This window comes from Hibiscus syriacus, unplaced genomic scaffold (genome assembly GCF_006381635.1).
Source record: "Hibiscus syriacus cultivar Baekdansim isolate YM2019G1 unplaced genomic scaffold, ASM638163v2 tig00112319_pilon, whole genome shotgun sequence".
In the NCBI taxonomy this organism is placed as follows: domain Eukaryota; kingdom Viridiplantae; phylum Streptophyta; class Magnoliopsida; order Malvales; family Malvaceae; genus Hibiscus; species Hibiscus syriacus.
This window is the reverse complement of record NW_024063301.1, coordinates 1,369,562-1,441,650: the sequence shown is the minus strand read 5'-3', so window position 1 is coordinate 1,441,650 and position 72,089 is coordinate 1,369,562. Positions and strand designations below refer to the sequence as shown.

Here is a 72,089-nt window from a genome sequence, read left to right as displayed (position 1 = left end):
TAAATCTGTTGAGTGCTCCTCAACAACTTGTGAAACATGCTCAACTTCAGGTTCATTTATTTGTTGCTCTTGAACTTCTCCAAATTCAATATTTCCACCCTTCCATTTCTTTGAGAGAAATTCTCTTTCGAGAAAAACTCATGTTCGAGCAACAAAACAAACACTTTGTTCTCGTTATGGTTGAAGAAATGGTATCCCTTAGTTTCTTTAGGATATCCAATAAATATACACTTATGAGATTTAGGTTCGAGCTTTGTAAACATCTAATGCTTTATATAAGCTTCACAACCCTAAATCTTCATAAAAGACATACTAGGACATTTCATGTAGTCACATATTGCATATTCATGTAATCATATAGATCATGTCACATAACTTATATCATTTCTCATATTTATATATATATATATGGTTCACTTTCACATATCACATTTAATCATGTAGTTCTCTCGCACGTAACACATTTTCATATGATTCACTTCCACATATCACATATTCCTTTTTCTCCTATTTTATTCTCAAATATTCACATAACTTAGATCAAATATCTCATTAGTGTGAAAGCGGTTATTTCAAGTGCATGTCCCCAAAAAGAAGCCAGAAGATCACTATGACTCATCATCAATCGAACCATATCTAACAGTTTTTGATTCCTTCTTTCAGAAACTCCATTCCAGTGTGGTGTACCAGGTGGTGTAAGCTGTGAGACAATCCCACATTCATTTAAGAGTTCATCAAAATCTATGCTTAAGTATTCTCCACCTCAATCTGATCGAAGTTCCTTAATACTCTTTCTTAGTTGATTTTGTACTTCATTTTTAAATTCCTTGAACTTTTCAAGGGCTTCAGATTTATGGCGCATAAGGTAAATATACCCATACCGACTAAAGTCATCGGTAAAAGTAATGAAGTAATGGAATATACCTTTGGCTTGTGTATTCATTGGTCCATATACATCACTATGTATTAACCCCAATAAATCACTTGCTCACTCACCTTTACTATTAAAAGGAGCTTTAGTCATTTTTCCCAACAAGCAAGATTCGCATACATCATATTGTTCGAAAACAAATGAATATAAGAATCCATCTTTATAGAGTTTTGATATGCGTTTCTCACTTATATGGCCTAATTGACAATGCCAAAGATAAGTTTGATTCGAGTCATTTGTTTTTGATCTTTTAGTATTTATGTTATAAATGGTGTTATCTTGATCCAAAATATAGAGACCATTAACCAATTGTGTCAAACCATAAAAACACTATCGAGATAAAAAGAACAACAATTATTCTTAATAATAATCTCAAAGGCAATCTTGTCCAAACAAGAAATAGAAATAACGTTCTTTAGTCAAACTAGGCACATAATAACAATCGTCTAAATTTAAATTAAGTCTACTAGGCAAAGATAAAACATATGTCCCTATAGACAATGCAACAACTCTTGCTCCATTTCCCACTTGTAGGTCCACGTCTCCTTTAGCCAAATTCCTTCCCTTTTGGAGTCCCTGTACAGAGGTACAAATATGATAACCACAACCGGTATCTAATACCAAAGAAGTAGACGTTGACAAATTAACATCAATAACATAAATACCTAAAGTAAACGTTACGTTTTCTTTTGCTTTCTTGACCTCTTCAAGGTAAACATGGCAGTTTCTCTTCCAGTGTCCAGTCTTATCGCAATGGAAACATTTTTATTCTTTGCTAACTCCCCCTTTGGGTTTCAATGCATTTTTCCCTTTTGGTTTGGTATTACCATTGCCCTTAGACTTTGCCACTACCTTTTTCTTTCCCTTTTCTTTGTCTTTGTGGACCATCAGAATGGGCTTAGGTCCAGCCCTTTTCATGTAACTTTCAGTAGTTCGTAACATGACAAGTAATTGTGGCAAAGTCTTGTTAATTTCATCCATGTTGAAATTAAGGAAAAATTGGCTAAAGCTATCTGGCAATGATTGTAGGATAACATCGGTAGCCAATTCATCTTTGAGAGGATATCCCAGCTTTTCCAACGTTTGGATATAGCCCATCATCTTGATGACATGAGCTCCTACAGGAGTTCCCTCTGCCATTTTGCATTGAAATAGAGCTTTAGAGGTCTCATATCTCTCTTGACGTGCTTACCCTTCATATATTTATTTGAGATTTTGAATCATCTCATATGAAACCATGTCCTCATGTTACTTTTGAAGCTCTGCAGTCGTGGTGGCAAGCATTAGACATCCAACGTCTAACATATCATCCATATGTTTCTTGAATTTGTCTTTATAAGCTTTTGAAGCATTAGTTGCCGGTTCATCAGGAATAGGTTCCTCAATGACATATTGCTTCCTTTCATGTTTGAGAACAATTCTCAAATTACGAAACCAGTCAAGAAAGTTTATGCCATTAAGTTTATCCTTCTAAAGGAGTGATCGCAGTGATAAAGTGTTGTTTGCCATTAAATCTACAACAATGGAAATATTAAAGTAAGTAAATTTACCGAATTAAAATTTATAAATAGAACTTTTTTTACAAATTACTCGCACTATTTTATTCAAAATTAAAAACCTCTTTGTTTTAATTTCAGAAAAATTCAACGAAATTTTTTCTAGTGGGTGAGGATCCATAATACATCAATTTCCTCAATCAGCTTTGGCTTTTCTTTTAGGATAATGATTATTTAGGTAAGTAACACTTTACTAGTTCCATCTCATGTAACTCCTCATTTTGGTGAACAACTTTTGTTCAAGTCATCTCATGACTTATCCAAATATTTAACCTCTAGGTTTCTAATCCTATTAGAATAACCTAGCTAAGCTATTACCAATATTTCAACTGGTGAATATCACTTCCTTATTTTTCACGTTTAACCAAGATAGATTTATGTGCCAATTCTTTGGCAAAGCCCACACAATATCAATCAAAGCCTTAACGAGGGTAAATATTGGACGGTTAAGTTAACTTAGATTATAAAGAGGGATTTGCGTACTTATCTCATTATTATTTGTTTTAATATTAGACCCTTATTGATCTCATCAATATTTATTCTTATTTTATCATTTGATGCATTGCATACATAACAAATATAACAATAAATAAGATGCAATGGTTATAGCACAAAACAATGACTAAGGTGGCCCATCCCAAGTCAAAGGGAGAACCAAGAACCCTAGAGCCTAAGATTGTTCTTTAGGCATCTTCTCGCCATTCTTCTCCTCCTTGTGAATCTTCATAGGTTTACAATTTTAAAAGAAACTTGTTTTACATACGAGGGAGTAAGATGAGAAGAGAAATACAACATATATATAGAAAGGCACGGCTCGCAAACCGTATTTCAAAATAAACCATTGTAAATTGAACAAGGGCTATAACCATGCATATCAAACACTGTGAAAAACAAACATATCATATATATATACACGTTGTTACGCCTTTGTTAAAAATATTAATATGGGCCTTCAATTTGTACCGTGTAAAACAATACTTATGTTTCCATGGAAAAACTTCACGATTTGATAACAATTATCAACAGAATCGTGCTTTTGGGATTTTCAATCCCGAAGGTTTTCTGCATCGGAACAACCATTGTTCCACTTCCAAACACGATCTACTATCGCACTCCCACAGATCATCCAGCAACAAATCAATTGAAAAACATATTAAAAAATTAACATATTAATCTTTGTGGTTATCGATTCGAACAATAATGTCAGCATATTTACCGAAATCGATAAAACTAAAACATGCACCTCATACATATCGTATCAACCAAAAATTTAACCAAAATTCATATCGTACAAGTGGCTCTGATGCCACTGTTGGGACCGTCGGTGCACCCCATGGCGCAGCAGAAACAAAACTCGACGGTCTCACCAGCGATCCAAGTATGAAAAACTGAAATTCAGGAGGAAGGGATGTGAATACTTATAGTGGGTTCCTTGAAAAATAGCAAGGACAACAGTGAATACTGGTGCTGTAGATCGGTTCGAATAGTAAGCCTCCACGAAATCACGTCTCTGCCTCTACTCAGTTCACCCGATTGAGAGCAATATTTTTCTTCCCCAAAACAGTTTTGAGAGAAAACGGCTCAAGGTTTTGTGTGTGTGTTCTAAAACGGCTGCTAGACCTAACACACCCTTTTATAGCCAAGTTACCCTAATCATATTAGGGTTTTATTATTTCAAATTAATTAAATCTATATTTAATTAATTGGAATTTAATAATCCTTTTATATCTAAGTTACCCTAATCATATTAGAGATTTTATTATTTCAAATTAATTAAATCTATTTTTAATTAATTGAAATTAAATATTCGGGATTATTAAAACATATATTTAATTAACTCTAGATATATATTTTAGTAACGTACAACAAATTTATATCTTTGCTCGTTTCAATCCTAGGGTGTGACCTTGTAGGTTCTTGTAACGTCAGCAGTAATTATTAGAACAATTCTAATATTAAATACAATGAGTGACATCTAGCAATATATCATTGTCACCTAAGTTACAAGAAAATATGATTCGACATATCATCTTGGTGATTAACTCTTTCATGTATTACATCCTTATGTCCTTTATATCTAGAATAGGCACAAGTCTTGAATAGGCACAAGTCTTGGAATAGTCACACTTGTATAGCCCATCTATTATTTCTTGATATCTAGAGTAGACTTTAATTAACGAATAGTTTATGATATCTTATATCAACTTATTCGAGCATGGCCATGCAATTCTAGTCTTACTCAATCAAGTGGCCTGTGATATATTTCCTATTATGTAGGAAAGACAAATCCTATCTTAATCATACACACCAACTACATATATTGAGATATATTCAATAACAATCTTTATAGAGCAACCAGTTACGGAGCTTGTTTAGTTGCATCAAAACATACAACAATATATGTCGGGATAGTATTGATCTCAAGTCTGAGAATCATACATATAGTCATCACCATGAGCAATGTTATGACTGTCACATAATAATCCAAGACATATGCTCATGGTCGGTCAATCCAATACATTGTTCTCTAACAATATAATCATGTATCAATTCTGACATCTCTATGTCAATGACAACTCGTTGTCATCAATCAATAACATGTTAGTCTTAAGCGTATTATTATTGTCCATGCCCATAAGAATACTTGACTAGGGATCTTTTAATAATAACAATTATGTCATTATATGTACTTTATTATCTTCCAGTTTATGTTAAACACACATATATATAAATGAAAGTAATAGCGGCAATGCCTTTATTCAATAAAATCGGTAAATAAAAGTATTATTACAATCATCATATGATTGGTCTTTGGGCATACTCTAACAGCCGATAGGTCTATGGTGTATCCCGAATGATTTCCTAAAAATGTGTTGGTAAAGCTAAATGACTTGGTTTTTCTGATGGATTTTTACGTTATTGACATGGAAGATGATCGTTCCAATAAATATTCCAAAATTCTACTTTGAATGTAGTTCCTAAGCACAACTCAAACTAATATCGACGTTAGATGTGGGATATTATTATGGAATTTGATGGTAAAGTTATTAAATTCGATGTTTACAAATCAATGAAATATCATGATTCTATTGCAAACATTAGCTTAATTGATATTTATGAACCTTTTGTCAAAAAATTTATGGAAACTAATTTTTCTGGTGATTTGTGTCGGGAATTGAAGGATGAAGATGACAAAACTATAGAGTTTGAAAAATATATCGTTTGTTGAACCAAATTAGTGCTTAACTCCTTCAAAAATTCAATTGTTACCTTCCATTTTGCAGGCACAAAAAATAGAGTTGAAACCATTGTCAGAAAGTTTGAAGAACTCATTTTTTTGGTGAAGATGATGTTTTGTCGGCCATTGTTTTTGGATAATATTTTAAAACTGGGAAAGATCCGAAAGAATGCTTATGAGAATGATCGAATATACAAGGATAAAAGGAAAAACTTTTATGATCATCAAATTTCTCATAAGGAATTTCTTAGTTGGAAAAAGTGTATGAAGTGGAAATGTCTCCCGCATAACATGTAGTATGAACCAAGTCATCGAGCTAAAAACGTTAAACAAAAGCACTCTAATGGGAGGCAACTTATTTTTTTATTTTATTTTATTTTTATTGATTTTTTCGTACTTTTTTAGGTACACCAAGGAATTTTTAGGCTTGATCATATTCGAATATATGACCATGGAGTATATTGGTTATCGTAGGCGGTTTATTTTCATGACACATGCAGCCAAGATGAAATTCACGTGCATTTAAATTTTCATGTGCATGATGACATTTCCCTCTTTACCAGGTGCACATTTGCAAAACCCCTTTCCATTTTCCAAACCACCTTAGCGCATGTACCCATCTCTTAGAGCAACCCTTTTCTTCTACTTAGCAAACCCCTAAAGTGCCCATGTACATGTTAGCAATTCCCTTTCAACCAAAACACACAAATTCATTGAGAAAAAAAACCCAAATCATCCAATTCACCTCACATTTTCCTTTTCAAACCTTGTGCACGTGCTTTTCTTTAAACCCAACCCCACCACTTCATTTAAAAACAAACCAGGATATAAAAATTACCTCCCCCATTTACCATTTATTTTTTCTTTTCATCATAACTCTAGCCCTCCACCATCTTAATCTTTTCTTTTCCTTTTCATAAACCCCACAATTCCCAAACAATCGCATCCCGACACTATACTATCACACGCTCAACCATCAAAGCCCTAACATTGCAACGCTATTCGTCAACCCTTTTGCTAGCTCTTGCTATCCACCATCATAGTGCAAACAAGAAATAAATGGTTCAAATCGAGTCTCGCCTCGACACATGGGAAGTATTATGCCTCTTTTTCTTTCGAGCATTAATTTTATTTAATTCATATTGGAGCAATATGCTTTAAGTGGGGGAGATAGAAAATAATTGCATTAAATTTTCCCTTGATTATTCATGAGCTTCGAAAATGAGTATGCTTTGGCTGAATGTGTTGATATTTTTGTTGAACATCCTGAATCTTGCTTTGTATTTTTTAATGTCGTATGAGTTCTTGAATACACTTTTATTTGAATTAGGATTCATGATAGAGAAAGTGGCGTGATTAGTGTTTTTTTGAAATTTTTTATTAATATCACATGATTTTATTGGTTGGCAGGTACTTGACTCAATGTAAATTACACTTTCTTGTGAGATTTTGAGCATAAATGACCAATATTTTACATTCTTGCTCATTCGTTTGATTGAGTGTGTCGAACTTAACTATGATATTCTAGAACCTATAATTAAATACATATTGAGACTTCATATTCAAATTGATGCTTTAACATGATAGGGACATTAGGATTTACCCACTTCACTACCTAAAATTGTCTACCCATTCAGTCCCCTTAGTTAGCCAATTTTGAGCCTTCTGTCTTTCTTGTTTTTACCACATTTTTAAAACCCAGGCCTTTTTATTTTACCATCTTTTTCTACCCTTTTTAGACGAGAGAAAATATTACTTGATGTATGTTATCCACAAGAAAAAATTGGTTCGAAAGAAAAAAGATTTTTTTTAGCATTGTTCGAACTGAACAAAAAGAAAGAAAGAAATAAAGTTTACAAAAAAAATAACACAATTGGTTGTTCGGTATTTGTTACAATTCTTTTATTTACTTTTTGGCCCTTTTTTCATCCTTACCCAAGCCCCGTTACAACCTTGTTTAAAGACCCTTTGATTTTAGCATATTGTTTTGTAGTAGTGGAGACTTCATTTTCTTACAGGCTTATGGTAATTTCATGTTAGGTTCGGGCCTAGAACATTTTCTTTTGCCCAAAACACTTTTACCAAAAATGAGTGCATTTTTTTTATGGTATTGAGTCTTCATACATTGAGATTGATAGATTAATGGGCCTATTTATGCCTTTCAATTGATTTTTATTTTGACTCCGATAATTGTTAAGATATTGACTTACTTAGTTTTCTTAGATATAAAGTAGAATGAAGGAAAGTAAATAGAGGTTTTAACATGTTTGATTAAGGCATTCTTGTGGACAAGCATTGAATAAGTGAGGAGAATTTGATGAGAGTTTTCTTTTGCACATGTTTTATTGATAATTATTCCCCGTTGTCTATATTTTATGCTACTAATTTTGACTTTTTTGATTCGTTTTTGTGCAGGGGCTTATTTTCCAAAAAACAACACTAAAAGGATTGATTTTGTAGTTTTTATTTTTGAAATCATGGCTGGACACATGGGCTTGACCTGGGGCATAACACAATCTAATGTGACAGTTTCTAGAAGGTTCAGCCAGCAGTAGAATTAGTTTCTAGAAGATCATGTCAGTGTTATCTAGAAAGAAGACGGGAAAATCATTTAGTAATTAAGTTTTACGATTACTCCATAGAACATTAACCATCAATATACGTTGGCTTCTTAGAATAGTATCCTCAAAGGCAAGGATCTGAATAGGCTCCTCCTCATAACTCAAGTCATGTTTTAGTTTGATATCCTCAATAGAAATAATATACTATGGATTAGAATAGTGACACCTCATCTTAGATATATGGAAGATATCATGAATGCCATCAAATTAAGGTGGTAACTCAAGTTGATATGCAAATGGTCCTATTGAATGAAGAATCTGATAAGGTCTAAAAAAACATTAGCTTATTCATTCCTTATGGCCAAAGTTGAGTACACTAATTAAAGGAGTTATCGTATGGAAGAATAGGCCACCCACATAGAACTCAATATCATTTCTCCTTCAATCGGTAAAAGATATTTGTTAAACAAAGCTTATGGAAGGTCAAATCCCACAATTCTCCTATTTGATAACTCGTTTAACATAGCATAATGCAACATCTATGACCTTACGAGCCTCATCCAATGCCATATAAATATGACTCTAGTAACTATTATTATAGGTTCACTTAGCCAACAGTAAACAAACCACCCAACTACCTCTAAACCCTATAATGCATCATTTCTACTTTCTTTCAGAATATGAAAAACTCACTCCAACAGACCATCAGACTGTGAATAATAAGTTGTACTAAATTTTTAATCACGTATACAGAGCCTAAAGAAGAGTCTTTGAAAATCGTGACATAAATATCATATCTCGGCCAGAATTTATGGATAAGGGGACCTTACAAGGAAGAACAATCTGAGAAGTAAATAATCAAGTTAGTTATTGGGAATAAAATTGGTTTGAACCCAAATAAAATGAAATGTCTTTTCAAGATGATCAATAAAACACATACATGATCTTACTTGGACATAGTCAAAGGTAATCCACTGAAAAAGTCTACAATTACTCACTTTCATTCTTACATTAAAATATGTATGATTTCTAGAATGAAACTCGAAATTGACTTTTTCCCTCGAGATAGTCAAGATTAGAGTGATACAAATGTTATATCCTTTCAGTTTTCTGAATATATCAAATACACGAAAGATTCTTATATACATTCCCCTTTAGAATACTTCAAAATTTATACTCATATTTTAAAATAATGAACATCAAATACAGAGTTAACAATTCCATAAAAAGGGTGTGATATTGTTGAGATATTTTCCCTAAGTCAGAGTGAATTAGAATGAAACAAATACTATAGTCATTAACCCAAATGAGGAAGCTATCAGCAAATATCATAATTGATTTATGGAGAGTTTGAAGGAAATCAAATAATTCAGACCAAAATAATATTTCACTCTACAATGTAAAATATTACTTGAATCTTTATCAGTCCTAGGATTACAAAGATAATGCTGGCCAAAATCATTATTTTCAGAGTGAATCACGATGCATTTGAGTGAGAACTCAACCAAAACTGAACCTAGCGCTAATACAAGAGTTCATTTATATACTCAGATTGTCGTACAAAACCAAAATTTTATTAAAACTCGCAATTACAGACGAACTTGGAAGAACGTGTAATTATAGGGAATATATAATCCATACAAGTTATTTCTTAGGAAAGGTTTCATAACGGATCCAGAGATATGGTTAGATTTTTTTTAAAACTGTAAAACATAATATAATACTGAAAGGCAAACATAAACAAAATTTATTTGAAAACAATAAATTACTTCCTAAGCAAGATAGCTGACATAAGACATCATCAGATTAAATCAGCCAGAATTGAATTAATTACTAGTTCATCGCACCTAAATTGATTTTAGAAAACTTTCATAGCACTAAATTACAATATATAATTACCTAACAATTAGTCGCTAGTTTTCAAATCTTACAATTGAAGTAATCAATAATGGTGTCTAAACGACACTAGATATCCCTACCAAAATGGTATAAGAGTCTCGATAATTTCAAAAAAATTCGAAAATCTCTTGTGGTATGTTTTTTTTAATTATTTTTTTAATAAAAATTATAGTAGGCTACACACTCCAAGAATATAAACATGTGATTTGATACCACTAATGATGAGTGTTCAGAATCGTTAATCTTTGCTCGTTATTTCTTCGATTTTATGGAATTATTGCTGCTAAATTGGTCATGTTATGCTTGTTTTCGTGTAGGTCCTTACTTTCCAGAATTAGTGACAAAACGGGTGCATTCTGCATTTTTTTATTATTTGGTCACGGCTGGAGACATGAGCACGACACGATCTGACATCGCAGTTTCTAGAAGATCCAGTCAGCGACGGTTTCTAGAAGACTTCCTCCGCACGCCTTCTTGAAGATGGAGAAGCAGAGTTGCATTAGGAGACTAATTTAAGTTTGAATTTAAATTTAAATTAAAAAATAATTATTTTTAGGATTGTTTTATTTTATTTTCTTGTTTATCCTTAGGCTTTGAGAGGCTATAAATACCCACTTGGGGTAAGCCTAAACTCATCACTCAAATTATAATCTTCTTTTCTCTCTGGTTTTATAAAAGCTTTCTCTTTGTACTTTTCAATTTCTTTTCAATTTTCTTTTATTTTCAAGTTTGTTTTTAATATGCTAAGTATGACTTTTGTCATGCTTAGCTAAAATTTTTATAAGCCGAGAGTTGACTCGATGACTCAATTCCAACGGGAGAATTGAAACAGGCCCTTAATATCTTCGGAATCTCTCTCTCAATCTATGCACTTATTTTTCAAAATCAAAACAGTTTTCAAAATCAAAGATTGACTTTGGTCAAGTGGTTGTTACGATTAAATGTGTGGGAGGAAGATTCAGCTTATAGAAAGCAAATTCGACTTCCTGGGAACGCAAATGGCAAGATGGCTTCGCCAAGAGGGAATTGAGATCGGAATTGACGGTTAATGAAGCAATAATCCGAGTCGGTCACCACGAACTTAAAAGGTAATTGATCTACGACAATTGATGTTGATTAGATCAATTTTCGAAGCCGAAATGAAAGATTGCCTTGGGTATTCGGTATACAAGATAGAGTCACGGGGATTAGCCTTGTAGACAAAGTAACCGACGTGAATCCCGAAGGGAAAAATCTAATTCGATGATCAAAAGGAAATTGAGCCAAAGTAAGGCTTGAGGCTACTTTTACCGTATTTATTCACAATCTTTATTCTCTTATTTTTACTTAAATTGATTTTATTTATTTAATCACTTTTATTATTTAAATAACTTTTACCAAACCCCTCATTTACTACTTTCATGCCTGGAGTAAACCAATCAGACATAAATTAATAATTTTCTAAGTCCATGTGGATTCGACCCTTACTTCTCTATACTGCGAATTTCCTTATTTATTATATGAGAAGAAGGAATTTTATTTTGACATCGAAACGACAGTTGTCAAATTGGCACCTTTGTCGGGGACTTCGCCAAAGTTACTAATTTTTGTTTGCTTTTGATTTATAACCAGGTCTAATACGGGTGCATTAGTGAAGTACGACCCGGAGATCAAAGCCAAAGCTAGGAGACTCCATGCACAGACCACTTCGGGAAAGAATGAGACAACAAACAAGTCCAGAAGAAGAATCAAATTCAGGGGAATCCGTTGATACAATTTCGATGGTCGATCCTACTATTCGGGAGTTAGCCGCAACATCTACTTATCAAGTGCCTTTGTGCATTGATTTTCCCCAAGGCGAAACTCCATACCAGTTGAAAATTGTCCTTATTCATATCATCCCTATATTCCGCGAATTGCCAAACGAGAATCCACACAAACATCTCATGGAATTTTATAGGGTCTGTACCAGCATGAGACCACAGGGAGTAACCGATGACTAAATCAATCTTAGAGCTTTTCATTTTTCCTTGGCTGATTCGGCTAAGGAATGGTTATTTTATCTTCCCCCTAATTTTATTACTACATGGGCTCATATGACCCGTCTTTTTCTTGACAGGTTTTTCCCTGTGGAGAAAGTAAGTGAACTACGAAAGAGAATACTTGGAATCAAGCAACTTGATGGAGAGTCACTCTACGAAAACTTGGAGTGGTTTAAGAATCTATGTTTTAGTTTCCCATAACATGGGTTAACCGAACAAACACTTCTTCAATACTTTTATGAAGGATTATCTCCCCTAGATATGAAGATGATCGATACTATTAGCGGTAGAGCCTTGATGAATAGAACTTCTACTGAGGCTAGGGACTTAATATCTACGATGGCTGCAAATTCCCAACAATTCTGCACAAATAATGAACCTTCTCGAAGGGTTCATGAGATAAGTTCATATTCCTTATAAAATAAAATAGATAAGTTAACTGAAGTCGTCAACTCTCTTGTTACAGGAAAGACATGACAAAACCGATTATGTGGAATATGTGCACTACCTGATCATCCGACAGATAATTGTCCACTGATTCAAGATGACATAGTAGCTCAAGTCAATGCAGTCGGGAACTTTTCGTGACCTCCCCAAAGAACTTATAATCCCTACGGCAATACATACAACCCAGGATGGAAGGATCATCCAAACTTCAGTTATGCTTAGAACTCAAGACCATATCAAGGCTATCAAGCGAGACCACCTCCACCACCATAACAACCACAGAAGACATCACTAGAGTCAATTGTCAAGAGGTTAACACTTTCCCAGGAAAATTTCTAGGCTCATAATGAATCCCACTACCAAGAGATGGATAAACATATAAGCCAACTGGCTCAAACTGTAGGCCGCTTGGAATCACAAGGTAAACTTCCATCCCAAACTGAGGTAAATCCAATAGAAAATGTCAGCGCCATCACTCTTCGGAGTGGTACAGTAGTGGCACCACCTGTTCCAAAATATGAAGTAATTCAGAAAGGGAAGAAGACCAATGATTCAGGATCCTAGAAGGAGAATAACGAATAACAAATGAACGATCCAACACCATCTCCCTACGACGTGCCACCATCTTTTCCATCGAGGTTAGTTAAAAAGGATAAACAAGTTGAGAAAAAGGAAATATTAGACGTACTTCGGAAGGTAGAAGTTAACATACCTCTCCTAGAGGTTATCTGGAAGGTTCCAAGGTATTGTCAGTTTTTGAAGGACCTTTTCACGATAAAAAGGAAGCTTACTAGGGTTGAGAATGTTAATTTAGGGGAGCACGTCTCAGCCGTTTTTCAACGAAAGTTACCACCTAAACTAAAAGACTAAGGTATGTTCCCAAAACCCTGTAAAATTGGTAAAGTTGAGATAAAACGTGCCATGTGCGATCTTGGAGCATCAATTAATGTAATGACTCTATCTGTTTACAAAATGATTACTAATGATCCTTTGAAGGATACAAAGATATCAATAAAGCTTGCTGATAGATCAGTGATCTATCTGAATGGACACTTAGAGAATGTACTGGTGGATGTAAACAACTTGATATTTCTCACCGATTTTATATAATCGACATGGAGAATGATCGCACGATTAAATCCTCTGATATCCTGTTATGGCGCCCTTTCCTATGCACTGCACACACGAAAATTGATGTAAGAAGTAGAATTTTAACTATGGAGTTTGACGGTGAGATCGTAAAGTTTGATGTTTATAAAGTAATCAGATATAAGGATAATATGTATATTATTAATTTTGTTGGCGTTATTGAACATGTTGATGATTAATCTAACTTAGTTGATGATTTATGCCAGAAATCGGATGATAAAAAAGATGACATAAGGGAGTTGAAAAATATTTCAATTGTTGATTCAGATTTGATCTTAGCTCCTTTAAAAACTAAAGATTTCCTTTCTCTTTTGCAGGTACCAAAAATCAAGTCGAAACCATTGAGGAATCATTTGAAGAAATTAATTTTTGGTAAAAAAGATGTTTTTACGAACATTCTTCTCGACAAGATTTTTAAGTTAGGAAATATCCGAAGAAATCTTTATGAGAAATTTCGAATTTCTCATAAGGAATTTATTAGTTGGAAAAAGTGAATGAAGTGGAATTTTTTTTCACGGAACCTGTAGTCTAAATCAGGTCGTCGAGCTAACGACGTTAAACAAAAGAGCTTAATAAGAGGCAATCCATTGTTTTTAATTTTGTTACATTTTTATTTTTGTTTTTATTTTGATTGATCATATTTTATTTTATTTAATTTTTATTTTTATTTTATAGGAACAAAATATTTTATTCAAACTTAAACGACGTAAAATTACAAAAATTTCTTTCAAACAGTGCCGAATTCGGACCCCAAGATCAATAGAAATCACGCAGAGCAGTGGAACAAATTACCCCAACACGTGCGCACCATTTCATTAAACGGCGCACATTAGCAAAACCCCTTGAAGGAGGCCAGCACACGTAAGTAAAGGCCCCAAAAAATTTTTCCCCTTTTTATTATCTTTCTGCCGCTCCCACTTCCCAATCCCTTCTTCTCTTCCTTTTCCCTTTGACCATGGACCCCACCATCCCTATCTTTATCACCCTTTTTTATTTTTATTTTTTTTAGATTCCCTTTTATCCTAATTAAAAACAAAAACCCCAAATTTCATTCAAACTCAAACACCCACCCCCAACTCACGACAGAACCAAACTTAACCCAACCCTCTTCCTCTTCTCAAACCCGATCGCTCCTTCCCTAAAAGCACGAGACCATCATCCTTTCTTCCTCTCCTCACCGTCGCCCTTGCTAACGTGTTTTCAACCTCTCCACTCACAATGGTACGCACAATCGGGTAAAGCCACCACCTCTCTCCGCCCCAGACTGAGAACTTTTTATTGTTCGTCTCTGCCACACTTTTCATCACCGTGCCAACTGTGGCTTCCTCTTCCTCTTGACCACGCCTATTAGATTTCCTATTATGTTCCAATCATTCAGTAGCATCAGATAATACTTCTAAGGTAAACTCATATCCTATTTTCGTTCAATTATCACTAATGTATTATCTTGTTTGTGGTTTTACAGAGAATTTTGATACTGGTTTTCCACCAATGACACCACCTGATAATGTTTCCAGTTCGCGGAATCAACCTAGATAGCCTATTTTTCCGTCCCAACGCCTCCCACCACGGCCGAGGCCGTGGCCGACACTAAATTTGAGGACTACTCTATTCCTTCTTTTGCACTTTAATTTTACATTTTTAGGCAAAACGCTTTAAGTGAGGGGGAGTAGAGTGTAGGTAGAATTTCCTTTTTGCTTATCTTTATGTGTGATGCTAATATGTGTTGGTTGAATTTGCGTAAATTTTATTGAATTTCTTTGTCTTGTTGAAAATTTTTGGAATGCTATGCTTGTTTGGGAACAGATGATTGTTTAGATTAGGATGTTCTTGATAGCGAATAGCATGAATTGTGATCGAGTTGGTATTTTTGTGATATTACATGATTTTGTTGGTTGAAATGTGATTAGCTCAATGCATGAAACAATTTGGTGAGATTTGAGCCTTTACGTTCAGTTTCACTCTCATTTTATTGGATTGAGTGTGTCAAATTTGGCATTGGTATTCTAGAACCTGCATGTTAAATACTGTCGAGATTACACATGAACATGATGCTTAAAAATGACTTGGGCACCTTAGGATTAATCATTCTGTTTCCCCAGTAAATTGCCTACCTATACATTTTCCCCTTAGTTAACCACTTTTGATCCTATTCCCGCTTCTTTGTTCTCACCACATTTATAAACCCAGGCCTTTTTATCCCTCTTTTCTACCTATTTTAGGGCAAGTGAACCGTTAATCCATTGTATGCTCCATTGGAAAAAAATAGCAGTTCGAAAAAGGAAAAAAAGAAAAAAATATGTTGTTTATGAAAAAAAATGGAAAACAAAACAACAAAAATGTGGAAAAGAAAAAAATCAAATGCATTCGGAAAAGAATTTTGTTGTTTGATAGTTTGTCTTTTTATATTGTTGTGTTAAATGTTTTATGGAGTTGAACTTGTTATTTTTTAGTTCCTTGCCTTGAATTCTAGCCATATTATTTTGCCTTTTCCCCACCTTTACCTAAGCCTCGTTACAACCAATAAAAGACCCTTTGATTTATACATCTTGTTCTTATTAGTAGTGGAGACTTGATTTACTTGCAGGCCTATGGTAATATCGTGTCAATTATGACGTTGAGTGTTTCTTTACCCCCAAACACATTGAGTGATTTGAGTCAATCCAAGTAAGGTATTGAGTTATAAGCATTAAGATTAATAAATGAATGGATATTACAATTGCTCCTGACTTGTTCCGGTTGGCAATATTCAATTGATTGATGCCTTGACTTGAATATTTCTTGTGGTCTCTACCTTGCTTTCCTTGAATGTGAAAACTTGACAAAGAATGACAAATGGTATTTTTGACAAATTTGATTATATCATACTTGAGGACAAGCACGAGATAAGTGATAGTGAATTTGATGAGTGTTCAGAATTGTTAATCTTTGCTCGTTATTTCTTCGATTTTGTGGAATTATTGCTGCTAAATTGGTCATGATATGCTTGTTTTCGTGCAGGTCCTTACTTTCCAGAATTATTGACAAAACGGGCGCATTCTGCATTTTTTATTATTTGGTCACGGCTGGAGACATGGGCACAAATCTGGGCACGACGCGGTCTGACATGGCAGTTTATAAAAGGTCCAGTCAGCGACGGTTTCTAGAAGACTTCCTCTCCACTCCTTCTGGAAGATGGTCGAGCAGAGTTGCATTAGGAGACTAGTTTAAGTTTGAATTTAAATTGAAAAAACAATTATCTTTAGGATTACTTTATTTTATTTTATTTTTTATCCTTAGCCTTTGAGAGACTATAAATACCCACTTGGGGTAAGCCTAAACTTATCACTCAAATTACAATATTCTTTTCTCTCTGGTTTTATAAAAGCTTTCTCTTTTTACTTTTCAAGTTCTTTTCATTTTTCTTTTATTTTCAAGTTTGTTTTTAATATACTAAGTATGACTTTTATCATGCTTAGCTAATTTTTTCATAAGCCGAGAGCTGACTCGATGGCTCAATTCTAACGGGAGAATTAAAACATACCCTTAATATCTTCGGAATATCTTTCTCAATCTCTGCACTTATTTTTCAAAATCAAAACAGTTTTCAAAATCAAAGATTGACTTTGGTCATGCGATTAAATGTGTGGGAGGAAGATTCGGCTTATAGAAAGAAAATTTGACTTCTTATGAACACACTTGGCGAGATGGCTTCTCCAAGAGGGAATTGAGATCGGAATTGACAGTTATTGAAGCAATAATCCGAGACGATCGCCACGAACTTAAACAGTAATTGATCTACGACAATTAAAGTTGATTAGATCAATTTCCGAAGTCGGAATCAAATATTGTCTTGGGTATTCGGTATACAAGATAGTCACGAGGATTAGCCTTGTAGATAAAATAACCGACGTGAATCCCGAAGGGAAAACCTAATTCGATGATCAAAAGGAAATTGAGTCAAAGCAAGGCTTGAGGCACTTTTACTATATTTATTCACAATCTTTATTCTCTTATTTTTACTTAATTTTTTTATTTATTTAATCATTTTTATTATTTAAATAACTTTTACCAAACCCCCCAGTACTACTTTCACGTCTGGAGTAAACCAATAAGACATTAATTAAGAATTTTCTAAGTCCCTGTGGATTCGACCCTTACTTCTCTATACTGCGAATTTCCTTATTTATTATCTGAGAAGAAGAATTTTATTTTGACATCGAAACGACAGTTGTCAACTAAATGTAACCCCCTTGACCCGGTGTAGGAGTTCCAATAGAATTAGGGTAACCACGCTGACCTTAGAAATAGTTTACGGATAAAAATTTGTTTAATAAATCATTTTTTAAGTAAAATAATTTTCCATTAATAAAATCATAAAATAAACTCATACCACATTTTAAAGAGGTTGAAAGCAAAAAATTAACCTAATATCGTATGAAATTGAGACTACTCCTCTGATAGCCAAACCGGTTATACATATGAATAATCTAAAAATAGAAATAGAAACATAGTGAACTATAAAGCTCAGTGTGCCCTCTAAATAAAAATAATAATTCAAATATTTCACGCATGATATGAAAGTAATAAAATAATCAAGTAACAATATAAACATATATTTATTAATAGAAAACCATGTAGAATTTCTCACAACCTTACCTTTTTTCATAGATGAATAGAATGAAAAACATGAGATCTCCAAAGTGGATCCAGAGTAGAAAATAGAAATCGGGAGGGGATTTTACCCTCCAAAAAATAGTCTGAGTTAACTGCCAAGAAGAAACACATCAAAAATTAGAAACAGTATGGGATGTTGCACTCCGTAGAGGATCCCATACAAAATTAGGACGGGGACATAATCACATATAGAATCAAGATGGGGATATAATCTCATGTAGATCAGGACGAGGATATAATCCCATGCAGAATGAAGATGGGAATATAATTCCAAGTAGAATACATGCATCAATATACATATTAAATGTGATGCAATATTATTCAAAAGTCGGGCATATCACATATATATAAATATATATTTAGTTTACAAACATGCTTATAAATAACAACACACAACATAATAGTATAACACATTAAATGTATCGAACAAGTCAAAGGGACACATCTATAGTAGTTAATCAATATCGTCTAAGCCTTACATTTCCCACAATTGGTCGCACTAAGTCCTATAGAATGAGGACCTAAAAATAAAATCACTCTATTAATACATATATCAAATGTATAATCAGAAATAAACTATTGAGTCACTAAATAGAACTTACATGTATATCGAGAAAATTAGTGGGATTTAAGTTGAGTAAAATGGGAGCGATCGGGGTCTACTAGAGTCCAATCTAGATACACATGAGCACCTTCAGAAAATAACACCAAAAAGTGAGTCTAAAATCTCACACTTTACTTAACATAATTAAGACTTTAAACAATAAATGACGTAAAATAGGGCTTTCAGGTTAGAATTTGGCATGCAAAAATGGACTCACGACATCGAAAAATATAAAGATAGGGGTATTTGAAAAAATATCAATGGGTTAAAGTCAAAGTCAATAGTCAAAGTCATTGTTAAAGTAAATGGTTGACTTTGATGGTTAATGGTTCATGGTCAACAAAATAGTCAACAGTTTAATTAGATGGGTTCAGGATCGATTCAGGGTTAGACTGATTTAGTAACTAAACCAATATAATGAAACCCACTTACGCACGGTGATGCATGGGTCATATGGGGACTACTTTGATGATCGAAAACCACGAAAAAAATCTTAAAATATTTTAAGACACATGAAGTCACTTAAAAATGTCATTTTTCCAAAAAGATCAGTGAAGATATGGTTTTTAATGAATTATAAATATTTAAACCTTCACCGATTACAAACAGTGATGACGAATGACAATTCAAAGACAACGGACGAACAAGGTTGACGAGAGGAACACAATGGTGTTTGGAGGTGTCGAACACCACCTTACGGTTAGTGACAAATCAAAGAAAAACCAAAATAAAAGATGGTTGAGAGGGAGAGAGTATGAGAGAGAGCGACAGTAAAATTTTCAAAACCAAAAATAGAAAAGAAGTTTGATATGGGGCTATGGGTGTTAACCCTAATTTTTTTGTTTAAGTATACTGCAAGTCCTCTAAGTCTTTAGAACTCTTACATAAGTACACAAGTTCTAAAATACTTTGAGTTTAGCCTAAATTTTGAGATGTTACAAAGATTTAAATGGATATTTTGTATTACATACCACAAGATGGATCTTTTGACAGTATAAAGCACGTTTAGTTGCTAAAGACTTTCATCAATGCTCGAGGTGAACTTCACTAAATCTTTTAGCCCCATTGTGAAACCAGCCATAGTGTGATTGGTTCTTAGTCTTGCGGTCAGTCACAATTTTCGCCATCATCAAATTGGTATCAATAAAGCCTTCCTCCAAGACATACTTTCAAATGATTTGTTTATGTCTCAACTGTGACAATCCTTATCATGTGTGAAAACTTATAAAAACTATATATGGTGTTAAGAATGCTCTACACACTTGGTATCATGAATTACGCTTCTTCTTACTAGCTTTGACTTTGTCAACTTTATTGCTGACACCTCCTTATTTGCCTCTTGTAACCAAGGTGTTGTCATTTATCTATTTGTTTACATTGATGATATCATTGTTATTGGTAATACCTCTTCAGTTATATCTCACTTTCTTCAACAACTATTTGTACAATTCTCGTTGAAAGATCTTGGTCCTTTACATTACTTTCTTCGGGTAGAGGTAATTCCACATATTAACGATTTGTTTCTTAGTTAACGCAAGTACATTGATAAACTTCATCGAAGAGCTCAAATGAATGATTTCAAGCCAGTTTCACGCTCATGTCTTCATTTACAAATCTTACATTATATTCTGGTTTTCGCTTACTCGATGCAATTGCTTATCATAACATTGTTGGGAGTCTTCAATATCTTTCTTTGACTCGCCCCGATATCTCATATGTAGTTAACAAGCTCTTTCAATTCATGTATCAACCTACAATTGAACATTGGAATGTTATGTTTGGCTTGAAAGTTGGCAAAGTATAAAGTTGGCAAAGTTAAAAGTTGGTAAAGATGACATCTTTGGTTGGTGGCCAACTTATTGGAAAATTCATCTTTGGTAGGTGGCCAACTTTGCACATGAGAATTTCATCTTTGTTCTCTAAAATATTATGTTATTTATAAGTTTATTCCTTAAAACTCAACTATAAATAGGCTTAAGTATTTCATTAGAAATCATCCCAAAAACAAGTTCTCTCTTACTCTTGTTTTCTTCATTCTCTCACTTTTTGAATTCTAAAGAATTCCATTTGTTGTAATATTTGTTGATAGTGAAGTTATCATCTGGTGTGGTGCCCGAGGAGTACATCATATTCTCGTCGAACCTCATAAATTTGGTGTGTTCTATCCTTTATTGATCATTATTCGATTTTTCAATTGTGTTTCAATATTCAATAGTATGACGAGTTTATCTGCTATGCAACCTTTGGTGGTTTTGATCTTGACATTTTAGGTTAATTTTGAAACTATGTTTGTGTGGGAAATAACCCGGTTTCCCCAACAATTGGTATCAGAGCTTCGGTTGAGCTTATCCTGGTGGTCCCGTTGCTGAAAAGATACATTTCGTGCTATTGAATATTGTTCATTAGAATAAATATTCCAAAATACGGATCAGTTGAGACATCAAGCCCTTCATCTGGACCGGTGAGGAGGGTAATGTCAAATGTAAATTTCTCGGTGGAGTTGTTTGATGGATCCAATCATTTTGGCATGTGGCAAGGTGATGTGTTAGACACTTTATTCCAACAAGGTCTAAACATTTCCATTGAGGAAGAAAAACCCGAATATATAGAGGAGAAATAATGGGGAATAATCAATCGTTTGGCATGCAGTACGATTCGATCTTATCTTTCCAGGGAGTAGAAGTATAGCTACAAGAACGAGACTTCTGCAAGTAAGATGTGGAAAGCATTGGAGGAAAAATTCCTAAAGAAAAGCTCTCAGAATCTTCTCCACATTAAGAAAAGATTGTTCAGATTTGATTATCAACCAGGCACCAATATGAATGAACATATCACTACATTCGATGAGCTAGTGACAAACTTATTGGGCATGGATGAAACCTTCAAAGATGAAGATTTGGCTTTGATGTTGTTGGCATCTCTTCCAGATGAATTTGAGCACCTTGAGACAACGTTACTTCATGGTAAGGATAATGTTACCCTTAAAGATGTAACTGTTGCTTTGTATAGTTATCAGCTCAGAAAGAAAACCAAGAAAGAGAGCAAGTACGAAGTAGCGGAGGCAATGGTGGAAAGAGGTCGCTCAAAAAATCAAAAGCCAAAGAGGAGAGGGAGATCAAAGTCGAAGTCCAGACTGGGAAAAGATGAATGTGCCTTTTTTCATGAGAAAGGCCATTGGAAGAAAGATTGTCCGAAGCTGAAGAATAAAGGAAAAGTTGCTCCAGATACATGTGTTACAGAGCGTGATGCAAATGACTCCGACATATCATTGGTTGCTTCATCAACAACATTCCATTCAGATGAATGGATATTAGATTCAGGTTGTACCTATCATATATCCCCTAATCAAGAGTGATTCTCCGATTTAGTAGAACTAAATGCAAAAGTTGTTTATATGGGCAATGACAATGCCTGTAAAACTATTGGGATATGTTCAATTTGATTAAAAAAATAAAGATGGATCAACCAGAGTGTCCAGTACGTGCCCAATTTGAAGAAAAATATCATATCGTTGTGAGCCTTAGAATCTAAAGGTTCAATAGTCACTATGAGAGATGGAGTTTTAAAAGTCACATATGGCGCACTTGTGATGATGAAGGGCATCAGGAAAAATAATTTGTATTACTACCAAGGTAGTACAATTATTGGAGTAGTTGCAGCAGCATCCGGAGGCGATGATTTGGAGACAACCCAGTTGTGGCATATGCGGTTGGGACATGCTGGAGAGAAATCCTTGCAAATTCTAGCAAATAAAGGATTGTTGAAAGGTGCAAAGGCTTGTAAATTAAACTTTTGCGAGCATTGTGTTATGGGAAAGCAGAAAAGAGTGAAGTTTTTCACTACTATACAAAATAAAAAGGTATTATGGATTATATTCACTCAGATGTATAGGATCCTTCAAGGACATTGTCTTTGGGAGGAAGCCATTATTTTGTAACTTTTGTAGAAGACTTTTCCAGAAGAATTTGGGTATATCCGATGAAGTCTAAAGATGAGGTGCTTTGAATTTTCCTTAAATGGAAAAAATATGATCGAGAACTAGACTGGTAGAAAGATCAAACGTCTTAGGACGGACAATGGAGGGGAATATAAAAGTGACTCATTCTTTGACATTTTCCATGAGTATGATATTGTTTGACACTTCACTGTTAGAAATACACCACAACAAAATGGGGTGGCAAAGCGTATGAATCGAAGACTATTGGAGAAAGTTTGATGTATGTTGTCTAATGCTGGGTTAAGTAAGGCATTTTGGGTTGAGGCTGTGACATATGTTGGCCATCTCATCAATCTTCTACCATCATCAGCGATAGGAGGAAAAACACCATTTGAGGTATGGTCTGGAAAACTTGCTATTGATTATGATTCCTTACATGTATTTGGATCCACTGCTTATTTTCATATGAAGGAATCATAGCTTAATCCGAGAGAAAAGAAGTCTCTCTTTATGGGAATCACCTATGGAAGGGATTCCACATTTGGTGATTAGACATTAAGAAGATAATTTGTTGCAGAGATGTTACCTTTGATGAATCTGCCCTAGTAAAGAAGATAACAAATGAAGATGTCCAGACAACTAGTACTCCACAGCAGGTGGAGCATACTCCAAAACAATTGGAGTTTCAGCAGACGATGATCCCAGAAGTTGATGAAGTTGATTCTTCAAATCCAATAGAAGAATGCAATAGAAGAATCACAAGATGAAGAGGTTCAAACCCTAGAACCATTGGAGACACCAGAACCACTTGCAGTTACAAGGCCAATGAGAGAAATTCGTAAACCTGCTCGATTTGTTGATATGGTGGCCTATGCTCTTCTAGTTATTGATAATGATATCCCTATCACTTTTCAAGAAGCAATACAAAGCTTGGAAAGTAATAAGTGGAAAAGTGTCATGGATGAAAAAAATACAATCTCTCCAAGAGAACAACACTTGGAAACTAGCACAATTACCGAAAGGTAAAAGAACAGTAAGATGCAAGTGGGTGTTTGCAAAGAAGATGGATCTCATAGCAAGAAAGATGTTTGCTACAAGGAAAGGGTGGTAGCTAAAGGCTACGCTCAAAAGGAGGGAGTCGACTACAATGAAGTATTTTCCCCCTGTTGTGAAACATTCTTCCATTAGAATATTGTTGGCCTTGGTAGCAAAGTTGAATTTGGAGCTTGCTCAACTTGATGTAAAGATGACTTTCTTGCACGGTGATTTAGAAGAGGATATCTATATGACTCAACCAAAAGGATACAAAGATGGTGGTTGTAAGAAATATGTTTATCATATGAACAAATCGCTATATGGATTGAAGCAATCTCCGAGACAGTGGTACAAGCGATTTGATAGCTTTATGAGGAGGAAAAAGTACACTATAAGAAAATATGATCATTGTGTGTATTTGAAAAAGCTCAAATATGGATCTTTCATTTATCTTCTCTTTTACGTTGATGATATATTGATCGCTTCGAAGAGTCAGAAGGAGAAAGACAAATTAAAGGATCAGTTGAATCATGAGTCTGAGATGAAAAATCTAGGTGAGGCCAAGAAGATTCTTGGTATGGAGAAAAGCAGAGATATACATAGAAGGAAGTTTTGTTTAACTCATAAGCAATACCTGAGAAAGGTGTTACAATGTTTTGGCATGAATGAAAATATCAAACATGTAAGTATCCCACTAGCTTCTCATTTTAACCTTAGTTCTCAATTATCTCCTAAAACTAACGAAGAATGAGAGTATATGGCAAAAGTTTCATATGCTAATGCAGCTGGGAGCTTGATGTATGCAATGGTGTGTACGTGTCCTGACATTTCACAAGCAGTTAGAGTTGTGAGCATGTACATGCATGATCCTAGAAAAGGACTTTCGTAAGCTTTAAAATGGATTATACGGTATCTCCAACAAACCGTGGATGTTGGTTTAATTTTTGAACAGAATGAAACACTCGGTTAATGTGTGGTTGGATATGTTGATTCCGACTATGTTGGTGATTTGGATAAACGTCGATCAACTACTTGGTATTTTTTTACTATTGATAAATCCCCAATAATTTGGAAGTCTACTTTGCAATCTACGGTGGCTTTGTCTACTACAGAGACATAATACATGGCAGTTTCAGAGGCTATGAAGGAAGTAATTTGGCTTAACGGGTTGATGGAAGACTTGGGAGTTGTTCAAAGTCACATTAGTTTCTATTGTGACAGTCAGAGCGCTATTCACTTAGCGAAAAATCAAGTCTACCATTCAAGGACTAAACATATCGACGTGAGGTATCACTTTGTGCGGGAGATCTTTGAAGAATGAAAGATTCTACTTCATAAAATTGCAACAGCATAAAATCCTGCAGATATGATGACCAAGGTGGTAACAGTAATCAAGTTCAATCATTGTTTGAACTTGATTATCATCTTGAAAGTATGAACACCTTCGGGTGTGTGGCGCTTGTGAGGGCAATTAGAAGCACTACATTAAAATAACTTCATCAAATTTGGGGAGTTGAAGAAGTTGAGTAGGATTGGTAATTTCAAGCCAAGGAGGAGATTTGTCATATTTGGCTTGAAAGTTGATGAAGTTCAAAGTTGGTAAAGTTGACATCTTTGGTTGGTGGCCAACTTATTGGAAAATTCATCTTGGTTGGTGGCCAACTTATTGGAAAATTCATCTTTGGTAGGTGGCCAACTTTGAACATGGGAATTTCATCTTTCGTCCCTAAATATTAGGTTATTTATAAGTTTAGTCCTTAAAACTTAAATATAAATAGACTTAAGTATTTCATTAGAAATCATCCCAAAAACAAGTTCTCTCTTCCTCTTGTTTTCTTCATTCTCTCACTTTGGGAATTCTAAATAATTCCATTCGTTATAATATTTGTTGATAGTGAAGTTATCATCCAGTGTGGTATCCGAGGAGTAGACGATATTCTCGTCGAATCTCGTAAATTTGGTGTGTTCTCTCCTTTATTGTTCTTTATTCGGTGTTTCAATTGTGTTTCAATATTCAATAGTTTGACGGGTTTATCTGCTGTGTAACCTTTGGTGGTTTTGATCTTGACATTTTAGGTCAATTTTGAAACTACTTTCTTGTGGGAAATAACCCGGTTTCCCCAACATGGACTATAGTCAAATGACTGTTACGCTATCTCTGTGACACCTTGCGTCATGGCCTCACACTCCGTCGTAATTCTCCTCTTTCTCTTCATGCCTTCTCTGATGTTACCTAGGCTGGTGACAAAGATGATTTTACTTTTACCAGTGCTTATCTTGTTTATATTGGCTGTAATCTTGTGCCTTGGAGCTCGAAGAAACAAAAAATTATTGCTCGATCTTCTACTGAAGTTGAGTGTCACTCTGTCGTAGCCACAACGGCTGAGTTACATTGGCTTTGCTCCCTCATGTCTGAGCTTGGCGTCATCATCCCACAACAACCAGTAATTTATAGTGACAATCTTGGAGCCACACATCTATGTGCTAATCCAGTGTTTCATTCAGGCATGTGTTGCATTATGCTTTCACTTCATCCATGAGCAAGTACAAAATGGTTGTCTTAATGTTTTTCATATTTCCACCACTTTTCAGCTTACTGATTTCTCACGAAATCATTGTCTCATCAACAATTCATAACTGTTGTTAACAAGATTGGCCTCACTTCGTTGTCGTCCATCTCGGAGGGGCATGATAAGAGTAAAGAGATTGCATAATTATCTTGTTAGCAACATTATCTCATTTTCTTGTATTTAATTTTGAATATGTTAATATATTATTTAGTACTTACTTTTGAATAAATTATTGTTAGGAAGTTTGATACTCGATTTGTGTATAAAAAGGTTAACAGTGATTACTAAATACAATTAATACAATCATCTTTCTTAACCTTCGTGGTTCTTCTCTTTCTACAATCGATATCATTGGTTTGATATATATACATGTTATACTTCATTTGTATCTATTCATAAACAATTTCGTTAAAATCGAAGTCTCTAGAGTAAGAGGAGGCCATCGAAAGGTTTTTCTCCACCAACCACATAGTTCAGGTTGTCACATTCTCTAACATGTCATTTTCTCTTGACATGATTATTGACATGATAATCAAGAGTCCTTAAAAATATTTTGAAACGTAAAACCATAATATTGATTATGTAAAATATATATTTGTATTCAAGATATTATATTTATATAATTTTTAATATGTTAATAATTCTTATTATTGCATTTGTGTGTCTTGCTTTAGATAATGCTTTAATTATTTTTTTTTCTAATATTATTTACTTTTATCTTGTATAAAATCATAACATTAATAGGAAATAAATGAGATTTTTTTCAATTAATTCCTAATATTTGATCTGTTGATCGATTATTTTAAATTGAATTTTAAAGAGACTCATGATGAGAATAATCCTCTCAATACATTTTTCTCTATTTATAATAAGATTCAAACTTTTTATCCCCTCTTGATTTTGATTTGATTGGCATGAACCAACCTTAAGCTTACCTTTTCCTTAGGACCTAAAAATGAGCAGAAACAAAAACCTTGATATGCCCTCTTTTTCTTTCTTTCTACCATTTCTTCTCCTTCAAGTTTTTTTGTTCTACATTCCCTTCTATAATCATAGTTACCAAAACGCAAAATACCTACAACTGGTAGAATCTCCTACACCTGGTAGAATCTCCTACACCTAAAAGCAACTACAATTTAATAATAAATAAATCAAAGTAGATTTTTTATAAAGAGGTTTTAAAGTGTAGATTAGAGAAGAGATTGTAAATATTAAGATTTAAAATTTAAATTTAATAAAATAAATCAAGTTATAAAAATGATTGCATAATACTTATTCATAGATATTAATCATTGTATAAAACTCTAGCTACTTTCCAAAAGATTGTTTTTTGTTCTTTTTCTTGTTATGATTTTTCCTTTGAAAATTTTTATTTTTTATAATTATAGTTTATTCCTTTTTTAAAGGTGAGTGTGGTTAATTATGAGTCAAAATTATTTCTTCACCTTTTCCTTTTACATTTGGGGCCTATCAAACAAAGTTGTCTCATATACTTTGAGAGTGAGACTTACCACAAAATTCCTTTTCTTTCAGTTTAGCCCATATAATATTGTTAGGTTCAGACATGTTTTATGGGTACATTGCTCATCAGTAGACTGAAAAACAAGTGAAATATATTAGCTCTTTAGTGTCCATAACTTATTTTTAGAAAAATGCATAATGACATGGGTCACCTTCCGTAATTTACCCTTATTTATATTAGCATTACATTTGCATAATAATTGTAAAAAAGTACTTTGTTTTTATTTGTATTCCTTAAAATATTTTTTAAAAAAGCGATTGATTTTATGCTGTGTAATAATGATATTTAATTTTGTCATTTATAATAACCAACAAAATAAAGAAGAGTTTCACTAGGCCAAAGTATGTTGGTTGAGGTGTTGAATCAGCACTTACTGGAAAATAAATTTAGTTGGACTACTTAAAATAATGATATTTAGATATAAAAATTATTAAAATTATGTTATGTGTCATTCAAATTATAGAAAAAATAATTATATTGAGATAAAAATTAGTTGTTTACGATTCAAATTATAAAAAAAATATGGCATTCTTGTCGTAATATACCTTGAATTTGACAAAAACGAAGATGGAAAAAACGTATGATAATGGAAATATCATTTCTAAAATATTTTTTATTAATCTCGAGTAATTACAAAACAATATTTGTTTAAAGATAAATATCAATCATTTGACATTGAACGTTCACATCCTGATATTACTGATGTTCGAACACGAGACCTCAAAAAATAATAACAAATCGTTTGTTACTAAATCGCTCGGTTCGTGTTTTTTTTTAAATATTTGGAGCAAGAGATTGGCATCCTATTTTTTTCAGAAAAAAGTAAAAGGGTGAAAAAGGTAGTGATTCTAGTAAAGGGAGACAAAACCGTCTACTTTGTGTATTGGAATATGAATTCAAGACCAAATAAAATATTATACATATATATATATATTCTCTTATGTATGATGCTTGGTCTCATGGGTAATAAATTCATGGGAAAATGGAGTGTTTACTATAAAAAAGTGTTGAAAGAGAAAACAACTTAGAAGATGGGAAAATATTAGAATAAAATACATTTAAGATTTAAAAGAAATTATACAAGCAAACGATATTGGTGGTAAAAGAATTATTGTTATTTTTTAAGGTTTCGGGTTCGAGCACAAAAACTATTAGGAGTGTGAGTGCTGGCAAATAGTTAAAAAATCTTTAAACAGATACTACCTTATACATTCATATTAATAAAAAAAAATTAAAAGAAGTTGCCTCGAAAATAAAGGTGGAATTCAACTGCTAGATAGGGAAATAAAGAGATGAACGATAAGCTTCTGTTAACCGGCATGAGATGTGTGAATCTGTTCTTTTTGTAGGTTTCTTCTCTCTTTATTATTAAATAGAATTCAAAGATATTGAAGAATTTAGGCATGAAACTTGTCATTCTGAAATTAACAGAATTTTTGACAGATCATGCATGTATGATTTAATACGTATGTAAGTATTTGGAGAGTCACTTTATTTGTTTAAAAAGATAGCCATGTCTTCATTAATATTATACATTAGCAGTGTATAAGTTCCAGCAATCTGAATCTGCATCCATATACTCTCTCCCTTGTTTATAATAAAAAGTAAAAAGAAAATTGTATCGCTATCCAAAATATTGGTGGCTATCTTTTATTCCCCTCATAGTATTCCTCATTATCATTATTGGTGCACTTGCAGACATACATGCGTTAACTATATAACAAAAATCTTGGTCTTCAGAGGGAAGTGGTCAAAGATTGAATGAAATGTCGTTTCATGCAATAGTTGGATCCACTAGATGAGAGTTTGTATGCACAGTAGGGCTGCAGATTCGACCAACCAACACAGCTTGGGGTTCCACACTGTTTCAGTTTTGAACGCTTTTTCTTTTTGCCCACGCCCCCCACCTTTTCTCTAAACAGAAGCTGCCAACAAGATCCATATACCTGTATTTTTATACTTTTAAACTAGCACTAGTTATATATATATCGAAAAAATCAAAAAATTGATTCGGATTATATTATACAATTTAATTTGGTTAGTGTTTTTCAGTTTCGATTCTGCTTAGAAATTTAATTTTATAATTTGGTTTGATTTTGATTTTTCATATGAAACTCGTCTGTTTCAAATTAAACTAAATTAAAAAAGAAAAATAAATAATGATCCAAATCAAATTCATTTTGAATTTGTTATAAGATAAACTTACATAAATAAAATCCAAAAACTAATAATATTACTTTTTGTATGAATTTAAACGTGTATGTTTGCACTAAATTTAAGATTGGAGTTTTTTTTGGAGGTTGAGTCTGAAAAACAGTGGTGAATTAAAAATTAAAAAACCAAAATGAACCAAATAAAAATTAAATTTTTTATATCATTCTATTTCAATTTTATTTTCAGGGAAAAAATTCTAATGTTATTCAATTCACATTTGATCAGAAAAATTGAATTGAACCAAATCGAACACACCCCTAACCCTATACCTGCATTTTTATAGAAGTTGTTATCGTTATTAAAATTAGAAAATATCCAAATTACAATGAAAGTTTGCAATCACAATCTTAAGCATATTAAGAATATTTTTATATATTCATTAACACATAAAAAAACTAGACACTTAAGATTACAGAAAAACCATATGAGGAAAATGTTAAAACCCTAATCAAATAAACTTAAATAAAAGGTAAATACAAAAATATCTAATTGCATCAGCAAATGAACCACAAAATGAATTAAACTATTGAAATACCACAAATCAAAATCGAGTAACGTGAGAAAAATATCAACAAACGCAAATCGCATATCCGAATCCAATCTGAGAGTCAAAATTAAGAAAGATCGGCATAATAACAAATAAGCATCATCTTAATCGTTCGTATTGATATGAAACCCAATCCTAAAAGAGATAAACAAAAAAAAACGGTCAACAATCGAAAACATCTAAGAAAATAAGAAAAAAGTATAATAAAAACAGAAAACTATAACATAAATAAAAAATATTAGAAATAAAAAATAAAAAATTAAATATACAATATAATAAAATTATATAAAAACAACAAATACTGATTGTGCACAATGAAAACCATATATTTAGCGCTCTCTTTCTTTTTATCTTTCTCTATGCTAAAATGTAACCATTTGGTTTGAATTTCAGAGTAACAGTGAATCTCTCATATGGTATATGTTCCATCCAATCCATCAACAAACACATCGCTCCACTAAACAAAGCAAAAAGGCATCATATGCACCCCCCCCCCCCATTAAGCTGATTTATTTGCAGGATGAAAAGCCTATGTCAACTACATTTGGAACAAAAAAATGTACTCACCTGTCTTGTTATGCAGACGTCACCTTGCTTTATACGTACATCATATATATACACATCTAAAACTGACAAATGTCTATTTTCTCATATTTTAAATTTACATCATATTTATGTTATTTTTTAATTGAGATTTTAATTTTAATGTTTTTCTAGTTTTCTTATTACCCATTTGTCAGACTTTTAGTGCGGCCGAGACAACTTTTAGTGCGGCTGGCTTGTAAATTACACGAAGTCGTGATTTATTTAAGATTGATTCGATTAAATATTTAATTTGAGTTTAAGTTAGTTCGAGTTTTTAATAAATTATTTGATATTAGACTCAAAAATATAATATATAAAAAGTTTATTTTTTTAAATTAAATTATTAATAATATTAGCAATTTTGTTGATTTTTTTAAAATTATAGTATAAGGTTTTCATGCATTTAAGTTTTAAACTCAAGTTTGAATTTTGAGCTTCAATCGAGTTAAATTTCATTTTTTTTTTTCATTTTAAACTTTTACGAGCTTCAATTCATGGTTTTAAATTTGAGTCAAATTTAAACGCACAAATTTTCGATTCGATTCGATTCGAACTTAATGATACTCAAACTTAACTCGTCTCATTTATAGCTATAGGGGAGACTCATGAGGATCCAAAGAGAAAAACTTGAATTATTAAAATTGTCGGTGAGAAAAACTTAATGATAATCAAGCTTTTATAGGCCCATGTACATTACTAAGAGCTTAAGGTATGTGAGTACATTGAGGTTGTGCATATATGCTGTCACCACAGCTCGTATAAGGGTCCATTGAGTGACATGTGAAATTTGTCCCGAAGGACCTCATGTATATGTCCCAAACAACCTATGTATATGTCCCAGACTCTTGGCATGCCAACTATACTTATAGCTCCCATTTCACATGACATGGGCTTGAAGATTTATATATTCCATATAACATTCATTCATCACATATTCATGTACTTGTATTATTTCTCTTGTAATCACATATGTCTTATCTCATACCACATATCACATGTACATATATTCATCAATCTCATATCATATAGCATACATTATTTAATTATGTTCACATAAATCGTATAGCATATATCAAACATATATACATATATAACACTTATGCATGTGTTTATAATGATCATCATATATGCATGTTCCTAACTAATGGACCATGAGAACTAACATAGGAAATAGACATATCACAAGTCTGATTTTCATTGAACTATACATATAGTATGCACTCACCTTAGCCTCACTTAATTCCAAATCCACTTCTATGATTTTTATCAATTTGGATCGATCCTAACTCTGCGGTCGTTCTGACACTTTCTTGTGCTCGATATCTACACAATCATACATATTATATACATATCAACATTACAAATATCATGATTCCATCCTTAATTTCTTAGACCAAAAGAAAGACTTAATTTCATTTTATACTTGGAGTAGTATCGGCGCCCCCTGTAGGGTATCGATACTTCCCTAACTGTGGTATCGATACCAAGCCTAGGTATCGATCCCAAATTCGATTTTGTAATCTTTTTTTCAAAAATAGAATCGATATTGTCCTTATGGTATCGATACTGCCCTTCAGGTATCGATACCTCATGAATAACTTTATCAAATTCAGGCTTATCGTATTGATATTTTCCGACCAGTATCGATACCCATATACCAAATATTAATCTTTTACCCTTGAATTATCGGTACTTGATGAAGCAGTACTGATACTCATAGCCCAAAATTCATTTTTTAAACCCAAAACTTTACCCATATCAGCTCAATTCCTTCATATTTTATTCCCTTTCATACTCTTAACTCAAGTACACATACTCAAACCAATTTCGATTCATCTAACACATCCTTATCTTCAAAATCCCATCATATATATTGAAATCAATAATCCTACCAATTTTTTAACATATTCTAATCTCAATTCTAACACTTTACACTTCTTAATTAAGCTGATGACAAGTCAAATTTAGTTTAAAATTCTACTTATAAACTCTTTTCCAAGATTTCACTTATAAACCCCTCAACTTTAATTCTTCCTAACTTCTTCGTCTTTTGATTTTTAGATAACTTAAGCTTTCCTTAAGTTTAAGTATTACCCAAAGAACATAAACCAAACTTAAATTCAATGAATAACCAACTCATAAGAAAAAACACCTTTACTATGATAGCTCACGGCTGAAAAGAAGAAGAAGAAGAAGAATAAGAGAGTTCTCTGGATATTTCATTTCCTTTCCCTCAAATCTCCACGTGTATATATCACCACCATATCACATTTGTAATCCATTAATTGATCAAAAGACCATTTTTCCCTTCCCTTCATCCTTATTTTCTATTAAGTCCTACACATAATTTTCCATATAAGTCCCTAAACTATTCAATTTATCTACTTTAATCACTAAATTATGAAGTTTTACAATTTGGTCACTAACCCGATGTTTGGGATGTTACAAATCTCCCCCTTAGGAAAATATGTCCACAAATTTTCACTGTACAAAGAGATGGGGTACTGATTCCTCATGTCCTCTTCACACTCCCATGTTACTTCCTCTACCTTGTGATTTATCCATAATACTTTCACGTATGGAATAATCTTGTTTCTTAGTTGTTTCACCTCGTGAGCTAATATTTGGACCGGTTCTTCCTCATAAGTTAGGTCAAGATGAACCTCTATCTCTTATGGTTATAATATGGGAGTGATCCGACCTATATCTCCGAATCATTGAAATATAGAAGACATCATGAATTTTTTCCATTTCAGGTAGAAAAGATAATTGGTATGCCACTGGTCCCACTCTTTTAATGATCTCATAGGGTCCAATAAATCGAGGATTAAGCTTTTCTTTTTGTCCAAACCTCATCACTTTCTTCCACGGAGACACCTTTAAGAATGTTTTATCTCCAACTTGAAATTCTATCTCTTTTCTCTTAAGATCATCATATGAATTCTGTATATCATCTACCGCTTTGAGATTATTTTGAATCACTTGAACTTTTTCTTCCACTTTCTGAATCAACTCAGGACCAAGAACTTCTCGGTCTTTAAGCTCGTACCAATTCAAAGGCGTACGAAATTTCCTCCCATATAGAGCCTCATAGGGATTTATCTTGATACTTGACTGGTAGTTATTGTTTTAAGCAAATTCAGCAAGTGGCATGTATTTTTCCCATGATCCTTTGAACTCAATTACATAGGTTCTCAACATATCCTCCAAAATTTGGATAGTCCGCTCGGACTGTCCATATGTCTGAGGATGAAATGTTGTGCTAAAATTCAATCGAGTTCCTAATCCTCAATGCAAAGTATTTTAAAACCTTGATGTGAATCTAAGATCTCGATCAGAAACAATTGAAACCGGTACACTATGCAATCTAATAATCTCCCTGTTGTACAATTCAGCATACTTATTCATGGAGAAATCAATTCTTACTGAATAAAATGGGCTGACTTATTTAATCTATCCACGATTACCCAAATTGAATCTCTTTTGTTCGGAGTTAAGGGTAACCCCGTCACAAAATCCATCATCACATTCTCTCATTTCCATTGAGGAATAGAAATTGGTTACAATAGTATAGATGGAACCTGATGCTCAGCTTTGACTTACTGAAAAGTTAAACATTTTGACCAAATTCCATAATATTTCTTTTCATTCCCGACCACCAATATGGAATCTTGAGATCCATATACATCTTGTTTACAACCGGGTGATCGTCAATGGACTATAGTGAGCTTCTGTTAATAGTTCATTCTTCAACTCATCGTCATCCGGAATCACTAATCTCCCTCGGTAATACTGATTCCCATCAGTTTTAATTTCATAATCATTAAGCTCTCCATTCTTTACTTGTTGTAACCTATTCAAACACTTTTTATCTTTGGTTTCCAATTCCTTAATTTGATCTAACCATGTTGGCTTAAGTTTTAATTCTGCACATATTGCATCATCTCTTTCTAATGACAACCTGACATCTAAAGCTTGTAAGACTGCAAACGTCTTCTGACTTAAATCATCCGCCACCATGTTTGCTTTTCTAGGGTGGAACTCGATTACCACATCATAGTCTTTTAGAAATTCCACCCATCTCATTTGTCTTAAATTTAACTCTTTCTGGGTCATCAAATACTTCAAGATCTTATGATCGGTATATAAATAACAACATTCACCATATAAGTAGTGACACCAAATTCTAAGAGTGAACACTACTGCAGTCAACTCTAGATCGTGCGTTGGATAGATTTTCTCATGTGGTTTCAATTGTCTAGACGCATAAGCCACCACTTTACCCTCTTGCATCAACACACATCCCAAGCCATTATGGGACGTGTCACTATAAACCATGTATTTCTTTCCAAACTCAAGTTGAACCAATATTGGAGCTTTTTCAAAATCTTATTCAGCGTTTCAAAAATTTCTTGACATTCAGGAATCCAAGCAAATGCCACATCTTTCCTCATCAACTTAGTTAAGTGTAAAGCTATCATCAAAAAGTTCTTAAGGAACCTTCGATAATAACCTGCAAGTCCGATTAAACTTCGAACTTCAGATACATTATTTGGAATCTCCCATTCTAGAATGGCTTTTATCTTCTGAGCATCAACCCGAATTCCTTCCGCATAAATCACATGCCCAAGGAATTTCACCTCATTCAACCAAAACTCACATTAAGATAATTTGTCATATAACTTATTATCTCTTAAAATCTGTAAAATTATCCTCAGGTGTGCACTATGTTCTTCATTTGTTTTCGAATACACCAATATATCATCGATGAAAAAACTACGAATTGGTCTAGATAAGGTTGAAATATCCTATTCATCAAGTCCATAAAGGCAGCTGGTGCATCCATAACTCCAAAAGGTATAACAATGAACTCGTAATAACCATACCTCATTCTAAATGTCGTCTTTGGAATATCTTTCTCCTGAATCTTCAATTGGTGATATCTAGATCGCAAATCGATTTTAGAGAAAACTGAAGCTCATTTCAACTGATCAAACAAATCATCAATTCTAGGGAGAGGATACTTATTCTTGATAGTCACCTTGTTGAGATGCCTATAGTCAATGTAGAGACGCATCAACCCATCATTCTTTCTAATGAACAACACCAGAGCTCCCCAGGGTAATACATTTGGTCTATTGAATCCTTTATCTAATAATTCATGTAACTGAATTTTTAACTGCTACAACTCCTTTGGAGCCATTCTGTACGGTGTCATTGCAATGGGAAATGTTCCAAGCATTATCTCAATACGAAATTCCACCTCTTTATCCGGAGTTAAACCTGGCAACTCTGCAGGAAAAACATCTAGAAACTCTCTGACTATGGGAATTTCTTCAATCCATTTCTCTTTGGTTCTAGTATCCAACACATTAGCAATGAAACCCTGTCATTCATGTAGAAATAACTTCTTTACTAACATTATCGATATAATGTTTTCCAATAGATTCCATCTTTCACCGAACACTATTACTTCTAATTCGTCTGGACTGATTAATGTTACCCTCTTCAGTCTACAATCAACATTAGCATGATAGTGATATAACCAGTCCATTCTCAGTATCACTTCGAATTCATCAAAGGGTAATTCCATCAGATTAGTAGGGAATTCAATTCCCTAAATCCGTATGAGATACCCTCGACATACTCTATTTACCCAAGCACTGTGCACTAATGGATTTGTTATTGTCACATCACTACTAGTAGCTTCTAATTGAATTCTCAATTGTTTCACCAATTTACTACTAATATATGAGCATGTACACCTCGGATCAATCAATACGATAATGTATTTATCATACAGTAGAAAAGTACATGCAATTATCTCTGGATCATCACGATCTTCATTAGTCTTGATGTTATACACTTAAGCAGTAGAGCGTATTTCCTGTTGAGTAGAAGATTCTGACTCTACCTCTACCATGTCCTCTCTGAGACATCGAAGCAGATCGCTCTGACTGTGTAACCCCTTCAGACCGATACGGATAGCCCGATCTGATTTGGAGTGTCACATTAGGGCCACTTGAGCGACCAATCGTAAAAAAAGTGGGAAAATTTAAATTTTTTTCTTAAAACATGTAAACTCATAAAACCGTTTATGAATACAAAATAAAATTTATCAGTATTCGAAACAAAACATATTTTCAGACTTATATAAAAAAATACAATTACATGCCCCTAATCACATGTACCATACACTTCAAGAGACACTGGAAGAACTCCCTTACTGAAGTCGATAACTGCAATGGTACAATTCTTTTAACCTGAAATGGTGAGTAATAGAGTGAGCTTCGAAAAGCTCAGTAATACAAAACTACCAGATGATGCTGAAGAATGTGCAGATACAGATAAACATATTTTTCCTTATATGTTCATATATTTATAGATTTCTTTGGCTGAGCTGAGGTCTCATTGATATTTCAGGTAGTAAAAGATAATATTCAGATGGAAATATTTCAGATATCTAGGTTCATGAGATCATAAAAGGTTATCTAGTGTGTTCCCGTAAAACCAGTAAAAAGATATAGTTTTTTTTAAACGTATATATATATATACCCCCATCAGTTCACATCATAAATGTGTAGGTTCCCCAGAACCATACACCCAACCACACATGCCATTTAGACCCTGAGCACAAAGCCGAGAAGTCTGAAGATAATCTTCCTCCAACAATAAACCCCTAGATAAAACATTTCTCTGTCGGTAAATGGAGATATCAGAAATCAAAACAGAATTCAGATCAGATATCAGAACAGAATACAAATAAGAAATCGTAATAGAATTTAGGTAATGTATCAGAACAGAGTTCAAGTTAGAAATCAGATAAAATATTTTTATGATTAGGGAACACACCAGAGTTTACAAATATTATTCAGAGGTACTGGATAATCTTATCATGTAGAAAAAAACAGATCTTCAGTATGTCTATAGAATGTTTGAATTTAGAATCACTATTGGAAGAGATCAATAACTGATGGAATCATCAGTTATTCAGAATGAAACTTGAGCTGATAAGAAAGAAATGAAGATTCATGACCATTACAATCTATGACGATTACTCAGATTATTTAACAACTCCAGATGAATAGCTCCTAGAACTAATACTTGTCAACTTGTCAATTCATTTACCTTTTAGGGTATTTACTCTTTAATACTAAATATTCTTATCCACAGATCATCTTCTGAGTTACTACTGAACAGATCTTAAGGAGACCAACAGATATTCCAATGCTCTTAATTTCATGTTCACGCTTTCATTATATCATGAACTGCTGACATGCTTGATTTGTAGTTCATGATCCATAAGAACATTACATTATGTATGTTCATTAACGTTTCAAGACTCATCCAAATCACTTACTTAATCCTTAGTCCTTGAGGTTACTTAATTCATTTAGCAGTCAAGTCCATTATAGTTACTTCGAGGATTTTCAAGGTAATCCAAACGTTTTTGAATTTCATATATATATATATATATATATATATATATATATATTGTAATTCCGTTCAATTCAATTTGGTCTTCGTGGTTGATTTGTCGAACAAATATCCAATTCATAATACTGAATACAATATAGAGTTGAGCTAAGTTGAATACTTCCAAAATTATCATCGAGCCACACTTGAGGAAACGAACATGCATTCAAGTAATATCTATGTCTTTCAGGTACTGATATAACACTAGCATTGATTGCTCGGCTTAATATATGATCCATAACTTTTAAGAGGAGTACCACATCCATGTTTATTTGGATTCCTTAATTAATCCAACACTTCTACTAAGTTTAGGTCATAAGGGTATTCTGGGCATTCTGGTGCTCAGTTTCATTCTATTCTTTTCAGACCTCGATGATATCCAATCATTCATGAGCTTGGTGATATTCTTGAGTTATTTTCATTACAGGGGTATTTTGGTCATTTTAGAGATCTACGGTATTTCAATATTTTCCTTCCATCCGATCTTATTATTTAATTTAATATTATCATTTACTTTAGTCACTTCAAACAATTCTGACAAAAGAGAACCATTGATAGATCATTCTTCAGGTATTTACTTATAACTCGGATATTTTCGGGTCAAGTGCCTTCTCAGATTTTACAAACGAAATATCAGGAATTTTTCTGCACTAAGTCAGGGTCTTAACAATCAAATCCGTACTTAATCGAGTTAAGTATGAATCCTCAAAGTACTTTCTCATTCATGGTCAACTCGGACTATTTTACCTCTCAAGGGCATTTTTTTAATTTCTTAACCAAATAATTTCAGTAATAACTCTTTAAGAAAATAACTATAATTCAAAATTCATATGGTTAATTGCTTTTCCGAACAGTTTCTGATCTTGAAATTATTCCCTTAACAGACTTCTAGTATCTTGCACAAACTCTCGTGGGTTAAAAACCAGTTATCCAAATCTTCGCAAAACTAGCATTTTTTATGCACATCTGAAATTTTACCGGATCAATATGTCTTTTCAGATTTATTAACCAACTTCCAGGAACAATTCTTGTCATCTTACAATATAAGGGTATTTTCGTAATTTTACTCTACCGAAGTATTCTCATAATTTCTCATCCAATTACCTTTAACATTTAACCTTTAATGACATATATTATAAGCTACAAATCTATGATAATTCCTTTATCACTAATTACAGAACTCATAATATAATTCTAACAGTCTATCAATTTCTTATATTAATCATCTGAACCATAATCAGTTGCCAAATTTCTACTATATTCGGATCGAGTATAGAAATTCATTAACTACACAAATGAGACCAACATTATTTTATTCATGCATGTACCAATATTCACGTGTTCTATAAAGCATAAAGAGGTAGTAAAGTATTACATCGATTTTCCGTGCTATACCTATCGATCATTTAAATTCCATTTGAACACCCTCGATCTTTAATCTAACTTCCAATATTTTCCTCACGATCCATGACATCAAAATTATTAACTCGTATTCAAATAATTTTCCCTCGCCATAAAAATAACTTATTAGAATCTAAATAATAATTTGAGGACTCAATTGGTAAAATTAAAAACTAATGTTGCCATCAAAATAGTTAATTACTTAAATTAGTGATTAAATTGTTCTTGTAAAAACTATTATGTCATAACTATAACCACTTGAAAACTAAGAGACAAGATAAAGATCTCACCAAACTTGGATGACACACCTTGTGATTTACCCATTTTGCACTTTAATACAACCTCCAAAATCATGTGCATTACATTGCTCATTTCACGTTCATTTTAAAAAAAAAAATTTCTTTCTTCATGTTCTGCTCTGTAATTGAATCAAGAAAGCTTGCCAGGCGATCGCTAGTACAACGCATCAACCGTATATTTTTTCACCGTTCGAGACTTCATTTACATGTTCGAAGCATCTTATCCTCCTTATCCTAGATTCGACCATCATTCATCGAGAAACCTTATGGATCATTGTAGATCTACCAAAAGCCATTTGGTTTTCTTAAAACAAAACATGTCAGTTTACATCTGGCGACCTTCCAATGATTTTGAACTCGAGCTATGTTGTTCCTTATTACCGGCCAAGGGTAGTACTGAAGTTTAAACGAAACCGCTAACTACCATTCTGACACACTGAATATCGATATGTCAAAAACTAATGATTCACAATAAGAGAAGAAGGAAACATTAACGAGCCAAATATAGAAGATTCGGGTTTTACTAATCAAGCCACAGTTCAAGTGAAATCATCAACTACTATCTCTATGCGATAAATTTCAGACAAAATAAAAGTTAATAATTCTAGAGAACGGTTCCTCAGCAAAATTACCAAGCATAATATCCTGGTTTAGCTTTTCCAAATCAAGCTATAGTCCAAGCAAAACTATCAACTACTCTGTCTATGCTTTGGATCTCAACATTCCAAAATTTATTGATTTGAGTTAGGAGAAGGAAAGATTACAGAGCGAAAAATCCATGATTCCTCTTACGCCTGATGATACTAGGCCGATATGCTCTTTTTCAGGAAATAAAACGTTGGCTCACTTGATGAATCTTATGAATAAAAACCCAAAATATCTTATTTATATGTGGTTCCAATTATTTTGAATAAAATAATATTCACATCAATCAAAGATGGATAGAATTCACGTGAATTCTAGAGTCCTCTAAACCCAAAGAAAGGTAAAATTATAATTAGAGTCCGCAACCTTCTTAAAATTCCTTGATAACCAAAATTTTAATTAGACCACTTTTATAAATATCATATGAAATTTTAAATCATAGATTGGGGTGTTACAATTCTCCCCTCCTTAAAATAATTCCGTCCTCGAAATTCATTCATATCACATAATTGCATAAATGAAACTTCCATATGTTCTTCCATATCTTCATGTAGCTTTTACAGAAGTACGAATCCTCCACTAATCTTTAACCAGTTGAGCATACATTCTTATCAGAACTTTTCCTCATCCCAATAAAAGAATCTGAACGAAAATTTCCTTGAGCAATCAATTTAGTCTTGGTTATGAGAATAGGCTCATAGAGCATTAGCATATCTAACTTTCATTTCTGGAGTCTGATCGGAATTTCTCAGATAAGTAACTCTCACATGGCTCGTGTGTTACTTTACATAATTTAGACAGACGTTACTCATATTCCTTTATAAAATAATAGAGTTCTAACGGATGAAAACTTATGTTTGCTCGTTATAGATAGGGATTCAACCTTGGAGTTCCGACTCAAAGAAGTACGATTGTAGTCTAGGGGCATGTACTGATCAGACATCTTTTTGAAATTCGATCGGCCGGTCTATCTTTAAAAAAATTGACTCAACCATAGCTCTGATACCACTAAATGTAACCCCTTCAGACTGATGCGGATAGCCCAATCCGATCTGAAGTGTCACATTAGGGCCACTAGAACGACCTACCGTAAAAATAGCGGGAAAATTTAAAAATTTTCTTAAAACATGTAAACTCATAAAATCATTTATGAATACAAAATAAAATATACCAGTATTCGAAATAAAACATATTTTCAAACTTATATAAAACAAAATACAAGTACATGCCCCCTAATTAAACGTAGCATACTCTGCAAGCAACGTCGGAAGAACTTCCTTCCTGAAGTCGATAACTGCACTGGTAGAATTCTTTTAACCTGAAATGGTGTGTAATAGAGTGAGCTTCGAAAAGCTCAGTAATACAAAACTACTAGATGATGCTGTAGAATGTGTAGATACAAATAAACATATTTTTCCTTATTGGTTCAGATATTTATAGATTTCTTTGGCTGAGTTGAGGCCCCATCGATATTTCAAGTAGTAATAGATAATATTCAGATTGAAATATTTCAGATATCTAGGTTCATGAGATCAAAATAGGTTATCCAGTGTGTTCCCATAAAACTAGTAAAAAGATACAGTTTTTTTAAACACATATATATATACCCCCATCCGTTCACATCATAAATGTGTATGTTCCCCATAACCATACAACCAATCACACATGCCATTTAGACCCTGTGCACAAAGATGAGGAGTCTGCAGATAATCTTCCTTCAACAATAAACTCCCCAGATAAAACATTTCTCTGTCGGTAAACGGAGATATCAGAAATCAAAACAGAATTCAGATCATATATCAGAACAGAATACATATAAGAAATCGTAACAGAATTTAGGTAATGTATCAGAACAGAGTTTAAGTTAGAAATCAGATAAAATATTTTTATGATTAGGGAACACACCAGAGTTTACAAATATTATTCAGAGGTACTGAATAATCTTATCAAGCAGAAAAACATAGATCTTCAGTATGTCGATAGAATGTTGGAATTTAGAATCACTATTGGAAGAGATCAATAAATGATGGAATCATCAGTTATTCAAAATGAAACTTGAACTGATAAGAAAAAAATGAAGATTCAGGACCTTTACAATCTATGTCGATTACTCGGAGTATCTAACAACTCTAGATGAATTGCTCCCAAAACTAAATACTTGTTAACTTGTCAATTCATTAACCTTCCAGGGTATTTACTCTTTAATACCAAATATTCTTATCCACATATCATCTTCTGAGTTATTACTGAACAAATCTTAAGGAGACCAATAGATATTCCAATGCTCTTAATTTCATGTTCACGCTTTCACTATATCATGAATTGCTGACGTGCTTGATTTGTAGTTTATGATCCATAAGAACATTACATTATGTATGTTCATTAACGTTTCTAGACTCATCCAAATCACTTACTTAATCCTTAGTCCTTGAGGTTACTTAATTCATTTAGCAGTCAAGTCCATTACAGTTACTTCGGGGTTTTTCAGGGTAGTCCAGACGTTTCTGAATTTCATATATATATATATATATATATATATATATATTGTAATTCTGTTCAATTCAATTTGGTCTTCGTGGTTGATTTGTCGAAAAAATACACAATTCATAATACTGAATACGATATAGAGTTGAGCTAAGTTGAATACTTCCAAAATTATATTCGAGCCACACTTGAGAAAACGAACACGCATTCAAGTAATATCTATGTCGTTCAGGTAATGATATAACACTAGCATTGATTGCTCGGCTTAATATGTGATCCATAAGTTTTAAGAGTAGTACCACATCTATGTTTATTTGGATTCCTTAATTAATCCAACACTTCTACTAAGTTTAGGTCATAAGGATATTCTGGTCATTCTGGTGCTCAGTTTCATTCCATTCTTTTCAAAGCTCGAGGATATCCAATCATTCCTGATCTTGGTGATATTCTTGAGTTATTTCCATTACAGGGGTATTTTGGTCATTTTACAGATCTACGATATTTTAATATTTTCCTTCCATCCGGTCTTATTATTTAATTTAATCTTATCATTTACTTTAGTCATTTCAAACAATTATGACAAAAGAGAACCATTGATAGATCATTCTTCAGGTATTTACTTATAACTTGGATATTTTCAGGTCAAGTGCCTTCTCAGATTTTACAAACGGAATATCATGAATTTTTCTGCACTAAGTCAGGGTCTTAACAATCAAATCCGAACTTAATCGAGTTAAGTATGAATCCTCAAAGTACTTTCTTATTCAGGGTCAACTCGGTCTATTTTACCTCTCAATGGCATTTTCATAATTTCTTAACCAAATAATTTTAGTAATAACTCTTTAATAAAATAACTATAATTGAAAGATCCTATGGTTAAATACTTTTCCGAACAATCTCTGATCTTGAAATGATTCCCTTAACAGACTTCTAGTATCTTGCACAAACCCTCATGGGTTAAAAACCAATTATCCAAATCTTCTAAGCAAAACTAGCATTTCTTATGCACATCTGAAATTTTACCGGATCAATATGTCATTTCACAGTTATTAACCAACTTCCAGGAACAATTCTTGTCATCGTACAATATAAGGGTATTTTTGTAATTTTACTCTACCATAGTTTTCTCATAATTTCTCATCCAAGTACCTTTAACATTTAACTTTTAATGACATATATTATAAGCTACAAATCTATGATAATTCCTTTATCACTAATTACAGAACTCATAATATAATTCTAACAATCTATCAATTTCTTATATTAATCATCTAAACTACAATCAATTGCCAAATTTCTACTATATTAGGATCGAGTGTAGAAATTTATTAACTACACAAATGAGACCAACATTATCTTATTCATGCATTTACCAATATTCACATGTTCCATAAAGCATAAAGAGGTAGTAAAGTATTACCTCGATTTTCCGTGCCATATCATTCAACCATTTAAATTCCATTTGAACGCCCTCGATCTTTAATTTAACTTCCAATATTTTCCTCACAATCCAAGCCATCAAAATTATTAACTCATATGCCATAAAAATAACTTATTAGAATCTAAATAATAATTTGAGGACTCAATTGGTAAAATTGAAAACTAATGTTGCCATCAAAATAGTTACTTACTTAAATTAGTGACTAAATTGATTTTGTAAAAACTATTATGTCATAACTATAACCACTTTAAAACTAAGAGACAAGATAAAGATCTCACCAAACTTGGATGACACACCTTGTGATTTACCCATTTTGCACTTTAATACAACCCCCAAAATCACGGGCATTCCATTGCTCATTTCACGTTCATTTTAATTTTTTTTTTTCTTTCTTCATGTTTTGCTCTGTAATTGAATCAAGAAATCTTGCCAGACAATCGCCAGTACACCGCATCAACCATATATTTTTTCACCGTTCGAGACTTCATTTACATGTTCGAAGCATCTTATCCACCTCATCCTAGATCCGACCTCCATTCACCGAGAAACCTTATGGATCATTGTAGATCTACAAAAAGCCATTTGGTTTTCTTAAAACAAAACATGTCAGTTTGTATCTGGCGACCTTCCGGTGATTTTGAACTCGAGCTATGTTGTTCCTTATTACCGGTCAAGGGCGGTACTGAAGTTTAAACGAAACCACTAACTACCATTCTGACACACTGAATTTTGACCTGTCAAAAACTAATGGTTCACGATAAGAGAAGAAGGAAACATTAACGAGCCAAATATAGAAGATTCGGGTTTTACTAATCAAGCCACAGTTCAAGTGAAATCATCAACTACTATCTCTATGCAATAAATATCAGACAAGCTAAAAGTTAATAATTCGAGAGAATGGTTCCTCAGTAAAATTACCAAGTATAATATCCCTGGTTTAGCTTTTCCAAATCAAGCTATAGTCCAAGCAAAGCTATCAACTACTCTGTCTATGCTTTGGATATCAGCATTCCAAATTTTTTTGATTTGAGTTAGGAGAAGGAGAGATTACCGAGCGAAAAATGCATGATTCCTCTTACGCCTGATGATACTAGGCTGATATGCTCTTTTCAGGAAATAAAACGTTGGCTCACTTGATGAAAGAATAAAAATCCAAAATATCTTATTCATATGTGGTTCCAATTATTTTGAATAAAATAATATTCACATCAATCAAAGATGGAAATAATTCACGTGAATTCTAGAGTCCTCTAAACCCAAAGAAAGGTAAAATTATGCTTAGAGTCCGCAACCTTCTTAGAATTCCTTGATAACCAAAATTTTAATTAGACCACTTCTATAAATATCATATGAAATTTTAACTCATCGATTGGGGTGTTACAGACTGTCCAGGTTCTTTGGCTCTCAATGGACAATCTCTCATGAAATGTCCTGATTGCCCACATCGAAAACAAGCTTCCGATTTTACTCTACATATACCACTATGGTTTCTTCCACAAATATGACATTATCTGACTTGTCCCTGATTTGCTCTTCCAACACCAGACCCTACTGATTGAGTTTGTCTAGCTCTCATCTAATTTCATCCTCTAGCGGAGGATGCCACTGACTCATATCTCGTATGAGATTGAAAACCAGAATCTCTACCTCTTTTGGGTGGTGCAGAACTTGATAAAGTCCCAATTCTTTGAGAAGGTTGGCCTCTTTACTCCCCAAACCATTCATTTTGAGCTATCTCTAGAGCTTTGGCACGATTAATTACCTCCTGAAAGGAGGAAAAAATCAACACGATCAACATCTCCTTTAACCTTGGGCGTAAACCCTCAATAAACCAATCATATGTGTCTTTCTCTATCGGAACCAACTCAGCCGCAAAATGACTTAACTTATTAAAGTCGCACTCGTATTCATACACAGTGCGATTCATTTGCTTCAGGTTTAAGAATTCTTGCTTCATCTACTTAATGAATTGATCTCCTATATGCTTGTGCTTAAACTCTTCGAGAAATAAAGAACATGTTACTTGGTCACTAGTCATCCTCAAGGTGACATTCGTCCACCAGATTCTTTCTTGCCCACGAAGCAAGGAGACCACTCCATCTATCTTCTCCATATCAGAATAGTTGAGTCCATCTAGCATGATATTCACATCATTGAGCCAAAGGTCCGCAGCAACAAGACCTTTCTTGGCTTCACCTTTAAATTCTGGGGCTCCTAATCCCTTTAACTCCTTTGCAATATTCATTCTCTGAGTTGAAGAGGCAAAAGGTTGGAAACACCTCAAGATGGTATCCAACATCCTGAAGAAAATGTCTTGGTCTTGTACAGGCATTCTAGAAGGTGCATGTTCTTTACCTTGGCTGGCCAGTGCAGGTGAATTACTATTCTCGGCTGGCCTATCATCTCCCGCTTCAGTTCGAGAGTTATCTTGTCCGGACATCTAATAAGATATAACCATATAACTCTAAAGGCAAAACAACATACTGATTACCCTATCTGATAAGAAGTTCTCACTTTTATGTTGGCATGTACACATTTAAAGACACTATAGACTTCGGTTTTCGCTTAGAATCGGCTAAACCATAGCTATGATACCATTACATGTAACACCGTCAACCCGTATCTGACTCGGATACGAATATGAGGTGTCACATTGACTTTTCAAACCTTTACGTTTATAAATATAAAAGAAATCATAGAACATTTAAACTTTCATTAACAAAAAGTTAACAATTTACATAGATATGTTCAAGACATTACAAAATCGATTAAAGCATACGTATTTCATGACTTTTTTATATGCCAACATATCTATTACATAAAAAGGCATACTATGCAAAGTACTTCTGATCTGATCTTCGAGTGGAGGTATGATGTTCTACGAATCCTAAGTCTGATCATCTTGCTTTTAAGTACCTACATGTAAAACGCTTACATGCTAAGTCATAGACTTAATGAGGCATAAAAAATAACAATGCATTTCCTATAAATATGAACATGCAATCTATTTTAAAATACAATCATACTTAACATATCATAATTCAATCATGTCACATATGAATCAGTATAAACAATAGTAACATGATATCACATAATTATGTAAATACTTTTTATATCTTTTATAGGCCCATGTACATTACTGAGAACTTAAGGTATGCGAGTACATTGAGGTTGTGCACATATGCTGTAACCACAACTCGTATAAGGGTTCAGTACTGAGTGGCATGTGAAATTTGTCCCAAAGGACCTCATGTATACGTCTCGAATGACCTATGTATATGTCCCAATGGACATATGTAACCCTCGACTCTTGGCATGCCAACTATACCTATAGCTCCCATTTCACATGACATGGGCTTGAAGATGTATATATTCCATATAACATTCATTCATCATATATTCATGTACTCATATTATTTCTCTTGTAATCACATATGTCTTATCTCATACCATATATCACTTGTACATATATTCATCAATCTTATATCATATAGCATATTTTATTTAATTATGTTCATGTTAATCATACAACATATATCAAACATATATACATATATAACACTTATGCATGTGTTTATAATTATCACCATATATGCATGTTCTTAACTATTGGACCATGAAACTAACATAGGAAATAGACTTATCACAAGTCTTATTTCCATTGAACTATACCTATAGTATGCACTCACCTTAGCCTCACTTAATTCCAAATCCACTTATATGATTTTTTATCTCTTTGGATCGATCATTACTCTGTTATCGTTCCAGAACTTGTTTGTGCTCAATATCTACAAAATCTTACATATTATATACATATCAACATTACAAATATCATAATTCGATCCATAATTTCTTAGACCAAAAGAAAGACTTAATTTCATTTTATACTTGGAGTAGTATCAATACCCCTTGTAGGGTATTGATACTTCCCTAACTGTGGTATCGATACCCAAATTCGATTCTGTAATCCTTGTTTTAAAAATGGTATCAATACTATCCTTATGGTATTGGTACCCTTGGTATTGATACTGCCCTTCAGGTATCGATACCTCATGAATAACTTTATTAAATTCAGGCTTATGGTATCGATATTGTTCAACCAATATCGATACCCCTATATCAAATATTAATCTTTTAGCCTTGAAGTATCGGTACTGGATGAAGCAGTATCGATACTCATAGCCAAAAATTCAATTTTTAAACCCAAAAACTTACCCATATCAGCTTAATTCCTTCATGTTTTATTCCCTTTCATACTCTTAACTCAAGTACACATACTCAAACCAATTTCTATTCATCTAACACATCCTTATCTTCAAAATCCCATCCTATTATTTAAAATAAATAATCCTATCAAATTTTCAACATATTCTAATCTCAATTCTGGCACTTCATACTTCTTAATTAAGCTGATGACAAGTCAAATTTAGTTTCAAATTCTACTTATAAACTCTTTTCAAAGATTTCACTTATAAACCCCTAATCTTTAATTCTTACTAACTTCTTCATCTTTTGATTTTATGACAACTTAATCTTTTCTTAAGCTTCAATATTACCCAAAGAACATAAACCAAACTTAAATTCAATGAATAACCAACTCATAAGAAAACTCACCTTTACTATGATAGCTCACAGCTGAAAAGAAGAAGAGAGTTCTCTAGATATTTGTCCTTTCTTTTCCTTCAAATATCCACATGTATATATCTCCACCATATCACATTTTTAATTCATTAATTGATCAAAAGACCATTTTTCCCTTCATTTCATCCTTATTTACTATTTAGTCCTACATAGAATTTTTCATATAAGTCCCTAAACTATTCAATTTATCTACTTTAATCACTAAATTATGAAGTTTTACAATTTGGTCACTAACCCGATGTTTGGGATGTTATAGAAATTCATAAACTTATTATGAACTTCGTGACGTTGTACACATAGTGCCAATACGAAAATTCATAAACTCATTATGAATTTCGTGAGGTTGCACACATAGTACGAATACAGGAATTCCAACATATACCTTAAACAAAAGACATCTATGACTATCATAACATATAAGTACATAATAAATGCACTCACCTGGTAAGCCTCGTTATTATGCCTTACTGATATCCGACTATTCGGAAACTTTATACTTGCCTTTCTGTTTTCTTGACTCTGGAGCTTGATTATGATCTACACAAGCATCCACAATCACACATACAATACAATTTTAGTATACTTTCTAACTATACAAAATAATAATACCCAAAAGTATTATTATTCTCTAATTCTATTAAAGTTCTTCATAACATAAAATTCCAGGCTGAATAGCATCGGTACCCCTTCTGTGGTATGGATACTTTTATACTATGGTACCGATACTACCTTCAGTACCGATACCATTTTGCATTCTAGAATCCATTTCTCAATAATAGTATCAATACCCCACTTCAGTACCGATCCTAATTGCATAAGTATCGTTACTGTTCATCGTGTTCATCATTTTTCCTCAAATTTAACCCTATAGTATCAGTACTGTTCCTCAAGTACCGATACCTTTACCCATATTTTACATATTTTATTTCCATTTTTACCATATTTTGGCCTAAATATCTTACTTTTATCCCTAACCATACCGTTAAACTCATCATTACTTAATCCAACTAACTTACATCCATAAATCTTCTTATAACATCTAAAATCACCAAAGAACACTCAAAACTAAGAATCACACCAAATTTTCAAACATGTTTTTAATCATTTTTAAGTCTCCAAATCCCTTATTCACTTCTTTGACAAGTCAAAAATGCCTTTAAACTTCCATAACTGACCATATTTCATCAAATCATTTAAAAACACATTTTTATTAAATCTCAAATAAAACCTTAATCTCTTAGTTTTAATCCTCATTGAACTTTCCTTAAGTATCTATATCACTTAAGGTTTCAAACCAACCCAAAAATGAAAGGAAAAACCAACATTGAAGAATTCTTACCTTAGCTATAGAGGGCACGGGACGACGGGAAGAAGGAGAGTAGAGAACTATTTTTCCCTCATTTAACCCTTAATAAAATGAATATTAAATTCATTTCCTTCTAAAAGATAATAATGCCCCTCCATTTCTTCCATTCTTACTAATAGGTCTTAAACATAGTTTCTTCAATAAATCCATGTACTTTTCGATTTATTCAAATTAACCCACCATATTTTTAATCCTTTCACTATGGTCACCAACCCGATATTTGTGGTATTACAATTCTCCTCCTTAAGAAAATTCATCCTCGAATTTTAAGACGTACCTGATGCGAAGAGGTGTAGAAATTGTTTCCTCATATCCTCCTCTCTTTCCCAAGTAGCTTCCTTGACTTTATGATTTTGCCAAAGTACTTTAACTAGAGGAATCTTCTTGTTAAGCAGTTCTTTGCTTTCTCGTGCCAAGATCCGCACTGGTTCTTCCACGTAAGTCAAATATGTTCGGATCTCTATTTCCTCTGGTTCGATAATATGTGATGGATCTGATCGGTACTTTCTGAGCATCGACACGTGAAAAACATTATGGATCTTGTCCATATCGGGAGGCAAAGCTAACTGATAAACTACTGGTTCGACCCTTTTTAAAATCTCATAAGACCCAATAAATCTCAGACTCAAATTTCCTTTGCTTCCAAACCTCAATACATTCTTCCAAGCAATACTTTTCGAAATACCTTATCTCCCACTTGATACTTAATAACTTTTCTCTTTATATCAGCATAAAATTTTTATCGATCAGAAGCTATCTTAAGATTATCTTGGATAACTTTCACTTTGTCTTCCATTTCTTTCATTAAATCAGGGCCAATTAGATCTCGATATTCTAGCCCAAACCAATGTAATGGTGTTCGACACTTCCTCCCATACAAGGTTTCATACGGAGCCATCTTAATACTCGATTGGTAACTGTTATTATAAGTAAATTCTTCTAAAGGTAAATATATTTCCTAAGATATTTTGAATTCTATCATGCATGCCCTTAACATATGTTTTAATACCTGACTAGTTCGCTCTGATTGTTCATCTGTCTGCGGATGAAAAGCTGTGTTGAAATTTAATCGAGTACCTAATGCCTCGTGCAAGGACTTCCAAAATCTTGAAGTAAACCTTGGGTCTCGGTCAGATACTATCGATACAGGTACTCCATGTAGCCAAACTATCTCTTTTATATACAACTCCGCATATTTATCCATCGAGTAATCTACTCGAACCAGAATAAAATGAGCCGTCTTGGTTAACCTGTCTAAAATTACTCATATTGAGTCCTTTTTACTGGGTGCCAAAGGTAGCCCTGAAGCAAAATCCATTGTAAATCGTTCTCACTTCCACTCAGGAATGGATATCGATCGTAGTAACCTAGAAGGCACTTGATGTTCAGCTTTCACTTGCTAACATGTCAAGTATCTTGCAACAAACTCGGATATAACTCTTTTTTATGCCAGACCACCAATAACGACTCTTTATATCCTCATAATCTTATTCCTGCCTGGTTACACCGTCAAAGAATATATTTCTTCAGTTCTTCATTATCTGGAATGCAAAGTCTTCCACGATAATATAAACATCTATCAATCCTAATTTCGAAGTCTTTAGCCTCACCTTTTTCTATTTATACAACTCTTGCCAAACATTTTTCATCTTGTCCTTGCAGCTCTTTTATCTGATCCAAAATCATTGGCTTTAACTTAAGTTCAATAATCAATGCGCCATCTTCCTTCAAAGATATACGTGCATCTCGTAAAGCTACAAAAGTCTTTTGGCTAAGTGCATCAGCTACCACATTAGCCTTCCCTTGATGATAACCGATGATCGCATCATAATCTTTTACAAGCTCGATCCATCTTCTCTGCCTCAAGTTCAATTCTTTCTAAGTTAACAAATACTTTAGACTCTTGTGATCTGTATAAATATGGCTCACTATATAGATAATGACGTCAAAACTTCAAAGAGAACACGAACACTGCCAATTCCAAGTCATGTGTCGGGTAATTTCTCTTGTGAGTCTTCAGCTGTCTCAAGGAATAAGCCACAACTTTCCCTTCTTGCATAAGCACACGTCCTAATTCATTTTGAGATGCATCACTAAAAACTACATAATCTTTACCTAAATCAGGTTGAACAAGCACTGGTGCCTCTGTTACAATCATTTTTAATATTTCAAAACTTTATTGGCATTTCTACGACCAAGTAAAAGGCATATCTCTCTGTAATAACTTAGTTAACGATGAAGCTAACATTGTAAAGTTCTTCACAAACCATCTATAATAACCAGTAAGCCCCAAGAAATTCTGAACTTCATAAAAATTCTTTTGGGGTTGCCAATCCACTATAGCTTGAATCTTTTTGGGATCTACTCCTATGCCATCTACAGAGACTATATAGTTAAGGAAAGCAACATCAGCTAACCAAAATTCACACTTGGATAATTTGGCATACAACTTCTTCTCTCGAAGAGTCTGAAGAACAACATGAAGATGAGCATCATGCTCCTCTCTCGACTTTGAATACACCAAAATATCATCTATAAATACCACCAAAAATCAATTCAGATAAAGTTGGAATACTCGGTTCATCAAATTCATAAATGTAACAAGAGCATTTGTCAATCCGAATGGAATCACCAGAAATTCATAATGTTCATACCGAGTCCGAAAAGATGTCTTTGAAATATCCTCCTCTTTAATCTTTAATTGGTGGTATCTTGACCGAAGTACTATCTTAGAGAACATTGTTGCGCCTTTTAGGTGATCAAAAAGATCATCAATCCTCATAAATTTATTTAACTGTTGGTAATCTATGCATAATCACATAGATCCATCTTTCTTTTTCACAAAAAGCACAGGTGTGTCCCAAGGAGAAACACTGGGTCTGATAAATCCCTTATCGAGCAGCTCCTGCAATTGGGCCTTTAATTCTCTTAACTTAGTTGGAGCCATTCGATATGGAGCCATAGAAATAGGTTCAGTACCCGGGTAAACTTCAATTTGGAATTCCACCTCATGATCTATAGGTAAGCCCGGTAATTCTTCCATAAAAAAACATATGGAAACTTCTGAACTGTTGGGATATCACCTAATCTCGCTTCAAATATTTGAGTGTCTATCACGTTAGCCAAAAAAAGTTGTACATCCTTCTAACATCATTTCCTTGTAGTCATTGTTGATATGACATTGGATGGTGATTTCATTTTTCACCGATCACTAAGATTTATGAGCCTTCCTCATCCTTAAAAAATAATCACTTCTTGCGATAATCAACCATTAATAATGTGAAGACAGCCAATCTATGGTATCGATACCATTTTTACATTCTAGAATCTATTTCTCAATAATAGTATCGATATCTTCCTCTTGGTATCGATACTCAACTTTAGTACCAATACTATTTCCATAAGTATCGATATTGTTCATCGTGTTCATCTTTTTTCCTCAAATTTAACTCTATAGTATCGATACTGTTCATTCAATACCGATACCTTTACCCATATTTTACATATTTCATTTTGATTTTTACCACAGTTTTGCCTAAATCTCTTACTTTTATCCCCAACCATACCATTAAACTCATTATTACTTAATCCAACTAACTTACATCCATAAATCTTCTTATAACATCTAAAATATCTAAAGAACACTCAAAACTAAGAATCACACCAATTTTTGAAACATGTTTTTAATCACTTCTAAGGCTCCAAATCCCTTATTCACTTCTTTAACAAGTAAAAATGCCTTTAAACTTCCATAACTGACCATATTTCATCAAATCATTTAAAAACTCATTTTATTAAATCTCAAACAAAACTTTCATCCCTTAGTTTTAATCCTCCTTGAACTTTCCTTAAGCATCTATATCACTTAAGATTTCAAAACCAACCCAAAAAAGAAAGAAAAAACCAACATTGAAGAATCATCAACTTAGCTATGGATGGCACGGGACGATGGGAAGAAAAATGAGAGTATATAACTATTTTTCCCATACTTATCCTCTTTTTCCCTTGTTTAACCCTTAATAAAATGAATATTAAATTCATTTACTTCTAAAATACCATAATTCCCCTCTATTTCTTCCATTCTTACTAATAGGTCTTAAATAAATCCCTGTACTTTTTAATTTATTTAAATTAACCCACCAGTTTTGCAATCCTTTCACTATTTTCACCGACCCAATATTTGGGTATTACATTTCCTTTTGCAGTAGCTTGATTATTGGAGGGACAATCATAGAAAATACTTTTACGAAACGATGGTAATAATCGACAAGCCCTAGAAAACTGTGCACCTTGGACACATTTCACGGTGGCTCCCACTTAACTACAACTTGAATCTTTAGAGAGTCGACTTGGATAATACTGACACCACTTGACCACAAAGTGATAACCAAAACTCCCATTTACTGAACTTGGCAAGTAACTAACACTCTCTCAATGTCTAAAGCACAAAATGGAGGTGAAGTTCATGCACTTTCTTCGAACTCGAGTTTACCAATATGTCGTCTATGAATACCATGAACTAGTATAGTTACTGATGTAAGATCCTATTCATTAGGTTCATTAACACGGATGGGGAATCAGTGGGACCAAAAGGCATCACTAGGAACTCAAGTGACCATACCGGGCCCTAAATGCAATCTTTATTATATTGGTCTCTTTAATCTTCAACTAGTAATACCTTAACCTCAAATCAATATTAGAGAACACTCTAGCTCCCTTAAGCTAGTAATACAAGTCATTGAACCTCTAAAGCGAATATCAGTTCTTCACAATTAGCTTGTTTAATTGGTGATAGTTAATGTACACCCTCATTGACCCATCTTTCTTCTTTATGAGCAACATCGATGCTCCCCATAGTGAGATAATAGGTCAGATGTATCCTCACTATAGAACTTATTAGATTTATGCCTTAAGTTCCTTCGAATCTATTGGTTCTAGGCGGTAGGGATAAATGGACACCGGAGCTGAACCTGATGTAACCTCGAAGCCAAACTCTAATTCTCTACCGGGTGGTAAACCCGACAAATCCTATGGAAAAAAATTAGGAAAGTTTCTCATTGCATGAATATCCTTAAGCATTAGACTCGAAACATAAGTTTCTACTACATGAGCTCAGAAAGCCTCACACCTTGTGCTTAATAACTTACGATCTTCTAAGGCTGAAATAATCATCGAGGTATAATTGAGCTCTTCCCTATCCATCATGATTTTTAATTCATTAGACTTACAAAGTTTGAGTTATTTGGCTCTAGACCTCAGAATCACATCGTGCTCGGATAACTAATACATTCCAAGGATCACATCAAAATTTAGAAACGGTAACTCCATCAAGTTGGCTGGAAAACGTTTCCCTTGGATCTCTACTTGCCACCTACGATGGACTTTGGCCACTAACACATCTAGTCTTGAAACTCAAACCTTGACCTCTAAATCTTCAGTTGAGATATATATCTCTTGGATAAGGTTATAATAAATATATAATGGGTTGATTGAGTCTACTAAAGTATTAACCAGCATACCAAAAACTATAAAGATACCTAAGATGACATCAACAACCTCACAATCCTCCTGAGCTCAGACTACGTACTGAAAGAAGTTAACTCTAACCTCAGAACCAGTTAAGAATTTAGCGGTAGTTCTTCTCTATTATCTAGAATCAAAACTACCTCTAATTTGAAAAGATCCTCGACCCTCGAAGCTGACCAATAAGGTGCTTGAATGATCCACACCATAGCATGATCTAGAAGCTCTATGCCACTCCCCTGAGTGCCTCCCACCATAGTGCTTACAAGTCAGGGGATGTATGGCCCTGGCTGAATCACTAGTGCTTGTCATAGATAGTGAAGCTAGTGGCATCCTATGACCCTCTAATCCCTGCTTGTGGACTAAGCCTTATCCTGACCTTTGGGACTTAGAAGGTGAAGATCTCCATGATCCTCAAGAGTCTCTAGCCCTCTTGGCCAAAGTCTAGGATAATCTAGCATTGTTTGAGTATCTTCGACCCTGTCTTATAATTTCACTATACATGTCGACCCTCATACTCAAAACCCACTCAATCGCCTTTGCCTGGTGGGTCAGCTCAAAAAATATTTTGGGTGGATTGGCTACTAGGTGAGTGAGGATGTCTATATGGATTCCCTCTCTTAACCTCCTACAGCGGTGCTCCTTCAATATAACCAGCTCTGGTGTGTATCGGCTGAAGCGTAAAAACTCACTTTCATACTCATAAACAGGGTGATTACCTTGGGTCAAGTGCAAGAATTGGTACTTCAGGTCATATGTGTGGGTCTCGCCATTAAATTTCTGCCTGAACTTTGACAAAAACATATCCCAATTTGCTTGCTCAAGCTATAGCACCAACTCCACGGTCTCCTACCAGTTTATGGCATCACCATTCAGCACGACTATGATGAACTCTAAGTTACCCTTGGGTGTAAGATTAACTTTTCACAAGGTTCGTAGGGTATATACAGCATGGTTAGTGGCTACATGATCATATTTACAAAAATCCAGAAAGTCGATGGTCATATAGCGTTGAATTCTCTCGACAGATGACTTCTGAGGGGCTACTGGGCTAGAGTAGATGAATTGGGTGCATTAGGTGGCCTAGGGATAGCCCTAACTCTATACCTCAATACCTATATGAGGTCTTGAAAGAATGTCACCTTGTTTATCCTTGTCTCTTCCGAGATACCCATATATATGGAGTTAGGAATGAAATTGTCACACGTGTCTCTAGCTAGTGAGGCATGACTCTCCTCACGACCCTCCTTACTGTGGGTGGCGTTATCCACCATAAACTATGAGTTTCCAAAGAGAGTGAGGGGTCAACATCATCATTTTTAGACACTTAAATATGTTTGACTCTCTAGAGGCATGTACTTAATTGATGCCTAACGACTCAAACCTACGAGTACTATGAAAGACTAAACCTGACGCTCTAATACCACTAAATATAACACCTAAATCTGGTATGACCCAAAATTCATAGGATTAGAATGTCACACAACACCGCCTATATGGCTAACTATTTTTCAAAAACATTTAACATCCAGACATAATATAAATACTAAAATGTAATATGAATATGATATGTAAGTATTTAAATATAAGCGAGCTTTTGACAACATTTTCCAAAATACATGAGTATAAAATAGAGTTTATGAATCAAATAAAACCATATAGGTTCTATAATAGTACATGCCCTCTACAATATTCAAGACGTACTTTGATGAAACATCGAGTCTGGAAGTCTTGAATTCGATGACGAGATAAACGAATGGAACCTAAGAACCTACGCATGGAAACACATTTCATAGCTAAATTCACAAGTCCAGTTCCATATAAATAACCATACTAGACTACACGCATCCAACATATAAGCATGCTACATGTATACTTATGAACATTTGCATACACTAACTCAACAACCAATGTAAGCATCATGGTGTAGCTTTGTATTACATAGGATCCCAAAATGCACACCCATATTTTCTTACTAAAAACCTTAGGCGAGACGTGGGTCACATAGCATCAACATCTCCATATACCTCAAGCTGGGGCTAGGTCACATAGCATCGAAACCTCACTCGACTAGTCTACTCCTCTAGAGCACTCGGGATGTGTCTGGGTCACTTAGCATTAGCACAACATCCAACTATAGTTTAAAGATCACAAGCCCTATATTGGATATATCCGAATAATCTTCAAATTATCACACAATCGTAATTCAAGTGACTCAGGTGTCCTCGTCATTTCTTGCCATGATGTAAAGGATAAATATTATGGAATCTTACTTCATTAAGATCTTATGTTATCACACAACTCATTAAGGTTTCCACTTGTAAGATTATTAGAATGTTTCCTCACCCAACCCCTTGATTTCTTCCTTCTAACCTAAGCTAGGCTTATAGCCTAACATTTCATGACAGTACTGATACTTGTCTTTGAGTATCGGTACACCACCCATATGGTATCGATACTTCCCCGAGTATTGGTACCAAAATTGCATTCAATGTTTTAAAAATTATCCTGGTATCGATACTCCTAATGTGATTATAAATACTCCCATTAGTACCGATACCAAAATAACTTACTAGAATATGATCAAGTCCTCGAGTATTGATTCAGGCCCTAAGTATTGATACCATTTGAGTAGTATTGATACACCTTTATGGGGTATCAATACTCTCCTCACTAACATTTTAAATTTTTCCTTTCACGATGGGCAATATCGATACTCTTTTTACAGTACTGATAGAGTATTGATACCCTCTGCCTAGAAAAATCTATTTCTCTCGTCAAAAAATTCCTAAATCAGTTCTAAGGTATCCTCAAAACCCCTAAATTATATTTAAAGTTTATTTAGTGATTACGGAGCATGAAAGGTCATTAGTTTACACATGGATAACAATAATTTCCCATTTTCATGTTTTGAACCCCCATATTCACACAAATGGCTCATAAACACATACAAGTATCACTACTACACATACTGATCTACAAGGAGTAAATATAGGTTAAGAGTGTTCGTTCTCATGCTTTGAATCCCCAAGTTCACAAAAATGGCTCATAACACATACAAGCATCACAACTACACATGCTGATCTACCAATAGTATAGTAGGTTAGGAGTGTGTTACCTTACACCTAGGAGTCAGAGAAACAACTAAAGGATTAACCAAGAACCACTTTCTCTTTTCCCTTTCTTTTGGAGCCTTCACCCACTTCCCTTACTAGAACAACAATGGAAATGAGTTATTTACTTATCTATAAGCTTAAGAAAGGTAAGAACGAGATTCTTAAACTTAAGAATAATTTAGAGCCTCCCACAAGCTCTAAAACACAAAACCCTTCTTAAACCCAACCATGGCCACTATGGCCAACCTATAAAGTTGTGAGATCAAATTATAGCTATGATGAAGATAATTTCAAAACCTACATTCAACAATGGAAATGTCTCATTTATTAGGTTTCACTTGAGAGAAAATAGAGAAAGAGAATAATGGAAAAAAGACAAAGAACAATGAAGAAAAAGAGATACCCTGTCATGTTTACATCTTCCATTTTAATGTGAAATTAGCTTTAAAAAAGTTTAGGGTTTAATTGCTATTTTGGTCATCCCTTCTCTAACCTCATTTCCAAAAGACCCTATTATGGGCTCAATCAAGCCCAATTCACATCATACTTGGGTTAAGACTTCTCATATGCTAATTGGTCTATATAAATCATTCTCAGGTTAACTCATAACCCATAACCAGAAAATCATAATGTTATATAGTTTGCTTGCTTGTATGAGTGCATGTGTGTATAATGGGTTGGTTGTGATTCATGAGGGGAAATAGGGTGTTTTAATGTTCCTCATGCATTAAAATGACATAATATGATCCCCTTAAACTTTTAAAAGCTTTAAATAAAATTTGAGGGCCTTAGAAGGGCTTTGAGTATAAAAGAAGTATTTTTATCGAGAGAAAATAGAGTTTTATAGGTTTGGAGAATCGATGCTAGATGAATAGCACTGATACAATTCTTTTGAAAAGCCAAAATCAAGTGATTTTGGTTAAGTAGTATCGTTACTATATTCATAGGGTATCGATATTCTTTATAGGGTATCGATGCAAGGGCATGATATCGATACCATCGTAAAGTTAAAAATTCCAATATCCAATTTTGGTATCAATAGTTAGGAAACATGGATACCCCAAAAAGAGGAAGTATCGATACATCAAGTAAGGGGTTTTATACTGAATTAATTTTTAAAACATCATATCCAAATTTGGTATCGATACTCAGATGATATCGATACCCTAAGAGAGAAGTACTGATACTCTATAGTGAAATACTGATACCGTAAGGTTTCTTTAGAACATCGAATGTATTTTGGTTACTAATACTCGGGGAAGTATTGATATCATAAGAGAGTGGAATCAATACTACATGAGTGAATATAGGTATCATTATGATTGAAAATAGACTAGAGTATATTAAGACTCGAGACTTGAGTGAAGGGTTTAAGGGTTGATAATCTTAATAATAAAATCTTGTAAGTAAAAAACCTAAATGATTGTATGATAATCATAAGAACATTACGAGATAATATTTCATAAAACTTATGCCTTTGTTTGATACTCGAGAAAACGATGAGGACACCCAAGTTACTTGAATGTAAGATAATCGTCTAAAGTATATGAATGTAAATTATATAGATATATTCCGACATGTAATACCCCAAATATCAGGTCAGGGATTTTATTGAAAAGATTTGAAAATTTAAGATTTATTTGAATACGTGGAAAAAGATGAGGAAATGATGTGGAATAGTGCTTAGACTAATTTGTAACAATAGATGGATTAAGAGGGCACTTGGGTCTTTTAAGAGGGAAAATGAATTTAAAATGTATCCCTTACTAGGGATTTTAAAAGGGGAAAAAAGGAAAGTTAGGCCATTTCTATTCTTTTTCTTCATTAACGTGGGTAGTGCTCTCCTCCATAGTATAAGGTAAACTACAATTAGTTAGTTCTTCCTTTAAATTTTGGGTTGCTCTTGTAACATTAAGTGATATATAAGCTTAAGGAAGGATTAAAGAAGGTTAAAACTAAGTGGTGTTTGTTTTATATGAGATTTAAGGAAATCGGTTTTTGAATGATATTTTGATATATGAGTTTTTATTGGGGTTTATTAGTAGAATTGACTTGTCAAAGGATTGAATAAGAGATTAGAAGCATGAGATATGATTAAAAACATGTTTAGAAAAATTATATGATTCTTGAGTTGAAGTGTTCTATGAAGATTCAGAGGGCGTGCTTGGTTCGGGGAATGTGGGATTACCGGGGGAATGGAATCCATATTCCCCCATTTGGTTGGCCGGTAATCTTATTCCCCGTAATGTTTTATTACCATGTGTGGATTTTTTGGGGTATATTACCAAAAATGTCATTACCCCTTTCCTTAGGTATTGTTGGATTACCAGCGTTTTGGACTAAAATGCCCTTAAATTTTTTCTCAAAAATATCTTTCTTATATCATTGAACAATAAAAATTCTACGATTGTTAAATTACAAATTTATCCTTAAATTATTTTAAATTTACAAAAAAAAGTCTATAATTAAAATTTTATATGAAATTCAGGGGTTAAAATAAAATTTTACCCTTTCATTAAACCTTTTTATATTTTCAATTTTGTAAAAAAATATATAAATTTCATGAATTTAAATTTTTTAAAGAAAATATATAAATATCTTATAGTAATATTATAGTAGAATTCAACTTGTTAAAAACAAATATATAATAAGGACAATTTGGTCAAATATACATTCCAATAATCTTTTATTCTTTTAACCAAACACGATAATATTATATTACTGTTAAACCAACCAAACACAAAATACAACATTCCTAGTAATTCTATTGCCTGGTAATCTTTTATTCCCACTGATAATCTTACATTCCGTGAACCAAACGCACCCTAAAGGTTATAAGAGGTTAAATGAAGGAATGTTAGTGGGGTTAAGTAAAGAAAAATTTAATAGTATTATTGGAGGTAAAAGTAAGAGATTAGAGGGGAAAATTTAGTAAACATCGAGCTGAAAATGGTAAATATAGGTATGGGTATCGATACTGATAGAACAATATCGATACTATAGGTGTAAATAGGTAGAACTATGACAAACAATATCGGTACTGATCTAAGAGGTATCGATACAGATGGGGTATCGATACTAACAAGAGGAAGTATCGATACCATGGATCCAGAATATAAAAATGGTATCAATACTGAAAGGGGTATCAGTACCATAGTATAGAAGTAGGGATACCAGGGTAGTAATACCGATACTATTGAGCCTAGAACTATAAGATAGGTTGAAATTGTTATAGAAATGTAAATAATAGTACTTATGGATATTATTAAAGTATAAATGTTAGGAAATATACTAACATTTGATATTGTACGTTTCCTTAATTGATGTTTGAGAAGATCAAAATCAACTCCTGAATCAAATAAAACAAAAGGCAAAAGTGAAATAGCTGAGTAATCAGATTTATGTTTTGGATATAATCACGAGGCAATCCAGGTGAGTACATTTATTGTAATTACTTGATATTAACAAGATTCATAATGATTCAAATTAGAACGTTTGAAGTTAATGTACGTTTTATAGTATTTAATAGGTTATCGTTATATGTATGGAAAGGATATTATGAATGAGTTTTTGAGTATGACTACTCTAAAGTGAATCCATAAATAAAATGCATGAAACGATGCATTAAGGCATGAAAGGATGCATTAAGGCATAAAAGAATCCATAAATAATATGCATAAAAGGATGCATTAAGGCATGAAAGGATTCCATAAATAAAAAGCATGAAAGGATGCATTAAGGCATGGAAGGATGCCATAAATTAAATTAACGAATAATTACTAAAGGAAAAGGAAAAGAAAAATGTATAAGAAAGAAAGGTATGTTGGACATACTAAGGATGTTTATAATAATAGTATGAAAGAAGTTTGGTTTCAATAATAGGGACTTATCTAATTCTTATGGATGATACGAATTAGTTCAAAAACTAGGAAATTCATAATAAATTTATGAATTTTTGTATTGGTGGTGGGTGTACAACCCATGTAAATTGTAATAATGTTTGGGAAATGACTATTTTGGCACTACATGTGTAAACTATATAATTTATAATGAAATTAAAAAGTTAATTGTAATATGAATAATTATTAGAGTAGGATCTGTTCTAAAATAAAAGATTAATGGCCTAGCTGTGTATTTGGCAGAAATGCGTCAATCATGCATGTTAGATGAAAAGCTAAATGCCTTTCGGTAAAAGATGAAAGGAATTATAATGCATTTTTTATATAAACAGTGCATAAGTGGTATGAAGGGATGCCATATGTATATAATGTACAACAATGCATGATTGGTATAAATGGATGTAATAAAGGAAAATGTAAACAAAACATAATGGGCATGAAGGGATGCACCAAATGAAAACACAAAATGGTGGGTTAACTATATTTAAGGTGCCACCCGTGATGATTATAAAAGATATATGATCAATTGGCACTTTGGTACAATACATGTATAGTATTTTCTCATTTAATGTACACAAGGAAAATAAAGAATAATGGGGAATAATATACAGAAAGATAGGTTTGTTGTGCCTACTCAGAATAATTTTGATGATCGTATGAAATAATTATGGTTTAAATGAGAAAGGCTTATCTGGTCCTTATGGATTATGGAAGATATTTCTTCATTCAAGAGTCATAAAGTACTTGTGTATAAATTGTGAAATTGTATCAGTATTACCTCTGACTAAGTAAATACTTAACGTGTGATGCTTTCATGCGTAGGGAACAATCAAAGTTTTGCCGAGTAAGGAGTGCAACAATAACAACTTTCATCAATTAAAGGTTGACTCGTTAATAACATTGGGACAATCATATTCATTTTAAAAATTAGGTGGCATGTAATGGAACTAAAGTAAATAATTTGTAATGTCGTTAAAATGATAGTTTTAGTATTTTGCATCTATGAATATCATACTTTATGGTTGCTAAAAATTGAAACAAAATTTTACGGGTTTTCAAATGCCAAAATGTTTTAAAAAGTGATGTGACATCCGTATCTCATGTACGAAAAGGTATACGGGAGATATGTGTTACATTTATTAGTATCAGAGCTACAGGTTTAGCCGATTCTCAGTCGAAACTGAGTTTAATTGAATTGAGAAAAAGGATTACATGCCATTAAGATTCTCAAAGATACTGATAGGATGTCAATTAGATTGTTATTGATGTCACTCCTTATTAATTTAAGTATTATTCTTATGTATGTCCTGATATATGTCAGAAACTAAAGACAAATGTAAAAAAGTAGATGATATTGAAAATAAGGTCAAGATCAAAATCGACCCAAGAGAATCTGACATGATTTTAGTATCATGTCGTAGAAGGGTAGAAGTTGCTAGGGATTTTCCTCCATTTTGTAGAAGGAGTGCCCCATCGTTTAACGATGTTTCTGAATTTGACTAAATGAGTAACCGGTAAATACATTGACCGCTAAAAGTTTATAGAAAGATGAATTATTAGTAGATCAATTGATTATGGGTTGTTTAAGAATAAATGTTAAGTTTAATGGACTTAATAGAGTTACTTTTAGAAGGTAATTGGTGAAAATGGATTTTCTACCCATTTCATACTTCAATAAATTATTATTTAAAATCGAGACTAGTTCTCGAGAACTTGGAAAATTGTCAAGTTTGTAATGATAGAAACAGAGTAAATTTCTTTAATAGAGTAATTTTTAGCATTAACTGCTATGAAGTTATTGCTACAAAGTTGTCAAGTCCTCTTATTTCATGATGTGGATAACTAGACTTTCATAGTTGAGAGAGAAAATGTTTCAATTGTTCAAGAATATGTTAAATGGATATGGAAAAGTTACATGGATTTCCTCAATAAGGAAATGAAAGATTGTAAAAATAAAAGTATTATATTTAAATTAATCTCGAGTGAAATGGTAGTGATAAACCTTAGTGGGTCATAATACAAAGGTGAGTTGTACAGGTAGTAAACAATCGATAAAGATTCCAGGGGCTATTTTCCCGGTGAACCTGATGGAATTATCATTTAATTAGTTAAGATTATATTGGGTATAGGTTGTTTGTCTCCAAAGACGATTAATGTTGAAAACATTTTGATGTTTCAATATAACAAATAAAGTGAAAATTAATTTTAAGATTTTATATTCAGTTTTGAAATTAATATTCGATTAAATTATTCGAATATAAAAAATATTACTCTAATTTTTTCAAAAGACAATTTCAATTCTTACTAAACTGTAAAATTGTGTTTTAAACTTAAAATATTTTTGAAATAAATTTACAAACTATTTCGAACCATAATCGGGCTAAAAATAATTTTTACAAAGTGATGTACCGATATACTCTTGAATACATCGATACACACCAACATTGAATGCATTTTATGTTCCGATACACTCTTGATTGCATCGATACACACCAACATCAAATGCATTTTATGTACCGATACACAGCTGATGCATCAATGCACTCCTGGCTCTAAGAAACATCAAATGTAATTAGTATACCGATACACCTGAGATGTACCGATACACTAGGTTAACCAGCACGATCGAAATATTTGAATTTTACACTGAGTGTACCGATACACTCTTGATTGCATCGATACACACCAACATCAAATGCATTTTATGTACCGATACATAGCTGATACATCGATGCACTCCTGGCTCCAAGAAACATCGAATGTAATTAGTGTACCGATATACCTGGGATATATTGATACACTAGGTCAACCAACGGTCGAAATATTTGAATTTTACACTGAGTGTACCGATACACCTTAAGAGTGTACCGATACACCTTGAGAGTGTACCGATACACCTACGCTCCTAACTGATTTTTTAAATGATAATTACACCATAATGGCTCTATTGACTTCACCAATAATCCCCAACGTTCAGAAGTGATTCAAGGTGTATATAAACAAGTTCTGAAGCCATTGATCAACAACAATTGAGAAGAGAAGCTAGAGAATCAAAGAGAAATCATCAAACCTCATTGTTTTAGCATTTCAAGCCTATTTTTCATTCAATATTCATTCTGCTTTCAAGAACACTATTTATGCTCAATTGTATTATTCTTTAGTGTTCTTTCTTTGTTCTAAAATTATGCAAACATCTTTTCTTTTGAGGTTTTTCTGTAAGTTTGGAAAATTTGTATTCTTTTCTTTGGGAGAGAGTGTTCTCAAGAATTTGGGGTATAATTCTTGAGGATGTTGTAAGGTTACTCTTTGTCCTCAAAAGAAAGAACAAATTAGTGAATTTGTTGGAAAATCCCTAGTGTTGATAGCTAAGGTAGTGGACGTAGACTTTGGTTGAGAAAGTCGAACCACTCTAAATCATTGTGCAAATATTTTCAATTTTATGCAAAAGCTTCCACCAAAATTTTTATTACCAATTCACCCCATATTGGTTATTTCTTCGATTGATTAACTTAACAAGTTGTATCTGAGCTACACTCATTTGAAGGTTTAACTACCTCTTGAGTCGATTCGGGAAGAGTTATATCGATATTCAAGTCATCAATGGCCTCCATTTCAAACTTCGACTTCGGTCTTGATTTAATGTCTGTCAACAAGTCTTCTTTCTTCAATAGAGATAATTATTCTTATAGGAATAGTAGAATGAGGTACTTTATTAAAGCAAGTGACATGGGAGCTTAGAATATCATGGAAGACAGATACACCATACCTTCTACTCATTCAAGATTGTGGAATAAAGAAGAGACAAGAATGTTCCAGCTCAACTCAAAGGCTATCCATATTATATTTTGTGCTCTCGGACCAGATAAATACGGGAGAGTTTCATCTTGTACAACCGCCAAGGAGATATAGGATAAACTACAAGTCAATCATGAAGGCACAAACGAGGTAAAATAATCTAAAATTAAAATTAGTCTTCTAACTCATAGCTATGAAAATTTCAGGATGAAACCGGATGAAGACATCAAAGCTATGATGGATAGATTTTATGTGATTGTCAATGGTCTCAAATCATATGGAGAGATCATTCCAAACGAGAAACTTGTGAGGAAGTTAATTTATTCTCTTCCTAAAGCTTGGCAATTGAAGAAGATGACGATCATCGAAGCTAAAAATCTAAAGTCTTTAACTCTCGATGAACTCATCGGTTCTTTTCTCACGCACGAAATGATGATTCAAGATAAGGTAGACCTTGAGAAGAAGGATGAGACAAAGAAAGAGATGGAGAAGAAGAAAAACGTTGGAGTTTCTCTCAAATCCACAAAAGTTGAGAGTGGTTCTGATGATGACGATGATGATGAAGAAATGACATTATTTATCAAACAGTTCAGAAAATTAATGAAGCCCAATAGAGGAAGAAAATTCAAAAGAAATGAAGGCTTCAAAAATGAACCAAAGGAGAAGGACCCAATCATTTGCTACGAACGTAAAAAGTTTGGGCATGTCAAATATGATTTCTCGCAATTAAATAAAAATGGTCAATCCAAGAAGAAGCACAAGACACATGTGTCTACTTGGAGTGATGATTAAGAATCATCAAATGAAGAGGAACAAGAAGTAGTGAACTTGTGCTTGATGGCCACAGGGGAATATTCTCAGATAACCTCTAACTCATTTGGTTTTGAAGATTATTCTTTTGATGAGTTAGCCGAGGAATACACTGGGTTGGCTTCGGACTATGAGAAATTATTTTTGAAATACAAAAATGATATTTCAAAACTGAAAAAATGAAAATGATCTCATATCCAAGACCAACAATGATCTTGAAGGTAAAATTAAAGAATTGCAAATCAAAATCGAAGATTTAGAAAAGAAAAATTATGATTTTCATAACTTACTTTCAAGAGTTCATGATGATCATCAAAAAGAAATTGATGATCTTAAAGCTTCTTTTAATAAAGTTGGAACAAAACATTTTGAAAATAGAGAAAGCTCAAAACCCAACTTTGTTAGAAAAAGTTTTTAAAAGTACAATCATAGAGGTCCCCAAAGAACCTCTAATGAAAAAATTGTTAGAAGTATATGGTTCCTAAAAAACTCATTACAAATAAAGATAAGGATATCCTACACAAGTGGATACCCAAGGGGACTAGGATTTCAGAAACTAATAAATATGGACCCAAAAGAAATTGGGTACCAAAAATAAAAAATTAATCTGTGTTTGTAGGAAAATGAACATTGCTATAAGGCGCAAAATACAAGTTCAAATTCATGGTTCCTTGATAGTGGATGCTCAAGACACATGACCGGAGATAAGAGTCGGTTTATAGAGTTTAACGACAAAAATAGAGGAGCAGTAACCTTTGGTGACAACTCAAAAGGTTACATTAAAGGTATAGGTACTATAGGTAATACCTCTTCCATACAAATAGAAAAAGTATTATATGTGAATGGGTTAAAGCATAATCTATTGAGTATTAGTCAATTATGAGATAAAGGATACAATGTCTTATTTGAAACAAATGGTTGTAAAATTGTTGACATTGCATCTAATCGAATTATGTTTGTTGGTCATATAATAGGAAACATATACATGGTACATTTAGATTATATTAATATGACTAACATGTGCCTAGTTGCTAAGGATGAACATGATAGTTGGTTATGGGATATGAGACTAGGACACACTAACATGAGTGTTTTACAAAGACTAATTCAAGGAGATTTAGTAAGAGGATTTCCAAAGCTAAAATTTGATAATGATAAAATCAGTGATCCATGTTCTAAAGGAAAACATAAAAGAGCTTCCTTTAAATCCATTAATGATGTATCAACTAGTAGAGTATTACAATTGATCGATATAGATCTTTTTGGGCCAATTAGGACTACTAGCTTGGGTAGAAAACAATATTGCTTTGTATTAGTATATGACTATTCTAGATTTATTTGTGTTCTATTTTTAAGTACTAAAGATGAAGCTTTAGAAAAATTCATCACGTTTTCAAATGTAATCCAAAACGAAAAAGGTTAATCCATAACTAGTGTTAGGAGTGATCATGGTACTGAATTTGAAAATCTTGGATTTACTAATTTTTGTAATTCTAATGGTATTACCCATAATTTTTAAGCACCTAGAACCCCTCAACAAAATGGAGTTGTTGAGAGGAAAAATTTTACTTTAGAGGAAATAGTTAGAACCATGCTTTGTGAAAACAATTTGCCAAAATATTTTTGGGCGGAAGCCACAAATACTGTTTGTTATGTTATAAACCGAATAATGATTAGGCCAATTTTAAAGAAACTCCATATAAAACATTTAAAAAATAAAAAGCCTGACATTAGTTATTTTCATCCTTTTGGATGTAAATGTTTTGTTTTAATCAACAGTAAAGACAATCTTGGAAAATTTGATTCTAAAAGTGATGAAGGAATTTTTCTGTGTTATTCCTTAAATTCTAAAGCTTATCGAGTATTTAATAAAAGAACTTTAGTGGTAGAAGAGTCTATACATGTTATAAACTCACATAACGTTAGACATGACATTGGAGAACCATCATCAAAGGAAGAAGTAAAAGATGAGGAAACTCATGATGTTCTCGAGAATCCAACCATTGAAGAAAGGGAAGTCACTTACCTGATAGAGTACAACTATGTCAAGGATGGTGAAATTATAGGTGATCCATCTAAAGTGGTAACAACTCGATCTTCTCTTAGAAATATATGTAATGCATTTATCTCATGCATAGAGTCTAAGAATATCCAAGAAGCATTAAAAGATGAAAATTGGATTATGGCTATGCAAGAAGAGTTAAATCAATTTGAGAGAAGAAAAGTGTGAACATTAGTTGAAATGACTAGTAATAAATCTACTGTAGGTACTAAATGGGTATTTAGGAATAACCTCGATGAAAGTGGTAATATAGTGAGAAACAAGGCTATACTTGTTGCTTAAGGCTATACTAAAGAAGAAGGCATAGATTATGATGAAACATACGCTCCCGTAGCTACGATAGAAGCAATTAGAATGTTATTAGTATTTGCATGCTTCAATAAATTTAAATTATATCAAATGGATGTTAAAAGTGCATTTTTAAATGGTTTTATAAAAGAAAAAGTGTATGTGGAACAACCTCTTGGTTTTGAGGATTCAAAATTTCCAGATCATGTTTTTAAATTGACAAAAGCTCTTTATGGTTTAAAACAAGCTCCTAGAGCTTGGTATCAAAGATTGTCAAACTTTTTAATAGTAAAAGGTTTTTCAAAAGGGAAGGTTGACACTACATTGTTTTTAAAGCGAAAAGGTAAAGATTTATTAGTAGTTTAAATTTATGTTGATATAATATTTGGTTCTACTAATGATGCTCTTTGCTAAGAATTTTCTAAGCTAATACAGAGTGAAATCGAGATGAGCATGATGGGGGAGCTCTTATTTTTCTTGGGACTCCAAATCAAGCAAAGAAAATATGGCATATTCATCAATCAAGCAAAATACATCAAGGATATGCTCAAAAAGTTTGGATTAGAAGATGAAAAACCCCAAGCCACTTGACAAAGATGAATGAGGTAAATGTGTAGATGTTAAATTATATAGGTATATGATTGGCTCTTTGCTTTATCTAACCGCAAGTAGACCGGACATAATGTTTAGTGTTTGTTTATGTTCTATATTTCAATCATGTCCTAAAGAATCACATCTAAAAGCCATTAAGAGAATCTTTAGATACCTTAAGGACACTCCTAGTTTAGGACTTTGGTATCCTAGAGACTCTAGCTTTAGCTTACATGCCTTATCTAACGCGGATTATGGAGGATGCAAAATAGATAGGAAAACCTCATCCGGCACTTGTCAATTCCTAGGAAATATGTTGATTTCATGGTTTTCAAAGAAACAAAATTGTGTTGAATTATCTACCACTGAAGCAGAATACATTTCATCCAGTAGTTTTTGTGCACAAGTTTTATGAATGAAACAATAACTTTTAGATTATGGAATTGAAGTTAGTACCATACCTATCAAGGGTTACAATACTAGTGCTATTTGTCTCACTAAAAATCCCATCCAACACTCTAGAACTAAGCTCATTGAAATTAGACATCATTTCATTAAAGATCATGTCACAAAAGGAGATATAGTTCTAGAATATGTTAATACTTTTCATCAAATAGCTGATATTTTTACAAAACCTTTAGATAAAGAAAGATTTTGGACACTTAGGAGAGAATTAGGTTTAACCAACCTACCTTGACCTAGTGTTAAAAATGATTTTAGCACTTTTAATTAGAAATGAAAATGCTTATAAAAATAATACTTTTGATTGCATTATTTGGT

General features: G+C 33.3%; 2 long non-coding RNA genes across 2 annotated transcripts; both read right to left on the bottom strand.

Moving 5' to 3' along the window:
* Positions 1-40,635: 40,635 nt before the first annotated feature.
* LOC120177809 lies at positions 40,636-41,497 on the bottom strand. The gene is made up of 2 exons (XR_005521472.1): positions 41,413-41,497; positions 40,636-41,084 (listed from the first exon to the last, which is right to left on the bottom strand). It is a non-coding gene; the product is annotated as an uncharacterized LOC120177809 (long non-coding RNA).
* A 1,072-nt stretch (positions 41,498-42,569) lies between these two features.
* On the bottom strand, positions 42,570-46,361 carry LOC120177808. Its single transcript, XR_005521471.1, has 3 exons — positions 46,270-46,361; positions 45,497-45,952; positions 42,570-42,611 (listed from the first exon to the last, which is right to left on the bottom strand). It is a non-coding gene; the product is annotated as an uncharacterized LOC120177808 (long non-coding RNA).
* Positions 46,362-72,089: the final 25,728 nt, after the last annotated feature.